The sequence below is a fragment of the Salvelinus fontinalis genome, chromosome 37 (assembly GCF_029448725.1).
Source record: "Salvelinus fontinalis isolate EN_2023a chromosome 37, ASM2944872v1, whole genome shotgun sequence".
In the NCBI taxonomy this organism is placed as follows: Eukaryota; Metazoa; Chordata; class Actinopteri; order Salmoniformes; family Salmonidae; genus Salvelinus; species Salvelinus fontinalis.
This window is the reverse complement of record NC_074701.1, coordinates 28,500,695-28,572,783: the sequence shown is the minus strand read 5'-3', so window position 1 is coordinate 28,572,783 and position 72,089 is coordinate 28,500,695. Positions and strand designations below refer to the sequence as shown.

General features: G+C 43.0%; 3 protein-coding genes across 32 annotated transcripts in view; 2 read left to right on the top strand and 1 right to left on the bottom strand.

Annotated features, from left to right (window-relative positions):
* vip (vasoactive intestinal peptide) overlaps positions 1–3,496 on the bottom strand; it is a 4,040-nt gene extending 544 nt beyond the window's left edge. The window contains exons 1-6 of the mRNA XM_055901692.1: positions 3,262–3,496; positions 2,584–2,688; positions 1,904–2,008; positions 1,311–1,442; positions 963–1,065; positions 1–535 (exon numbers count right to left, since the gene is read on the bottom strand). The exon at positions 1–535 is cut by the window's left edge and continues 544 nt beyond it. Coding sequence (XP_055757667.1) covers positions 527–535; positions 963–1,065; positions 1,311–1,442; positions 1,904–2,008; positions 2,584–2,688; positions 3,262–3,263 — 456 coding nt within the window. The 5' untranslated portion in view covers positions 3,264–3,496 and the 3' untranslated portion in view covers positions 1–526. The remainder of the gene's footprint in view (positions 536–962; positions 1,066–1,310; positions 1,443–1,903; positions 2,009–2,583; positions 2,689–3,261) is intronic.
* A 4,687-nt stretch (positions 3,497–8,183) lies between these two features.
* On the top strand, positions 8,184–20,403 carry anapc1 (anaphase promoting complex subunit 1). 8 transcript variants are annotated; one of them, XM_055902702.1, is made up of 7 exons: positions 8,184–8,382; positions 8,836–9,110; positions 9,210–9,362; positions 12,403–12,613; positions 13,569–13,667; positions 14,999–15,121; positions 18,596–18,686. In XM_055902702.1, the coding sequence occupies exons 2-6, from the start codon at positions 9,087–9,089 to the stop codon at positions 15,085–15,087; spliced, it is 576 nt and encodes a 191-aa protein (XP_055758677.1). In that variant the 5' UTR covers positions 8,184–8,382; positions 8,836–9,086; the 3' UTR covers positions 15,088–15,121; positions 18,596–18,686. The 8 variants fall into 8 exon arrangements, with proteins under 8 accessions (XP_055758677.1, XP_055758679.1, XP_055758678.1 ...); XM_055902704.1 differs by lacking the exon at positions 18,596–18,686 and adding an exon at positions 16,485–16,575; XM_055902703.1 differs by lacking the exon at positions 18,596–18,686 and adding an exon at positions 16,488–16,574.
* A 12,422-nt stretch (positions 20,404–32,825) lies between these two features.
* LOC129836468 (fap1 adhesin-like) lies at positions 32,826–68,524 on the top strand. Of its 23 annotated transcripts, none has more exons than XM_055902683.1 (20): positions 32,826–32,850; positions 35,566–35,640; positions 36,179–36,213; positions 36,426–36,499; positions 36,609–36,791; positions 36,880–37,140; positions 37,277–37,395; positions 38,533–40,700; positions 41,274–41,360; positions 41,479–42,751; positions 55,941–56,078; positions 56,342–56,400; positions 56,895–56,962; positions 57,525–57,615; positions 57,691–57,738; positions 57,865–58,021; positions 60,632–60,708; positions 62,661–63,098; positions 63,781–63,893; positions 66,862–68,524. In XM_055902683.1, the coding sequence occupies exon 8, from the start codon at positions 38,662–38,664 to the stop codon at positions 39,676–39,678; it is 1,017 nt and encodes a 338-aa protein (XP_055758658.1). In that variant the 5' UTR covers positions 32,826–32,850; positions 35,566–35,640; positions 36,179–36,213; positions 36,426–36,499; positions 36,609–36,791; positions 36,880–37,140; positions 37,277–37,395; positions 38,533–38,661; the 3' UTR covers positions 39,679–40,700; positions 41,274–41,360; positions 41,479–42,751; positions 55,941–56,078; positions 56,342–56,400; positions 56,895–56,962; positions 57,525–57,615; positions 57,691–57,738; positions 57,865–58,021; positions 60,632–60,708; positions 62,661–63,098; positions 63,781–63,893; positions 66,862–68,524. The 23 variants fall into 23 exon arrangements, with proteins under 23 accessions (XP_055758658.1, XP_055758665.1, XP_055758653.1 ...); XM_055902690.1 differs by having other exon boundaries at positions 57,443–57,615; XM_055902678.1 differs by having other exon boundaries at positions 57,360–57,615.
* Positions 68,525–72,089: the final 3,565 nt, after the last annotated feature.

The following is a 72,089-nucleotide window of genomic DNA, read 5'->3' as shown; positions in this document are numbered from 1 at the left end:
AACAAGTTTGTTTTTTACATGAAAATAAATAATCAACATCAATATTTACTTACAAAATTACTCAGCTTTGAAAAATAAATGGACATCTTTTATTTGGTGGACGGTTTCACAGAACTAAATGCTCTAGGTAAGTTTTTGCACAAGGTATAGCGTTGTTCCACATGGATATAAAGTGGTTATATGCATCACAGCCGCTCTAAATGTGGTCCTCTTCTGTTTAAGCTGATGGTACTCTATAGCAGTATAAAGATTGTTTAAAATGCATTTATTGAACTACCATTTACAGAGTCCTGGACAAAGCAAATCTATCTAATCCCAGGTGGACATGTATAATATTTACTGTGGCCTACATCTTTAGACCAATATTTTTTGTTTTAGTATATCTTATATACAATGTAAACATTCACTTTATACTGTAGAGATAACCACACATGACTTTTAGCCCGTTGTTGAAGAACTTAAATATTGTTTTGAATGGTAGATCGATGAGGTTGACGATTGAGGTCGTCACACCAGTCCGTCTTCTTCAGAGTGGCTGAAAAAGACAGTTGAAGAAGAGGGAAGATGGAGGGAGAGATATTTGATTATTGATCAGAATACAGAGTTTCAGATCATGAGAAGACGTGATGAGGGCATTCATTTAGTGGAAACATTCTACTGTATTGCCCATAAGCTTTCATTAGCTGAGCTCCTGTTGTAAAATGTAAGTATTCCTATGGGTATATGTTGTTAGCCGTGCAAAATAGATGCAGCTATGTTTGTCCACTAAACTCCACTATACAGATATCAGGTCTTGCTGTCTCTATGGTAGCAGTGCAACCACACTGTGTTGAATACCCTGTTTACGCAATGACCACCACAGTAACAACCCAATGGAGAGGGCGTTCAACTGAACGGGGGGGGGGGGGGGGGGGGGGTGAAACTGAATGGGAATGGAGGAGGAGGAGTGAGACTGAACCTACCAATTGGAAGTTATTGAGAAGCTGATCTACGTTGACGTCATCATAGCTCTCTTGAAACGAGGGCTCACTTCTGGATTCGTCTTGCATGGGAGGGTCTTCTTGACTGAAAAGAGAAGAAGGGGACATTGTACTTCTGTCATACTGGGGAGAGAGCCTGCGTACATGCACATCCTGACATACACATGCATGCACACATGTACACACACACACACAATGTACACACACACACACACACACACACACACACACACACACACACACACACACACACACACACACACACACACACACACACACACACACACACACACACACACACACACAATCTATTATTGTGCTTGTTCCCACCTTCTCTTTCCTGTCAGAACCGAGTTCAGATATTTCTTCACAGCCATCTGTTTGCGGAAGCGACTGTAGTTGTCTGTGAATATGGCATCTGAGTGGCGCTTCACTGGTACCTGGTCTTCCATCATGTCATCACTGTGACAAATGAACCACAACACATTTTAGTCCATAATTTTGAGACTTTTGCTAACCTTGTTATGACTTATACTGGACCTATCCAATAGGGTTATTTAAACCATAAGTAGATCACAATTTAGATGACAAATCTCTTAAAATTACAACAAATGAGGTTATTAACAGTTTAAGGCAGATATGCTAATACAACATTGTTAGGGATATATCAAAAGGTTTTCACTGAGAATAAAATGACAGAAATAGGTTACAGGAAGAAAATTTTATGGAATAGATATTTCTGTCATGCTGTCATTCCTGACTATAAATGTTTTCAATAAACCTGAATGCTTCAGAAAATATGTTAATATCAAAGTTATCATACTGTTAAAATTGTTTGAATTTGAAAGGCGCTCAATTCGCGTTAAATAGGGAAACCAAACTCCGCGCGATAATCTGAACGAAAAGCATAAAATAGAGCCTACCTGACTCGCTTTCCGATCAAGGATTCCAGATACCGCCGCGCGGATAGCTGTCCAAGAAGTTTGCTGTATCCACTAGTAAAGAGACCGTCTGCGTGTCTCGTCGGTCTGTCAACAGATTAAAACAGATTATTAGTCACCGTGTGTAGCAAAAATCTGAAACGGGGGTTTGTGTTCCAAAAGGCTACATTAGGGTAAAATGTTTTGCCTATGTCGATACTCTTAGACAATACAAAAATAACATTTGTTGTCATGAGACGGACAGACACTTTTAAATTTGTTGTTTTGTATCCTCTTTGGGGTAGGCTAACATCCAAGATTATATTGGAAGAAATTACCACGTTCCACTAATTATTCATTGCTTTCAACATAATATCCATTTAGGCCTACATGAAAGTAGCCTAGATGACAGAACATAAAACATGATTTCTCAAGACTTAAATATTATTGTTAGAAAGTAGCTTTGTACTAGGATATAGTCGATTAATTAATTAATTGTTTATCATCGTGTTTATTAATTAACCCCAGAGTAATAATAGGTTAGAACACTTTAACGTTATATAAGTTAGTATATTGCAGTTCTTGAACTCTTTAGCAAAAGTAACTATTGATGCTCTTTTAGTCATGTCCTCTTGCACATAAATAATACATCTTTAAATTAGTAATAGCGGTATTATTCCTACCTCATAGATGCATATGGCAAACACTGAGTCCGGGAATATAGCACACTGCACAGGGCTATTAGAAAAAGGAGCTGGGAGCCGTTCCTTTGTAACATCGCTTTATACCTGTAAAGGGAGATATGGTTTTATTCACTACTGTTGCTTTCACATAGCCTACATTCTTATAGTCAATGTGAAACAACTACATTTCTCAAAATCCTGCTTGCCTCGTTATTCGGTACCACTTTACGCACAGGAAAAAAGTTTACTCAAGACCTTCCCTTTTTATTGTATTGTAAAGGAATAAGAGTAAACCACATGAGTAAACAAGTTTGCCGATTGTGCTAGCCAGTGCTACCAGAACAAAATTACGTTTTGCGCAAATGTCCAATTGCGCACGTATCCAGTTAGTTAGGACTTGGTTTCAACCTTTGTATGAGCATTTGTTTGTCCTCAAATACAATTGCCAATCACAAATCAATCTTATAATTGGAATCCATAACTATTTCAAGTTATTAATTTGCTAGAAGATGGACAGAATTACTTCTAATGAATCCAAATATGTTTATGCTTGATTGCAGAGGTAAAAACACATTGTAGCCTATGCAATTAGAATATGATGTGAAGCCTAACTGAAAATAATATCAAACAAATAGCATAATTATCTCAAACAAATAGCATCATTGGAAAAAGTCTTACATTTGTCAAAATTATCCGCTGCTCTGCTCGGGTACCGGTTGCTGTCCAAGGTCTTGAAACGCTTTGTGGCTGTATCTCCTGGAGAAGTCACGGAACACTGTTCAAAACCTCAGATGCTTCTTCAACTATCAGAGTCTCTTACTATACCTTCAACCCTTCCCTCGTTTTATACTTCTGAATACTTTTAGTCAAGCAGGAAGGCAGACAGATTTGATCAAGGTTGATACGTCATAAAAGTCCCATTGGGATTGATACGTTCGTCATTGGCTTGTTCGCATGCTCAGCAGAACCAGCCCTATGGTAAAACGTGATTTTGCTCATACAAAAATGACTTATTGCATATCATAGGTGTTGACTCAACTTATGTTATCCCTAGATGCTGTACCACTTGCATTGGGAGGCCTAATAGGGGTAAACACAGGCAGCCCAATTCTGATATTTGTTAAACTTATCGGTCTTTCGACCACTCACATCAGATCTTTTCACATCAGATATTTTTCAGAGCTGATCTGATTGGTCAAAAGACCAATTAGTGAAAAAATATCAGAATTGGGCTGCTTGTGTAGCAGCCTAAGAGAAATAAACAGTAATAATATATTTTTTCTATTTAGTAAGCAAAGTAAATATAATATTATACACAATGTGACATCTTGGACTATAACTCCCTCTGAATGGTTGTGAAGTGTCTGTATGATAGACATGAAGAAAAACAAACTACATGAAACCATAAATCCTCTTATCAGTTTCAGCACCAATATCTCCTTACCTTTCTCCTGTTCCACATCCTCTCTCCACCTCTCCCATCTCATCATCTTTTTCTCTATATCACTCTATTCTTCTCCTAACCACCCTTAGTCCCACCGCTGCCTATTGTCTCCCACAATATAAGGACATTAAACGTTGACATTCCCTTACTCAATGCAGATGAAAGGCTCAGTTGATACAGATGTCAGATGCTCTCATGGAATATACATGCGTGTGAGTATAGGCCCACTTCCATTTCACCAGAACAAATCACATACAAGTTCATCATCTCCTCATTAGGTTTAACTAGATAAAGATTCACACAGATGTTCTGATTTTAGAGAGTGCATTGAACAGAGTTGTTCCCAGAGAGAATTAATATTATAGATTTTGTGATCTTATTGTTAGTCTGGTAGATGCAAGACTGGATGGCTGTTGTGCTGGAATGTTGGTGGTTCCATGGGAAAATAGATCAATCCATGTAGAACATATCTCAAAACTCAAGTACTGACCAATGTGTTTCATAATTTGTTTGACACTCTGGTTAATTTGATTGATATGCTTCAGGATTGAGCCACAGTGTTGTATTTCAGCATCTGGATTCAGTATCAGCATTGGACTCTAATTCAGCTGTACTGATTCTCAGTGTTGGGTCTCATTGAATGCATCTCATATCTCCAAGACTGGGTGGTTGTAATAGCCCTATCTCAACCAGGAGCCTCTGGAAACCTAATCACAATTGTAATGTAATCATGCCAAACATAAAGTTGATTAGGGACAAAGGACTGGGGAACATGCTCATTTAATTGACAGCGATGATTTGAAACAGAGTCTGGTAAGGACTCCTTATACAGGAAATGTATGTATTATTTTGAAGGAATGTGCAGAATTAACAAGTTCCTATGTATGAGACATTAAAAGATCCACAGAAACTACAACATTGATGAAACCATAATTTTTATGTTATGATGCACAACCTTTTAAATTCCTCTAGATTAGAAGTTAACTCTCAGCCATCCAGCAATAACGCCAGTCAGCATCACATCACATGCTTAGGACCCTGGGACTGAACATCTCCCTCTGCAACTGGATCCTGGACTTCCTTACGGGCTGACCCCAGGTGATGAAGGTAGGCAACATCACCTTCGCCATGCGAACCCTCAACACGGGGGCCCCACAGGGGTGGGTGCTTAGTCCTCTCCGCCACGCATGACTCCAACAACATCGGGGGGGGGGTGGAATCACTGCTTGGTATGGCAATGGTTCCACCCTCGATTGCATGACACTACAGAGGGGGTTGCAGACAGTACATCACTGGGGCCGAGCTCCCTGCCATCAGGTGGTGTGAGAGGAAGGCCCGGAAAACCGTTAGATACTCCAGCCACCCAGGCCATAGACTGTTCTCTCTGCTTCCGCAAGGCAAGCGGTACCCGTTCATCAAGTCTGACACCAACAGGCTCCGGAACAGCTTCTATCCCCATGTCATAACACTACTAAATAGCTAACTAAATAGGTAACATTTTGGCTTCATGGACTATCTGAGTTGACCTTTGTATTTTATTCTTATTTTTGCACTGTCTTTATACACACTCACAGGGTCCTAACATACACACTGACACTGCAACCCACATACAAACCCTCAGTCCATAATTTAATAATATTATGTGTGTGTGTGAGCAAATGATGGAGTGAGTGTTTGTATGTGTGTTGTAGTGTCAGTGTGCGTTATACTGACTCTACACCCACACACACCCACTCAATTACAATCATAATATACGCTGCTGCTACTCTGTTTATCATATATCCCGATGTCTAGTCACCTTACCCCTATACATATCTACCTCTTTCACTCCAGTATCCCAACACACGGTAAATATGGCACTGGAACTGACCCTATATGCTTACTTACTTTATCGTGCTCGTCTTATTTCTTATTTTCATATCACGTGTGTTTTTGTTCAACCTTGTTATTTTTAGTATTACAATGTTATTGATTACTGCATTGTTGGGGTTAGAGCTTGCAAGAAAGGCATTTCACTGTACTTGTGCATGTGACATTAAAACTTGAAACTTGAAATGGAAACTTGAATATCATTATACATTATCCAAGCAATACAGTTAATCCTTCATCACGCTTCAATACCTAATGGACCGAATACGCAACAGAAAATACCTGGCCCTGAGTCGGATGCTGGGGAATACCCCAGCTTGTTAGAGCCTATTGTGGTTTAGATTATCTATCCACTGAACACTGGAGATGTGTTTGTTGCCAAATTGGCACTGACAGACTGATTTACAGGCCAGGGTCTAATATGACAGACATGGCCTTCATGGTGAGTCAGTTTTATGTAGTTTGCTTGAGGAACTCACGACCCAGTCGATGACCTTATCCCCAATCTCATGGGTTCCCTCACCAGGTTAAAGGTCCACCTGGATCTTATGAGTATTGGATCATCTTATGGGGCAGGGGTACTCAACTCTTACCCTATGAGGTCCGGAGCCTGCTGGTTTTCTGTTCTACCTGACAATGAAATGCACACACCTGGTGTCCCAGGTCTAAATCAGTCCTTGATTAGAGGGGGAAAATAAAAAAATGCAGTGGAACTGGCTTCGAGGTCCAGAGTTGAGTTTGAGGGTTATAGAGGAAATTAGATGGCAAAACTAGGTCCAATAAATCAAGACTGAGGGAGAGAAATTTCTTCAGAGTGGAGACCATGAACAGTACGTGTCATCTTCCCTTTCACTGGCAAACCAAGGGCAAATTGAACATGGAAATTGAACATTTACAAATATAGATCATTGGTATGTTCTAAATTGTGTACTTTGTTTTATTTAAAGAAAAAATTCCCATTTCATTCAAGATCTCATCTTTGATAAGCTACTTATTTGGAAAAATATTGAATTTAGGCAATACAAAACCATAACTTTGATCTTAGGTTTCCAAATGGGCCCAAATACAACACACACTGTAGGCTGAGGTTACACCTTATTTTGGGCCCCTGGGGGACCTGTAATCACAGTCCTGTTTTAGGTTGAAATCCCTGTAATGGATCAATTAAGCAAACAGCTCTTCATAGCATCCTAACTAATTCTGTAAATACATTTGTGTCTCAAGCCACATGGAAGACATTAATGCCCAGTAATGGTCTCAGTGCTTCATTAGTCCAGTAATCAAAGGCACAAACCACCCTACAACGCCCCTGGGACCTTAAGTCCTCAGATCCAATCACATTACATCTTTGTCTTTCTGGGCTGATCTCAGAGGTAGAGTCATGTTTTGCATTTCCTTCGATACTAACAAGATAAATAGTGTATTTAAGGCATGTCATTCAACTCTCTGAGGAGTTGGTTCTCTGGATATTGTCTATCTGTGACAGTCAGAGAGCAGGAGAGTGTTCACAGGTGAACTTCTCTCATGCCTTTGTCAAAATAATTGTACAGTAGAATTTAATATTAATATATTTTCTGGTTGTTCCAGACACACTTTACAGATTTTACTGCTACACAAGAACAGTTGCTTTCAGAGGAAGTACTTATGTGGAAGGAATTCTTATCACAGATGTTGAGAGATACTTCACAAATCTTTTTGTAAAAATGCTTTCTTAAAGTGTCAATTTTGCCCTGCCCTAGACAGACATCTTGAGAGCAGTCAGAGGTGAGTGAGTAGTACAATATAAAAAATTATTAAGTTCAATAACAGGTGTGAAGGCACACTCTGTTTTGTGATGTACCTCGGGACAAACAGGAATATTGGCAGAGAGAAAAACCTAGTTTAGCGGGCACACTGGGGGATGGAATAGTCCCCTAAATATCTCTATTAAACTCATATTGTTTTGACACATCCATCTCTAGTCCCTATGTCACCTGGATTCGTGAGCAGCAATGACAATGAAAAATTTAGAAAAATTTAAGAAAATCCGGACATGGCTTATATCAAAGAGTTCAGCATGTTTACACCTGGCTTTGTCCTATTGCATCCCAGAGAGTAAATCATTCGGAGATGAATACTTTTTGCATTGCAATTTCTTATAATAAATAGGTCTACTTATTGTCCAGCAAAAGAGGTTTCATATAACTTCCCCATTCTCTCTGTCTACAATGTATCATATTACTGAAAATATGAATATGTAAATATTACCACTTGACACGTGTGCGTCACTTTCCACCTTCCTACTTGATTGGTTGATAAAGTGAGGTGAAGATCCTGAGGACAGCAAGATGTCAGAGCACTTGCGAAAAACGGAAGTGTATTCTTATTTTAGGGGTTGCTTTAAGTTGTTTTATGTTGACCATGCTGAATACGTGGTACCCAAGTAAGAGTCAAATAAAGAAAACACAAGGATTCCGAGACAAGGGCCAAAAAGGACTTATTATCAGGTTCGCGCCTGTACCACTGCAGCATGCTAGCTAGCTAACGAGACAGTATGCTAATCTAAACATGATTGCTAGCTAGTTAGCCAGACACAAACATGCAACACTAAACGCTATGCTATGTGTACTTGAAGTTTGCGAAATGTATCCATATTATATTAACAAGCTCCTAGTAGCTAACTAAGTTATGGTGATGACAACAGTCACAGACAGTAACTTTGCTAGCTAAATTCGCTACTGTTACTATTTGATCGTATGTTCAAGCCAACGGCTAGCTGCGTAGTTAGCCATCATTAGCTGTTATAGCTAGTTACTTGTCTGCCGTTCGGCATGTTCTACCTAGCTAGCAGTTTAGTTGGCTGCACTATAAGCAATTCACAATGATCTGCGGGGCTTGCATGTTATGTTGTTATTTAATTTTGAACACTACTAAGTCACTGGTCTCATTGTATTTTCTAGGTATTTCACAGCATTTTATGTGAACTTTAACAGGATATCTCTAAGTGAAATATACTGTCAGATATTCACTCCTGCGTCGCTCAGAAATAATGCTGATATCTGAAACTCATGTCGAACGACTATGAAGAGCGAGCCACAAAGATAGCCAATTCCCCCGTTTGCCGTGAGCAGTGCAATAACCACCCGAACGCTGTAAACCTGCAGCTGCAAGCCTCTAAGCTCAGGTCCTCAGACAGAAGGTCCCCTCCAGGATGTCACTACAGCAGAAGGTGAGGGTAAGACTGGGGGGAGGGGATCTGTTGTGTGGTGGTTCCTTATGATACAGACAGCAGTCATATGTAATGTTGTTTTCACTATTGTGTGGATGTTTACAGGAGTGTTGGTTGCTGAGAAAAGGTTCCAGTGTGGACAGTGATGAGAATGAGGAGCTCTATGCAGCAGGAAACATGGTCATATGGAGCAGAGGGAGCAAGAGTCACGCTTCCCATGTTTACAAGGCTTTCACTGTGGGCAGTCCAGTAGTACAGGTAATTGAACTAAACATGTCATATTGAACATACACCGAGTTTACAGAACATTAGGAACACCTTCCCAGCTGCAGGTTTACAGCGTTCGGGTGGTTATTGTACTGCTCACGCCAAACGGGACAACTGACTGCAATTCCCCCGCGGCTATCTTTGTGGCTCGCTCTTCATAGTCGTTCGACATGAGTTTCAGATATCAGCATTATTTCTGAGCGACGCAGGAGTGAATATCTGACAGTATATTTCACTTAGAGATATCCTGTTAAAGTTCACATAAAATGCTGTGAAATACCTAGAAAATACAATGAGACCAGTGCTGAATACAACAGGTGTTGATTTGATTTTGTGTAGACATTACAGTGAAAATCTTACTTATGAGCCCCTAACCAACAGTGCAGTTTCAAAAATATGGATAAGAGATAAAAGTAACAAGTAATTAAATAGCAGCAGTAAAAAAATAACAATATATACAGGGGGGTGCTGGTACAGAGTCAATGTGCGGGGGCACCGGTTATTTGAGGTAGTATGTACATGTAGGTAGAGTTATTAAAGTGACTATGCATAGATGTTAACAGAGAGTGGCAGTGGTGTGTGTGTGTGGGGGGGGGGGGGGGGGGGGGGGGGGGGGGGATGCAAATAGTCTGGGTAGCCATTTGACTAGATGTTCAGGAGTATTATGGCTTGGGGTAGAAGCTGTTGGACCTACACTTGGTGCTCAGGTATCACTTTTTCTGTAGTCCACAATCACCTCCTTTGTCTTGATCACGTTGAGGGAGAGGTTGTTGTCCTGGCACCACATGGCCAGGTCTCTGACCTCCCTATAGGCTGTCTCGTTGTTGTCGGTGATCAGGCCTACCACTGTTGTCATTGGCAAATTTAATGATGGTGTTGGAGTCCTGCCTGGCCATGCAGTCATGAGTGAACAGGGAGTACAGGAGGGGGCTGAGCACGCACCCCAGAGGGGCCCCTGTGTTGAGGGTCAGTGTGGCGGATGTGTTGTTACCTACCCTTACCACCTCGGGGCGGTCCGTCAGGAATTCCACAATCCAGTTGCAGAGGGAGGTGTTTAGTCCCAGGGTCCTTAGCTTATTGATGAGCTTTGAGGATCAGTGTGGCGGATGTGTTGTTACCTACCCTTACCACCTCGGGGCGGTCCGTCAGGAATTCCACAATCCAGTTGCAGAGGGAGGTGTTTAGTCCCAGGGTCCTTAGCTTATTGATGAGCTTTGAGGATCAGTGTGGCGGATGTGTTGTTACCTACCCTTACCACCTCGGGGCGGTCCGTCAGGAATTCCAGAATCCAGTTGCAGAGGGAGGTGTTTAGTCCCAGGGTCCTTAGCTTATTGATGAGCTTTGAGGGCTCTGTGATGTTGAACGCTGAGGTGGTATGTAAACAGCTACGAAGAATACAGATGAGACAATGAATAGCATTCTCACATAGGTGTTCCTTTTGTCCAGGTGGGAAAGGGCAGTGTGGAGTGCTATAGAGATTGCATCATCTGTGGATCTTTTGGGGCGGTATCCACATTGGAGTGGGTCTAGGGTTTCTGGGATGATGGTGTTGATGTGAGCCATGTCCAGCCTTTCAAAGCACTTCATGTCTACAGACGTGAGTGCCTCGAGTCAGTAGTCATTTAGGCAGGTTACCTTAGTGTTTTTGGGAACAGGTACTATGGTGGTCTGCTTAAAACATGTTGGTATTACGGACAGGGAGAGGTTGAAAATGTCAGTGAAGACACTTGCCAGTTGATCAGCGCATGCTCTTGGTACACGTCCTGGTAATCCATCTGGCCCTGTGGCCTTGTGAATGTTGACCTGTCTAAAGGTCTTACTCACATTGGCTGCGGAGAGCGTGATCACACAATCTTCCGGTACAGCTGGTGCTCTCATGCATGTTTCATTGTTAGTTGCCTCAAAGCGAGCATAGAAGGAATTTAGCTCGTCTAGTAGGCTCGTGTCAATGGGCAGCTCTCGGCTCCGCTTCCCTTTGTAGTCTACAATGGTTTGCAGGCCCTGCCACATCTAACGAGCGTCAGAGCCGGTGTAGTATGACTCGATCTTAGTCCTGTATTAACGCTTTGCCTGTTTGATGATTCGTTGGAGGGCATAGCGGGATTTCTTATAAGCTTCCGGGTTAGAGTCCTGTTTCTTGAAAGCGGCAGCTCTAGTCTTTAGCTCAGTGCGGATGCTGCCTGTAATCCATGGCTTCTGGTTGGGGTATGTACTCTCGGTCATTGTGGGGACGACGTCATCAATGCACTTATTGATAAGGCCAATGACAGATGTGGTGTACTCCTCAATACCATTGGAGGAATCCTGGAACATATTCAAGTCTGTGCTAGCACAACAGTCCTGTAGCTTAGCATCTGCTTCATCTGACTGCTTTTTTATTGATATAGTCACTGGTGCTTCGTGCTTTAATTTTTGCTTGTAAGCAGGAATCAGGAGAATGGAATTATGGTCAGATTTGCCAAATGGAGGGAGAGCTTTGTATGCATCTCTGTGTGAGGAGTAAAGGTGGTCCAGAGTTCTTTTCCCTCTGGTTGCACATTTAACATGCTGATAGAAATGTGGTAAAACAGATTTGTTTCCCTGCGTTAAAGTCCCCGGCCACTAGGAGCGCCACCTCTGGGTGAGCGTTTTCCTGTTTGCTTGTGGCGGAATACAGCTCATTCAATGCTATCTTAGTGCCAACCTCTGACTGAGGTGGTATGTAAACAGCTACGAAGAATACAGATGAGAACTCTCTCGGTAGGTAGTGTGGCCTTCAGCTTTCATAATATACTCTACCTCAGGCGAGCAATAGCTCGAGACTTCCTTAGATATAGTGCACCAGCTGTTATTTACAAAATACATAGTCCGCCGCCCCTTGTCTTACCAGACACCGCTGTTCTATCTTGCCGGTACATCGTATAACCAGCCGGCTTTATGTTGATATTGTCGTTGTTCAGCCATGACTCCGTGAAGCATAAGATGTTACAGTTTTGTATGTCCTGTTGGTAGTTTATTCTTCCACGTAACGCGTCGATTTTATTGTCCAAAGATTCCATGGTTGTTAGCAGAATTGAGGGAAGTGGAGGTTTATTCGATCGCCTTCGAATTCTCAGAAGGCAGCCCGCTCTCCGGCCCCTCTTTCTCCGCCTCCTCTTCACGCAGATCACTGGGGTCGGGGCCTGTTCCCGAGGGAGCCGGATTTCCTCCGCCTCGGGCTCGTCAGAGTCGTAAAAGAAGAAAAAGGATTCTGCTAGTCTGTGGTGAGTAATCGCAGTCCTGATGTCTAGAAGTTATTTTTGGTCATAAGAGACGTAGCGGCAACATTATGTACAAAATACGTAAAATAATAAGTTACAAACAAACAAAAAAACACAATCGGTTGGGGGCACGTAAAACGTCTGCCTTCTGCTCCGACGCCATCTTAGTAAGTTGCACCCCTTTTGCCGTCAGAACAGCCTCAATTCGGGCATGGACTCTACAAGGTGTTGAAAGCATTCTACTGGGATGCTGGTCCATGTTGACTCCACTGCTTCCCATAGTTGTGTCAAGTTGGCTGGATGTCCTTTGGCTGGTGGACCATTCTTGATACAGGAAACTGTTGAGTGTGAAAAACTCAGAAGCATTGCAGTTATTGACACACTCAAACCGGTGTGGCTCCTACTACCATACCCCGCTTAAAGGCACTTAAATATTTTTTGTCTTGTTCATTCACCCTCTGAATGGCACGCATACACAATCCATGTCTCTAGGCATAAACAACCTCTTTCTTTAACCTGTCTCCTCCCCTTCATCTACACTGATTTGAAGTGGATTTAACACTTGACATCAATAAGGGATCATTATAACTTTCACCTGGATTCACCTGACCAGTCTGTCATGGAAGTAGGTGTTCCTAATGTATTGTACATTCAGTGTATACATACATACCGTGTGTGTACATTATATGGCATGTCTGTTTTCATCGTCAACATTGAGATAGTAGTCAGCTTATCAAAAATACTTTTTTTCAGTATGTATATCCAGTAATGTCTCCCTAACTCCCTTTTCAAGCATTATGGTGTAATTTTGGTTTTCAGCAAAAGAAGTAGGCCTATGCCACATCCTCTTCCTCATGATGTGTCATCATTAAATTCCAGAGCTCATTGATGTACATTTGAACCATTTCTTTCTCCCAGTGATGTTGTGAAGTGGTTAATTTGCTTTCTTGTATTCCAGAGCAGGATGTTATGGAACAGACTGTGTATTGTCCCGAGGAGCTGTGTGAATGGGCACAGTGTGACACCGAAGGACTTAATCTCCCCTCTACACTTTCAGGTGAGTTCCTTATCACTGACTGATGTAACAGCACGTTGTCTAAAATGTGTGCTAGCAACCATTTGACGTGTTCATAGTGTTTATGGCGTGTTAAATTTTGTGATGTACTACCTTGTGATGACGTCTTGAATTGTGATGTACTGTGAACATTGGTTAGAGAAATCCTTTTTTGTACATTTTGTCATGTCTTCCAGTCCTGGCCATCTAATTTCCTCATTAGAATCCCTTAAATAGAACCAGCAGATATGGACAGTAATTATGCTTGTTTTACACAGTTATTGATATTCCCCAGGACCAGTCCATTGTCTTCTTAACCATTGGTAATGAGTGATTTGGCTCACTGACAGCTGACGAGAGGCTTCAGATTACAATGAAAAACAGCATCATGCAATTAACGGCCTTGGCATGTATGTGTCATTATTTTTCACATCAAAATTCACTTGACATGATTTAATTTTATATATTTTTTTCCTGGTGAGTTGCGGGAAACACTGAGTAAACCTAGGCCTACGTCGTGACGTACAGGGGAAATGACGGTGCTTTCTTGGGGGTGAATTTAGCTCATGTTGTTTGGGTCCACATTTACAGACCAGATTTCTTTTAACCAGTTGTAGTTAAGACAAGACTGTAAGACTCCACCATTCTACAATCATGGTAAATAGGGACATGTCTTGATCCCCAACAAGAGATACTATGAGAATGCAGACTGTCTGTTTCTTTAGTGAGCCATTCAAATGTTGACTAGAGTCATGATTCACAAGATTATCCAACTTTTTTTCTCCAACATCACCTTGAATAGGATTTCATGAAATTAAGTCCTGTGACTTTTACAGGTCTCTAATGTGTGGCCCACTAAATTTGGTCTGCTGTTGGAATGCAAAAGCCCTGCACCCGAGGCACCTCCAAGTCCTTCCGGGTACATACAGTACACAGAAAAAACCCATAATACCCACTCCCTGCTGTTTCTGATCCCTTTTGGTCGATGCTAGTGTGTCAGGAGTGTTTTGAACATGCCACTGTGTCTCTGTGTTCTCAAGGAACCTCTTCCCACTGTATTCAGTATGCTGCACCCTCTGGATGAGAGTGGTGTGCAGACCTACAGGTGAGACTCAATAGAAATAGTCAACACAAATGTGAAACAAATTGTGGCAAAGAGAATGATGGAAAGCACCATACAAATAAACTATAATGGATGTTGAAACCTGAATGTTGGAGCCAGCATACTGTTGGTCCTCTTGCGATCCTTGACTGCTCTGTTAGCTGGCTGCCGGTACCTTAATTGCTGGCCCCATTATGGCTTGTTAATTGCTCATCTCCTGTGTCTCTGGCAGGTCTGTTCGAGGCTGCCTGTGTGCAATACGTCTCTGACAGCACCATGAAAATCGTCTTCTTCAACTGCAAGCCCTCCATAGTTATATGACACCGTGCAGGGCATACACTCAGTCACTCCAGATGTAAGATAACATGCAAGAACAACCCCTTGTGTTAATGTTTAATGCTTCCTTCATGATTTTTTTGTGGTAAAAAATGGATTTTTCATGGAATAAATGGAATTTAAGAATAGAATTCTCATCATGGCATTAGTGATGACTCAAAGGTCTATCTACAATCTCTTAGAGTGGACTTAAATTGGTCTGACCAGGGCCAGGGATAGTTCACCCAAATTACAAAATAAACATTGGTTTTCTTACCCTGTAAGCAGTCTATGGACAGGGTATCACAGCAATCTATGCTTTGGTTTTATTTCCCCGGCATTGTTTTCAAATCCAAATGTTTTCGAATTTGTGGCACAAATCCCATTCAGGTCATGGTACCGATATTAGCATTATTCGCACATCATGTCCAAATCATCCGAAACTATGTCAAATTGATTGTGACGCCCAACAAAGGCCCTTAAAGATGATTTGAATATCATGTGCAATGATGATTAATATCGGTACCATGACTTGAATGGGATTCCATGGGATGACGCATTCTCAGGATGGGTGAGCCTAGTATGTTGATATTTGTTGCTTACTGCATTTGTTTTTAATAAACAGTATGTCTAAATATTACGTAGTAGGATTAGCACACAGTATGTCGTTTTAGTAAGTAGTACGCAAGACAGACATGGACACTGCCCATGTAACAAATAATCAAACCCTGATCCGAACTATAGCAAACGGACGTTGCCCCTTTTTGTTTGAGCGCCATCGGTCCACATTGGACTGATATAAATTGCTAATTTGGTCTTGGGTTGGAGCTTTCTGAGTTGGGACCTATATTTCTAGAATGTCACCTGAAAACGATACATAGAGAACATCCTACTGGTATGGAACGGTAATGACACTCTTTGAGTTAATTTCTTATCTGACCCCAATCTAAAATTCACAGCAGAGAGAAGTTGAGAAAAAATAGACTTCTTGGATCTTAAAGTCAACAAAAAAAGAAAGTAAGTTGGAGTCTACTATCTTCTGCAAGCCGCAGAGTAGGAGTACACTTTTACGTGCAGACCGTAACCACCCGGTACACCTTAAGCGAAACATATCGGTGGGTCAATTCCTAAGACTCCGATGTGACTGTTCGAGCACAAAGCTAATGATATGCGCACCAGGCTCCTGCAACGTGCGTATGATTATAGTGCCATTGAACAGGGCTATACCTGTGCTAGAGACTGAATGTCAAAGCCTACTCAATGGCACTAATAGAAACCAGGACAAACCCCCCCCATGTTTGTGTTTTTCCACGGGGTGCGGTCTCGTCAAATCCATTGTATTGAAACAAAAGTGATCCAAATCTACCAGTGTTCACACCATTGCCCCCTCTCATTGGTCTTAGCAGATTGTTATGAAAGCATGCAGCTGCCCAAGAAGCGTGACACTTGGCCCCAGGCCCGTGTGGCCACTGTGTACATTGTGACAACATGACCAATACTACAGTTTTTTCCCCCACCGAGAACAGGTAAATTATACAAAATCCAAAGCTTCATTAATTGTAGCACCACAAATATCATATACAGTGGGGCAAAAACATATTTAGTCAGCCACCAATTGTGCAAGTTCTCCCACTTAAAAAGATGAGAGGCCTGTAATTTTCATCATAGGTACACTTCAACTATGACAGACAAAATGAGGGGAAAAAATCCAGAATATCACATTGTATGATTTTTAATGAATTTATTTGCAAATTATGATAGAAAATAAGTATTTGGTCAATAACAAAAGTTTATCTCAATACTTTGTTATATACCCTTTGTTGCCAATGACAGAGGTCAAACATTTTCTGTAAGTCTTCACAAGGTTTTCACACACTGTTGCTGGTATTTTGGCCCATTCCTCCATGCAGATCTCCTCTAGAGCAGTGATGTTTTGGGGCTGTTGCTGGGCAACATGGACTTTCAACTCCCTCCAAAGATTTTTCTATGGGGTTGAGATCTGGAGACTGGCTAGGCCACTCCAGGACCTTAATGCTTCTTACGAAGCCACTCCTTCGTTGCCCGGGCGGTGTGTTTGGGATCATTGTCATGCTGAAAGACCCAGCCACGTTTCATCTTCAATGCCCTTGCTGATGGAAGGAGGTTTTCACTCAAAATCTCACAATACATGGCCCCATTAATTCTTTCCTTTACACGGATCAGTTGTCCTGGTCCCTTTGTAGAAAAACAGCCCCAAAGCATGATGTTTCCACCCCCATACTTCACAGTAGGTATGGTGTTCTTTGGATGCAACTCAGCATTCTTTGTCCTCCAAACACGACGAGTTGAGTTTTTACCAAAAAGTTATATTTTGGTTTCATCTGACCATATGACTTTCTCCCAATCTTCTTCTGGATCATCCAAATGCTCTCTAGAAAACTTCAGACGGGCCTGGACATGTACTGGCTTAAGTAGGGGGACACGTCTGGCACTGCAGGATTTGAGTCCCTGGCGGCATAGTGTGTTACTGATGGTAGGCTTTGTTACTTTGGTCCCAGCTCTCTGCAGGTCATTCACTAGGTCCCCCCGTGTGGTTCTGGGGTTTTTGCTCACTGTTCTTGTGATCATTTTGACCCCACGGGGTGAGATCTTGCGTGGAGCCCCAGATCGAGGGAGATTATCAGTGGTTTTGTATGTCTTCCATTTCCTAATAATTGCTCCCACAGTTGATTTCTTCAAACCAAGCTGCTTACCTATTGCAGAATCAGTCTTCCCATCCTGGTGCAGGTCTACAATTTTGTTTCTGGTGTCCTTTGACAGCTCTTTGGTCTTGGCCATAGTGCAGTTTGGAGTGTGACTGTTTGAGGTTGTGGACAGGTGTCTTTTATACTGATAACAAGTTCAAACAGGTGCCATTAATACAGGTAACGAGTGGAGGACAGAGGAGCCTCTTAAAGAAGAAGTTACAGGTCAGTGAGAGCCAGAAATCTTGCTTGTTTGTAGGTGACCAAATACTTATTTTCCACCATAATTTGCAAATAAATTCATTAAAAATCATACAATGTGATTTTCTGGATTTTTTTTTCTCATTTTGTCTGTCATAGTTGAAGTGTACCTATGATGAAAATTACAGGCCTCTCATCTTTTTAAGTGGGAGAACTTGCACAATTGGTGGCTGACTAAATACGTTTTTGCCCCACTGTACATGCTCACGCTTCTGTGGGCTGCTTCTATTGGTCAAACTAAATGAGCATTGAAACTCTGCATCGCCGGACATAAGGCTGCTATTCGTAGTAAAACACGGACTATGCTATTGCGTGCCCCTGTATAGAAGCCAACCATGGCTCACCTGCCTCCCTGCGCTTTGTAGCCATATAATGTCCAAATTTCACCAAGAGGGCGTAAACTTAAACAGGCTAAACAATTATTTTTTAAATGTCTTTGTTTATATAATGTTGCCTTGATCTTTGGGGGGGGGGGGTGTGTCTGGATTCACAGACACCCAAATATCACTTATACTTATTTTGACACCCAGCTTTCTGACTACACAACTGAAGAACGTCTCCAGGATGGATTCACTCGGCTCACTCTTCCATTGCCACGCCCTGCATAACCAAAACAGGATGACCTCATCACCAGGCCTCCACTCGTGTACTTACTCACCCAACATCTCCAGCATGGCTGCACTCAGGTGAGTTTATACCAGGTGTCTTCAGTTCTGTTCCTGGAGCGCCACAGAGTGCAGGCCTTCAAGTAGAATACCCAAATAGGATATTAAAATGATATAAATAGGATGCCTGCTGTCCCACAGGGTCATACAGTTTTAGTCAAACATTCATGCTCAAAAGCTTATGTCTCATTTACAACAACCATACCATTGACCATAACTAGCCACCCTTCTGCTGTCTTCTGACCCATGTCTGTAGCTGGTTCCACTCCCCTGGCATGGCTGCACACTCCTTGGCAATGGTGCAGTTTAACATGTGGTACCACTCATGTCCCCCAGAGGGCACAGCTTCCTGCCCTCGCCCAACAGGACTGCCAACGAGTCTGCTTGTCCCAGAGATGAAGCCCATGGTGCCTGATCTATGCATTGAGCAGCTGTGGAGTGAGACGGCCTCCTCCCACAGGCCAGTGTCCGACATTCACCTCTGCACAACTGGCTACAGTGGTGTCATGGATCCTGCTCTGTGGCCTAGTTGGCTGACCCACTCTGTTAGATGTTACTGTAGACAGGTTTATATTGCTTTTGTCTAATAAACCTGGGTCAATGTCGCATTTATTTTTATTGTGACATGTTTAATGGTAACTGCAGATATAAGTGATATTTTCGAAAGATCTACCATTTTTATCCATTCAATGGGTGGATCTTTATCTTGTAAAACTTTCCATATTGCGACAAATGATGGAAACTGTGTTTTCCGATTTTAAATGATAATTGACAAATCATTTTGAAGTGATGCGCGCCACGTGATGTCATGGCCCCAGATGCATTTGCAAATTTAAAAAACTGTAAATATTATATATATATTTTTAGGGCTGGGTCACAATGTTCAGCTGTTTTTATCGACAAAAGATAGTTAAATGGAAACACACCGCAGTAGTCAATTTTCCTATTTTTTTTCCTGTGCAAACTAAATGTCAACAAACAATCTCTGGACAAGTTAATGGAACTATAGCTTGTGTTTACGATATGTTTTTAAATGCCGGAAAAATATGTGTTAGGTGTGATAAATAATTAGAACGTCCTGAACATATTGCAAAATTGTAATGCCATTTCCATGAAAACCATTGTAGGGTATACTGTGAAATCTGTGGGAGAATTCAATTAAATAGATCTTTATTGTCCCTGTAGGGCAGTTCTTGTGCTGCATAAAAATACATGTACATACACACAGCAAATACCCATTGACATCGGGAAGATTTAAAAGCATTGAAAAAGAGCCATAGATGTATAAAATATCTGGCTTCTACAGTACATATCTGGCTTGTACAGTAAATATCTGGTCGCTATACAGTTATGGTCTGTGAGAGGGGTTAACAACACTCTGCTTCTGCAGGGAGCTGAGCTGCCAGGCCTCCAAGGTGTTCAGCTTTCTGTGTCCTGTAGCTTTCTGTGTCCTGAATTGCTCTAGAATGTAGAGCTGAAATGGATTAGTTCCCCCAACTTGGCACTAATCTTCTTGATCGTGTCTATACGTCCTGGGTAGCTGATTTAAGTGTTCTGTTTGTCCCTCCTCCCTTTCTGTTGGCCAGGTGGCAGTGCTCTCTCCTGTATCAGAGGTGAGGGGCTCTACCAGGCACCACGGGCCCTCCTGTCTGGGTGACTACATCTTCCAAGTCTGTACCCTACATCCACGCCCTCGGAGACCCTCTTCAGCAGCAGTGTCACCCTGGTGTGTGTGTGTATTGATAAGTATGAAAGGGGGAGGGTATAATGAGTGTGTGGGGCTGGCTTGTTGGGAGGTGAGTACATGGACCTCAAGGGGTAAATGTTTCTTGAATGGACGCTAATGAATACATTTTTCTGTATTGTAACATAGAAAAGCTCTGCCTGTGTATAGAACAGAACTGAGCACCAGAGGCATGCTGGTATGTTTACTGGGTCCAGTAAGGTCACAGCTCTCTGGGTCCACATTGTTACCTGCAAGGGGTAGTTTTGTCAAGACCGGTAAAGACATGCCATTCAGCCAAGGGACCTTCTCTCCCAGTCCTGTCAGTCATTTCCATGCCCTTCTGAGAAAACCACTTTTAACAGATGTTTTTGAAAAGATTTGTAAATGTCAAAGTCCAATTGAGTAGGTTATAAAACATGTCATATTGATTAGATATTTATCTCCTGATATCTTAATGTATGTAAAATTATTCAGCAATATGTAACATTCAAGAGCGTTGAATGACATGTAGATCTCAAATGATCCATATCTCTGTCTGTTAGTTTTTTGTAGGAGCTAAGCAATGGCACAATGCTGAGGAGAACTAGCCCTGAAATTGCTACCTCAGGGCTGGGTAAGGTTAACACGACAATGTGCAAAACCAATGTGTGTGGCGAGATTGGGCATTGGATTCGATGTCACACAGCTGAGTCATCCAGCGTTGATGGCCTGAAAATTGGGTTTAAGTGCTTCCAACCTCCTGCTGTCACATTAACGTAAACCTAAGGGGACCCCACCATACCTCACTCTTACCTACACACTCACTTTCCCCAAAACTCAGAACCCCTAATTTTTGTGTTCTACTTTGTTATTTAGCCCCCTCTCCCCAAATGTCTATTGGCATCCCTACCCCACACAGTCGAATATCTCCTGGCTCGCCACATGACACACACATACACACCAAGCATATACACACACACCAAGCATACTCACACACCCACACACCAAGCATACTCACACACACACACCAAGCATACACACGCATGCACGCACACACACACAGCATACACACGCATGCACGCACACACACACACAGCATACACACGCATGCACGCACACACACACACAGCATACACACGCATGCACGCACACACACACAGCATACACACGCATGCACGCACACACACACACAAAAACAAAGCATACCCAACCACACAAAAACAAAGCATACACACACACACACACACAAAAACAAAGCATACCCAACCACACAAAAACAAAGCATACACACACACACACACACACACAAAGCATACAGACAGACACACACACACAAAGCATACAGACAGACACACACAAAGCATATACACACAAAAAGCATACACACACACACAAAGCATACACAAACAAGCATAAACAAACAAACACAAGTATATACACACACACACAAAGCGCATACACACACACACAAACACACACACACAAGCACACAAGCATACACACACACAAAGCATACACGCATACACACACACACGCATACACACACAAGCACACACACCCGCACAAAGCACACACATCCGCACGCATACACTCACGCGCACACACAAAGCGCATACACACTCGCGCACACACAACACACAAAGCAAGCACGCACACACACAAACAATACATACGCACACACACACAAAGCATACACACACACACGCACGCACACAAAAGCATGCACGCACACACACGCAAGAAAGCACACACACACAAAGCATACACACACGCACGCACATATAAAAGCATACAAGCACACACACTACATACACACACACACACCTGCACGCATACACAAAGCATAAGCACACACACACAACACACAAAGCAAACACACATAAAAGCATACACACACACACACAAAAAGCACACCAACACACAAAGTATACGCACGCACGCCCACACAAAGCACATGCATAAACACACACACACACAAAAAGCACACCAACGCACAAAGCATACGCACGCACGCACGCCCACACAAAGCACATGCATAAACACACACACAAAGCATAAACACGCACACAAAGCTCACGAACTCACACAAAACATGCATGCACATGCGCACTCAAAGCATACACCCAAAGCATACATGCACACACGCACGAACACAAAGCATACACTCAAAGCACACATAAATCACGCATGCACCCACAAATCATGCATGTGCACGCACACACAGAGCATACACGCACAAAGCATGCACACGCACACACAAAGCACACACACACACAAAGCATGCACACACACACTCCACTCTCTGGATAAGGCATTACGAGGACATCACCACAGCAGCTACTCCACGCCAGGCAGTTCTGGGTGCTGTTTGTTATTGTGGCATTTCCATGCCTTAATTTAGCCTAAAACTTGTGATTGGTCCCTGGAGCGTGGATTATCCAGCTCAGTTGGGGGGACAAGGGATGCCCTGGAACATGATGTTGATGAGGTTGGAAAGGAGGTATTGGGGTATAGATGATGGAGAGATGATTCTGCTCTTTTTCTATCCTTGTTTTCAGTGGCACAATGACTAGTGCTGGTATATAATGGAAGTCAGTGTTCAGGTATGTTATTGCTATAACGTAAGACCATTTCTGTCAGTAGGTGGTTATATTAACCTTGGTTCCTTCCTGGTTGATGTCTTTACTCCATCTGGTAATGGGGTTAAATACACTAAAAGGGTGACAAAAAGGGTATCTAAGGATGGGTGGTTTTTTTTTGTAATTTACTTTGTGTCTATGACGACCTATACTGAAACACTGACTGATTCACACACTTTTCCGGTGGTGACTTCTGAGCCTCTGTTGATGCAGCGTTATCCACCAGAACATGCATGCTCTTGTAAAACATGCTATGGGTCATCTTTCTACCCAGCTGTATTCAAGCTTAATAGCGTATCATTTTACACTGTAATTGAGGAAATGGAGCACTCTGGGTGTACTGGTATTTGACTTTCAACTCTAATTGACTTTTTGTGTGTTTTTGTAAGGTATTTGGCTTCGTTTAGATGTGAACCTCCTAGTCTTTAATCCTCTCATCTTTTGTGTTGTGAAGCCATTACCAATTACCGCATAGTGTTGTTCATTAGTGCCTATTTGATCCCAATGCCGGGACTTCTCAGTCTAATGAAATGGCATTTCTCCTTCTCTGTCTTGACCTTTTGGAGTTTGATGTCCAATTAAAGATTACAGGAGTTAATTACCTGTCTGATAGGGTGAACCTGGGGGACGGCACGGACACTAATCACTGTGGGGTCTGGAGCCTTCGATTCCTATGTGTGTGATTTCACTGTTGGGTCTGGAGCCCTCGAATCCAACAGTATGTGTGCAAATTCTGTAAGAAGTTGGCAACACTTCTTACAACACATATTCAATAATGCTCGAATCCTAATTTGAGATTCTCATGCTTAACTGCGCAGACTTTCGTGTCATTTGATGTCAATGGAACTTCAATTACGCACAATAAATATTGATATATTATTTCAATCACTCCGCTGTTGAAAATAGATAAATAACACAATTATACAAATCAGCGTGTGATAGATACAAATGTACATTTACTGTGTTATAACCCTTTTGATGCCATTGTGCACCGTCTTCCATATGCTTCCTCATCCCCCTGGTGTTCTTAGGGACAAATTGCCTCCAGGCGGTGCGCTTCATCCTGCCTAAGGACATGGCCATGAAGTTGCTGGTGAAGTGGTACAACATCTACAATGACCCCGGGGGCCCTAGCGCACACCTGGAGTGTAACTTTTTTGTCACCTGCTTCATGATTCTCATGGGCTACAACACGGAGCGGCTGGGCTGGAAATGCAACATCAGTCGCAACAGTGCTGAAATTCACAGGAGAGGGAGTGACACAACGTAGACAGTGAAGGGCCTGTTAGGAGGATAGTCTTACTGAATGTACAGTATATACCCAAGTACATAGAAGGGCCTCAATCTAGGTCACACCAATGTCGCCAAAGCCCGGCGCATCTCTGAACTAGATACATAGCTGATGCCACAGATGGTATGTTGCCAAGGCAACACAGGAAAGCCCTATGCTGTTAATCACATGGTTAATGGGTCTGTAGCCCCACTATGCTCTTGACCTTTATGTTCCCCCTCCACAGCGCCATTTTGAAGTGCCCCTCTCCAGTGGTTGCACCAAAGAAGGCCCGGACGTCCGACACGGGGTCGAAGGAGATGGGTATGGGTTACCAGAAAGCTGAAGAAGATACGCACATCCAGATACTTTTTGCAGGTGCTGGAGTTGTAGGTGAATTTGTGAAAAGTTTAAAAGAAAACACCCCATAGGCCATGCTGTACGTGGAAGTCGTTAATGCCACCAGTTCCTGTGACTTTCAAGCTCTGAATCCAGACAGACTAAAAGAAGGTAGCGATGAGGTCAACTTCTGGGTGAATTTGTTTTTCTGTAATGCGAAACAGGATTACAGAAATATGTTGAGTTCATATACACAGGTAACTGCCAAAATAAAGGAAACACGTGAGTAAGTGAGGGCTACAAGGTATATTGAAAGCAGGTGCTTTCACACAGGTGTGATTCCTGAGGTAATTAAGCAATTAACATCCCATCATGCTTAGGGTCATGTATAAAATGCCCAGTTGCCCATTATTTTAGCTACCATGGCTAGACGAGATCTGTGACTTTGAAAGAGGTCTCAAAGGAGCCTAGGGGATTTCATTTTTTGTTTATTTTATTTAACCTTTATTTAAAGTGTGTGTCTATCAGTCACCATATGGCAACTCAATTGAACACTTATGGGAGATTCTGGAGTGGTGCCACCATCAACAAAACACAAAATTATGAATTCTCTTGTGGAAGAATGATGTTGCATCCGTCCAATAGTTCCTGACACATGTAGAATCTATGCTAAGGTGCATTGAAGCTGTTCTGGGGCCTCCTGGTGGCCCAATGCCCTATTAAGACACTTTATGTTGGTGTTTCCTTTATTTTGGCAGTTAACTGTAGTTCACTACTTTGCTTAATATTTTATTTGAAATTCTGTTCCAAGTGCAGTATATTATTTATTGATGTATGCATTTTTTTAAAAAGCTAATGACGTAGTGAAGATGACTAAGGTTGATAAATAACCTGTAGTGCTTCTTTTTTTTTTATCCGTTTGTCCTGTGCATTATTAATTCATGTGGAATGTGAGTGGCGTTAAGAAAGCCATGGGCTGAAGTGAAGTAACGCTGTACTGTAGCATGGAATCCTGGCAGGGGTCATGTCCCAGGGTCTGGAGTGCGCAGTTGAGATCGGGAGGAGTCGTGTAGAGTTCACTCTCTGGTTGAGAGCTGTTACTTAATAAGAAAGGAAGTGCATGTGGAGGTCATCAGGAAATGGTTGATTCAGACCAGGCCAAAATATTGGTCCTTCACCTTTTGTGAGTTTTTGGGTGTGTGTGTAATATAATACACCAGGACTGGGACTACAGTGCTTAGACTACCAAAGACAGATGGTGTTCGGCGATGTGTGTGTGGTGCTGTGAGTCTAAAGTCTACCGAAACCTCTGGTTGTGAACAGTCTTTCTCTTCCACCCCTGCCCTGCATCTGGACCCCTTTTCCCCGCTCTTCCCCCCACATCAAATCAAAAAATCAAATCAAATTTTATTAGTCACATACATGGTTAGCAGATGTTAATGCGAGTGTAGCGAAATGCTTGTGCTTCTAGTTCCGACAATGCAGTAATAACAACAAGTAATCTAACCTAACAATTCCGCAACTACTACCTTATACACGCAAGTGTAAAGGGATAAAGAATATGTACATAAAGATATATGAATGAGTGATGGTACAGACGGCATAGGCAAGGTGCAGTAGATGGTATAGAGTACGGTATATACCTATGAGATGAGTACTGTAGGGTATGTAAACATAAAGTGGCATAGTTTAAAGTGGCTAGTGGTCCATGTATTACATAAGATGGCAAGATGCAGTAGATGATATAGAGTACAGTATATACATATACATAAGAGATGTGTAATGTAGGGTATGTAAACATTATATTAGGTGGCATTGTTTAAAGTGGCTGGTGGTACATTTTTACATAATTTCCATCAATTCCCATTTTTAAGGTGGCTGGAGCTGAGTCAGTTTGTTGGCAGCGGCCGCTAAATGTTAGTGGTGGCTGTTTAACAGTCTGATGGCCTTGAGATAGAAGCTGTTTTTCAGTCTCTCGGTCCCTGCTTGGATGCACCTGTACTGACCTCGCCTTCTGGATGATAGCGGGATGAACAGGCAGTGGCTTGGGTGGTTGTTGTCCTTGATGATCTTTATGGCCTTCCTGTGACATCGGGTGGTGTAGGTGTCCTGGAGGGCAGGTAGTTTGCCCCGGGTGATGCGTTCTGCCGACCTCACTACCCTCTGGAGAGCCTTACGGTTGTGTGCGGAGCAGTTGCCGTACCAGGCGGTGATACAGCCCGACAGGATGCTCTCGATTGTGCATCTGTAGAAGTTTGTGAGTGCTTTTGGTGACAAGCCGAATTTCTTCAGCCTCCTGAGGTTGAAGAGGCGCTGCTGCGCCTTCTTCACAACGCTGTCTGTGTGGGTGGACCAATTCAGTTTGTCCGTGATGTGTACACCGAGGAACTTAAAACTTTCCACCTTCTCCACTACTGACCCGTCGATGTGGATAGGGGGGTGCTCCCTCTGCTGTTTCCTGAAGTCCACAATCATCTCCTTTGTTTTGTTGACGTTGAGCGTGAGGTTATTTTCCTGACACCACACTCCGAGGGCCCTCACCTCCTCCCTGTAGGCCGTCTCGTCGTTGTTGGTAATCAAGCCTACCACTGTAGTGTCGTCCGCAAACTTGATGATTGAGTTGGAGGCGTGCATGGCCACGCAGTCGTGGATGAACAGGGAGTACAGGAGAGGGCTCAGAACGCACCCTTGTGGGGCCCCAGTGTTGAGGATCAGCGGGGTGGAGATGTTGTTACCTACCCTCACCACCTGGGGGCGGCCCGTCAGGAAGTCCAGGACCCAGTTGCACAGGGCGGGGTCGAGGCCCAGGGTCTCGAGCTTGATGACGAGTTTGGAGGGTACTATGGTGTTAAATGCTGAGCTGTAGTCGATGAACAGCATTCTCACATAGGTATTCCTCTTGTCCAGATGGGTTAGGGCAGTGTGCAGTGTGGTTGCGATTGCGTCGTCTGTGGACCTATTGGGTCGGTAAGCAAATTGGAGTGGGTCTAGGGTGTCCGGTAGGGTGGAGGTGATATGGTCCTTGACTAGTCTCTCAAAGCACTTCATGATGACGGAAGTGAGTGCTACGGGGCGGTAGTCGTTTAGCTCAGTTACCTTAGCTTCCTTAGCATCCCAGCCCTGTATGTGCTGAAGATGGATGAGGAGCGGAGGGGCGATCACTGCTGGGCCTCCTGCAACAGCTGGCCAGGTACTGGATGTTCTGTGTCTTCACAATCCGAAACCCAGAAATCATGTTTAATTGCATCAGATGTTCGATTAGGTTCTGGGGGGGAGATGTAAACTCAGCAAAAAAAGAAATGTCCCTTTTTCAGGATCCTGTCTTTCAAAGATAATTTATAAAAATCCAAATAACTTCACAGATCTTCATTGTAAAGTGTTTAAACACTGTTTCCCATGCTTGTTCAATGAAGCATAAACAATTAATGAACATGCCCCTGTCGAACGGTCGTTAAGACACTAACAGATTACAGACGGTAGGCAATTAAGGTCCCAGTTATGAAAACTTAGGACACTAAAGAGGCCTTTCTACTGACTCTGAAAAACACCAAAAGAAAGATGCCCAGGGTCCCTGCTCATCTGCATGAACGTGCCTCAGGCATGCTGCAAGGAGGCATGCAGATGTGGCCAGGGAAATAAATTGCAATGTCCGTACTGAGACGCCTAAGACAGCGCTGCAGGGAGACAAGACAGACAGCTGATTGTCCTCGCAGTGGCAGACCACGTGTTACAACACCTGCACAGGATCGGTACATCCGAACATCACACTTGCTGGACTTGTACAGGATGGCAACAACAACTGCCGAGTTACTCCAGGAACGCACAATCCCTCCATCAGTGCTCAGACTGTCCGCAATAGGCTGAGAAAGGCTGGACTGAGGGCTTGTAGGCCTGTTGTAAGGCAGATCCTCACCAGACATCACCGGCAACAACGTCGCCTATGGGCACAAACCCACCGTCGCTGGACCAGACAGGACTGGCAAAAAATGCTTTTCACTGACGAGTCTCGCATATGTCTCACCAGGGGTGATGGTCGGATTCACGTTTATCGTTGAAGGAATAAGCGTTACACCGAGGCCTGTACTCTGGAGCGGGATCGATTTGGAGGTGGAGGGTCTGTCATGGTCTGGGGCGGTGTGTCATAGCATCACCGGACTGAGCTTGTTGTCATTGCAGGGAATCTTAACTCTGTGCGTTACTGGGAAGACATCCTCCTCCCTCATGTGGTACTCTTCCTGCAGGCTCATCCTGACATGACCCTCCAGCATGACAATGCTACCAGCCATACTGCTCGTTCTGTGTGTGATTTCCTGTAAGACAGGAATGTCAGTGTTCTGCCATGGCCAATGAAGAGCCCAGATCTCAATCCCATTGAGCACGTCTGGGACCTGTTGGATCGGAGGGTGTGAGGCTAGGGCCATTCCCCCCAGAAACTTGCAAGTGCCTTGGTGGAAGAGTGGGTAACATCTCACAGCAAGAACTGGCAAAACTGGTGCAGTCCATGAGGAGGAGATGCACTGCAGTACTTAATGCAGCTGGTGGCCACACCAGATACTGACTGTTACTTTTGATTTTGGCTCCCCCTTTGTTCAGGGACACATTATTCAATTTCTGTTAGTCACATGTCTGTGGAACTTGTTCAGTTTATGTCTCAGTTGTTGAATCTTGTTATGTTCATACAAATATTTACACATGTTAAGTTTACTGAAAATAGACGCAGTTAACAGTGAGAGGACGTTTCTTTTTTTGATGAGTTTATGTGAAAAGTTACTAACCAGTCTAGTGAAGTCTCCCCCCCCTTAAACTCTGTCAATGCATGTGTGCTTCTCCTTCTGGAATTCGAAAGATGCGAACACCAGCGAAATTGTGATTTGTCCAAATGATCATCGTCAAAAAAATCAGTTCTCCAGGACAAAGTTCCTTGTTCGTCATCGCATCCCACAGTCTGTTGACAGACACCATAATACCATCCCATTGTGACGTGCGTCTGTCCACGAGTGATAAACTCTCGAATTACCTTTTGAATGGCTGACGCAAACTGAAGCAGGTCACAGGTACATCTGTTTAATAAAGCTTTTAAATTCAGAACAAACACAACAATTTCATGAAGCTGTTAAACATTTAAATGAAAAAAGTATGCCTGATGAATCACTGCTCAATGAAACAAAATGAATATGGTCTCCTAAAACGTTTATATTAACAGGATTAGAAAATGGCATTAAAAGGTTTCAAGAATGTCAAGTGGCCTCGTCAGCAGTCCCACTGACATCAAAAGAAGGGCTGAAGTGGTAGAATCAACTGGCACTTGAATTGCTTAGCTGTTATTTGGGCCTTGTTTAGTGTCCTGGTCATCTAGTGTTACCAGGCTGGTCGACACAACAGTTAGTGCTTCAGCCGATATAGTACCACAGTATGAGTCATTATACCCATAACAGGGAAATGGTTCAAATCCTTTTTCCATCATTCATTTTCCCATAGGGGATTTTAGAAATACTTAAAATAAGGGCTGTGTTTTGTGTAGCCTTACCTTGGCGTGATGTTTTGATAACCATGTAAATCTCTTAACAAATCCCTGCAAGCTCCTGCATGTCATCTCTAGTTGACACCTTTACCAACAGGTTGTGTCAATTTAAAACTTGCACAAGACAGTTCACAGAATTGTCCATTTAAAAGAAATTTAGCAAACGTATCGATTACGACATTTTGCTAACATTAGTTAATCCAGAGATTCCAACCTTTGCCTCAATTACACAGTCTCGTCCATAATCATCTTTTAATTTGTAGTTCTTTATGATAGCCACATTAGCAGCTAATAAGCGTTTCGTTTTGGGGGGTAAATGCAGGTGAATATATTGATAAAAGTCACCTTGCCCTAGAGGGATTTACATGGTTATCAAAACGTCACACCATGGTAAGCCTACACGAAATACAGCCCTTATTTTAAGTGTTTCCAAAATCCTCTATAAGAAAAACGAATGGTGGAAAAAAGATTGGAACTATTTCCCTGTTTGACCGCTAGGTTTTATCCTTATTTTTTTCATTGTCATTGCTATACATACTGTATAAAGAGTTACAGTAGCTAAACTAAAGCAGAAACCAATCTGGCAACCTGGCTAGGCCTGTATGGCAATGACGTCACTACAGCTAACCCAGTCTGCCTGGTACTCAGCACTCTATTGTCCCTCTAATCACTCTGACATCAATGCAAATGTTTTAGAAAAATCAAATCAAACACTTCATGAGAGCCCATGGACTCATGTTTATCGATATTTCTATAGGCTATGCAATTGCATGAGAAAGAGATTTTTTATTTATTTTTTATTTTACCGTTATTTTACCAGGTAAGTTGACTGAGAACACGTTCTCATTTGCAGCAACGACCTGGGGAATAGTTACAGGGGAGAGGAGGGGGATAAATGAGCCAATTGTAAACTGGGGATTATTAGGTGACCATGATGGTTTGAGGGCCAGATTGGGAATTTAGCCAGGACACCGGGGTTAACACCCCTACTCTTACGATAAGTGCCATGGGATCTTTAATGACCTCAGAGAGTCAGGACACCCGTTTAACGTCCCATCCGAAAGACGGCACCCTATACAGGACAGTGTCCCCAATCACTGCCCTGGGGCATTGGGAAATTGTATAGACCAGAGGAAAGAGTGCCTCCTACTGGCCCTCCAACACCACTTCCAGCAGCATCTGGTCTCCCATCCAGGGACTGACCAGGACCAACCCTGCTTAGCTTCAGAAGCAAGCCAGCAGTGGTATGCAGGGTGGTATTTAATGGCTTCTCTAAAAAAAGAGGATCCCATCAGCTTTCAATAGGCTAGGCCTGCTATGTTTATTTCTCAACTTTTCCTAATTTTAAGCACATTGCTTCTCTTTACAACAGGAGTATAGCCTACCTGGCTGGTATGAAAATGTACCACCGGAGAAGCTTCTCCATTCGCTATTTAAGTGAGTAGATTACATTTCTTCCCCATGCCCCTGTTCCGAGACAGGTGCATGATAAATGTCCATTCTTAATCAAAACTAATTTAACACCTGTATTATTTAGTATATGTAAAGACAACATTAAATTAAGAATAGTCTGATGGGTGACATACTATCACTTGTAAATAATGCCCAACGTGTGCAGTAAGGCAAGAAACAACTTTTTTCAAATCCTGATTAGAGTTGCATCATGCAGCCTTAGAATGTATTAAAAATCAAAACATAGAACAACTAAAGTTGCATTAATAACTCTAAATGAAGCATATAGGAGTACCTGTTTCTCTGTTAACCGCTTAACACAGAATAGCCGCATGTGCGTACTTCCTTGGAAATCGTTTGGAGCAAATATCCTTTCTATTTTATTAAGCTATGTTCAATTGTATTCTTCATACTATAAAATAATTTTAAAAAGCCATGGAATATTAAGCAAATTTTGTCTTCTAAATGAACTAGTGTAGCCCACAGCCATATGGCATGGCCACATCAGGGCCTAAAATAAGGACGGAGTATGCTATTCTGTTCCTCTGAAATATACATTTTCTTTATCATGTTTCTTTAGACCTGTCTAAAATAATGGATTTATTGGGATTGTGTATGCTACATTAAATGGATATATTGGACTTTTAAAAATGTAGCTGTTCCAAAGGTCTGCATCAGTGGCTTGTAGGCTGTGTGGGAGCCAGGAGATGCTAAATATGTTTATGTTAATTAACGGTCAATTGCTGGCTTGCTATGTTGTTGAGCTGGCTGTGTAGGTGGTTCATGATGAGGATTGAGCTGCTCGGGTATCAAGTGTTGATTAAATTACTCTTATGCCACGCTGCTAATTACTGTATTGTTTATTAATGGGGATCTGCAGCTGAAGAAGTGTATCAATCTGTACTTTTGCTCTCCCTGATGGACATTGAAAAAAACGTATTGCTCTTAGTGATTTTGAAAGGAGTGATAAGGACAGATGTCTGTTGTCATGGTCAGTCTGTAGTCGCAGAGCCTGTTGTGACCACTTGAATGACTGTCTCTGTGGCCCCTCCCTCTACTGCAGCCCAGATGCTGCGTCCGTGTTTCCTGAGAGCGGAGCCTCCGTGTGTTCCGCTGGCTCAGCAGCTGTCTGAAGTGTGAGGAGGTAGCACCTACCTGCCCGGCATCTGTGAGGGGACCAAACTACTGGTGCTGGTATGCTATCATCATCGTTGTTTATTCTCATACACTGTGTAAATCTTTGCCTCATTATGACAAGGGAAGGAAATATACAGAGCCATATATATCGCTCTGGAAATGTGTAGAATACACTTTTTTCCCCATAAGACATAATGCATGTGGGAGTTTAGAGTTGTCTTGCAATATCAACATCTCCAGTAGGGGGTGCCACTGACATCTGAAAACCCTGCAAGAGAATTAACGTTTACATTAGGGATCATCAACTACACTGCTCAAAAAAATAAAGGGAACACTTAAACAACACAATGTAACTCCAAGTCAATGACACTTCTGTGAAATCAAACTGTCCACTTAGGAAGCAACACTGATGACAGTAAATTTCACATGCTGTTGTGAAAATGGAATAGACAAAAGGTGGAAATTATAGGCAATTAGCAAGACACCCCCAATAAAGGAGTGGTTCTGCAGGTGGTGACCACAGACCACTTCTCAGTTCCTATGCTTCCTGGCTGATGTTTTGGTCACTTTTGAATGCTGGCGGTGCTTTCACTCTAGTGGTAGCATGAGACGGAGTCTACAACCCACACAAGTGGCTCAGGTAGTGCAGCTCATCCAGGATGGCACATCAATGCGAGCTGTGGCAAGAAGGTTTGCTGTGTCTGTCAGCGTAGTGTCCAGAGCATGGAGGCGCTACCAGGAGACAGGCCAGTACATCAGGAGACGTGGAGGAGGCCGTAGGAGGGCAACAACCCAGCAGCAGGACCGGTACCTCCGCCTTAGTGCAAGGAGGTGCACTGCCAGAGCCCTGCAAAATGACCTCCAGCAGGCCACAAATGTGCATGTGTCAGCATATGGTCTCACAAGGGGTCTGAGGATCTCATCTCGGTACCTAATGGCAGTCAGGCGACCTCTGGCAAGCACATGGAGGGCTGTGCGGCCCCACAAAGAAATGCCACCCTACACCATGACTGACCCATCGCCAAACCGGTCATGCTGGAGGATGTTGCAGGCAGCAGAACGTTCTCCACGGTGTCTCCAGACTCTGTCACGTCTGTCACATGTGCTCATGTGCTCAGTGTGAACCTGCTTTCATCTGTGAAGAGCACAGGGCGCCAGTGGCGAATTTGCCAATCTTGGTGTTCTCTGGCAAATGCCAAACGTCCTGCACGGTGTTGGGCTGTAAGCACAACCCCCAACTGTGGATGTCAGGCCCTCATACCACCCTCATGGAGTCTGTTTCTGACCGTTTGAGCAGACACATGCACATTTGTGGCCTGCTGGAGGTCATTTTGCAGGGCGCTGGCAGTGCACCTCCTAGCACAAAGGCGGAGGTATCGGTCCTGCTGCTGGGTTGTTGCCCTCCTACGGCCTCCTCCACGTCTCCTGATGTACTGGCCTGTCTCCTGGTAGCGCCTGCATGCTCTGGACACTACGCTGACAGACACAGCAAACCTTTTTGCCACAGTTCGCATTGATGTGCCATCCTGGATGAACTGCACTACCTGAGCCACTTGTGTGGGTTGTAGACTCCGTCTCATGCTACCACTAGAGTGAGAGCACCGCCAGCATTCAAAAGTGACCAAAACATCAGCCAGGAAGCATAGGAACTGAGAAGTGGTCTGTGGTCACCACCTGCAAAATCACTCCTGTTTTGGGGGGTGTCTTGCTAATTGCCTATAATTTCCACCTTTTGTCTATTCCATTTGCACAACAGCATGTGAAATTTAATGTCAATCAGTGTTGCTTCCTAATTGGACAGTTTGATTTCACAGAAGTGTGATTGACTTGGAGTTACATTGTGTTATTTAAGTGTTCCCTTTATTTTTTTGAGCAGTGTAGTATGCAAATTGACCTTGCTTACATTTGTATACGATCACATATCTCTGTATTATTTATGGGAAAACGTTTTAACAGATTTTCAAAATTAAAATCACTTGGAGCTGATTTGCTGCTGTTTAAAAAAAAATATATATATATATACATTCTTATTGCTGCCAGTTGGGGAATCCTGATTTACGTTGTCCTTGGTGTGAGGAAAGTAGACATCACCTTTGGCTTGGTTAGCTACAGCACAGTTAGAGGACCTCACAATCTGACTGACATGGTTTCATAAATAGTGTTTTGACAATAAGACATTTCTGGATATTTTGAGTGACCAATGTCAAATCATCCTCCCTGGCTTGGTTGGCAGTCCCTAGCCCCAGTGGAGCCAATGGTAGGTCAGGCTCTAATAGGATCTCCTTGTTAAAGGGGTCATCAAGCAATGACACGCATGCTCTGTTTAAATGTCAAATGGCTATGATATAATGCTTCATGCTAGGGAGAGAGGGAAACATTTGTCTTGTGTGTAAAGACAGAGGGATGTATGTGTGAGTAAGACTGTGCACGTGTGAAAGCGCACTGTTGTATTTGTGTTTGTGTGTGTGTGTGTGTGTGTACTCTATAATTAAGCCCAGGTCGGATGGAGGGCTGAATCAGGTGGGTGGGGTGGAGGAGACTGTGCTGATGACCAGGCCTTGTGCGTCTTTTCCCATCAGGCTAAGTAAGGTGACTCATGTCACTGCTGAGAGACTGACAGCCTGTCATGCAATTACAGAATCTATTTACCCCATCACTGTCTATCTCTGTCTCTCGCTTTCTCTCTCTCTCACTCCCCATCTCTCGGTCTGTGTCTCAACAGACCAGACGCTGACGTTTGTTTCTGTCTTCCTCTGCCTCTTTCTCTCCCAGCTACGCCCTGTACATGATTGGAAATGGCAATGCCACTTCAGTTGATGTTTCGAAGTATCTAGCCAAGCTCTCCAGGTGGGTTTCTGTGTGTGTCGGATTAATGAACAGTGTGCCCCCAAGATGACGAACAACCATCCCCGTGACATGCCTTACACATTGCCCACATGCCTCCAACATGCATGTCACTGAAGAGGTTGAAAGGCATTTGTACCATGTCTCCATCCTCGAGTTCATTTGGCCGTTGTTATATTGTATTTAGCATCATATGACACAAAATGCATCATACGATGATGATTTCTCTATTTTGAAAGTTATATTTCTTAAACTTGATTGCTGACAAGCAAAACATTTTGGGACTATATCAACAATGGACTAATGAAACAAATACCAAAAGATAATTTTGGGGTGGAACTTTCCTTTAATTAAGTCTCCAAATACATCATTTTTGGCATTTTGGAAAGAAGTATGCATTCTGGTGATGATTGTGAGGCTGAAAGGCCTCTTGGCTTCTTTTGTCGTTCCCCTGTTTTCTCTGATGACCCATTTCACACTTCCTGTTCTGTGACAACTGACCTACAGCCCTCACGTGGCATCTCTCATCTTACTCTCACAGGCCAGAAGAAAACTAATTGCAGCAGCATTGAGGAGGTAAAAACTTACATTTAGCCTGAATCAGTTCCTTCTTCGACTATTGATTCCCTATAAAGCCTCAAGAAGGGTTCACTCGCTTTATGTCCCACTAGTAATAGTAACAACTACGAACTAGACTCTTTTCCCAAGGTTTTAACCATGCTTTTCCAAATTAAGACTTCATTTTCACTGTCAACTCTACACATTTGCAATCCCTATTTCTTTTCCAGACATAGCAGTATGAAGCCTGACGCTCCAAATTAAAGTTTGGCTGAAAAGCTTGTTGTTTGGCTAACATCAGCAGGTAAGACTCTACATTAGGGCTAGAAACATCTCCACAGCCTGTCTAATGTTGCTATGTTATAGAGACTTTGCTAGTGTGAGACTCTGTTACATTTATGTTATGTGTTTAGGTTTCACATTGAAAGACCTGGAATCCATGCTCTTTGGTGTGGCTCTGCCCATCAGATGCCATCTACCAGTGTCGAGAGCAACCCTGCTCTGACTGGTCAGAGGTTGCATGCCTGTTGATTGGGCGAAAGGACCTCACCAAGAAAGCACACAAAGTTACCGTGGCCAAAGGCAAAGCTGTATGTGTGAGTTTGGGGGGTTATTGGATAGTTTGGGCTTCATCCTTTACAACCTTGTGGATTTGGAGTTGATGTTTGTGTGTGTGTGTTTTAGTGTGTGTGTGCGGTCCGGGGCTGATGCTGGAGGCTCCAGCCACCACAGAGGCAGACGATAAGGAGGTTGGTATGAGTGATCTGAACCAGGATGTGATAGGTCTCATCTGGGGCCAGGAGCTGCATATCCAGGAGGCCAGACATCTCCTCCAGAGCTCCCGACCAGTCAGGCTCAGCGAGGTCCACCTGGCCGAGGTCAGCGACATTGTTCAAGTGATGGCAGCTATCCTAGATTACCTCATTCAGAAGCAGACTGGCCCAGGTTATAGACTATATCCATGAATAATCTGATTAGTTTCAAGCATGTACTGTAGGTTTGCTCTGTAGTTAGCATTTGGTCTGTAGTTGTGCTGACTTGTTCTGATGCTCCTCCTTCCCTCTGCTTTCTCTCTGGGCAGACTGCTGCAGCTGTGCCAGCGTTCCATGGCTCTGCCAGTGGGCAGAGGCCTGTTGACTCTCTTCTCCTACCACCCTGTGTCAACAGAGCCCCTACCTGTGCCTAAACTCAACCTTACTGGTACTGCATCCCTCAGGCCTTTCTCATACCTGTGTACGTTTCTGTCTGAGAGGAGGTGTCTATGTAGGGTGTCCAATCAAAAATGCCTATTTTGACCAATGAGTAAAAAAAATGTCAATTGTGTAGATAATCCTCTATAAAAACCAATGGTCCAAACATCATGTCTCTATCATAATCCGTTCAAAAGGTATTGGAGTTTATAACCTTGTAGGATGGCCAAAATTAGGGTGACTAAATCAATGAATTATTTTCATATTTTAGTATATGCTTTTCATAGGAATTCGAACTTCCTCTTCTTTTACAAAGATTTCTCACAAAAACGAGCGCATCTCTGTGAAATGTGAACGGAGCACTGAGTGTATACCAAGTTTTTAAAAATGTATTTTTAAATTTCATTCAGCTCGTGTCATGCTAATTTAGCATTTTGTGACCCCCGGAAACAACTTTATAGAAGACCACCACTACATGTAAAATCCTCAAGTCACTGCAAGAAGGCAACACCGCTCTGTCAACAGAGCTCGCTGCTTATTATCAGATTTATTAGCTTACGAAATCTAACTTTTTGGATATAATGTTAATTACAAGCCAGAGAAAGACCCCACAGAACGATTAAGAACATGAATAAAATCATATTTGTCTTGGTAAAATGTATTTTATAACATAAGGAAGTGAAATTTCATCACCAAAGCTTGTTTTCACCCCCTCCGGGCGGAGTGGGTGGACGCCTAGTCTGTGTCTTCAAACACGTTAACAGAACTAGCTATGACAAAGCATCAAGTACAGGAGTATGTTGTTTTTCCTTTGAAGGTCTTTGAAGATCTGAGTAAAAAGGCTTTACTCCGTCTATATAAGGTCTATGTCTGGGTGCGTTTTGAACATCAGCCCACAAGAAAGCTCACAAAAGGCTCACTTCAGTAAGTCTGGAGCCATAATTATAGCTGATTAAGTGTTTTAGGGCAAGGCAAATAATGCAATGTGTGTGATCACTCTGCCGAGCAGAAATGTATTTAGAGCCCAGCAGGCCATGTTTACATTGGTCTTTGGTGCCAATGTGATTGTGGTCTGAATGTAAGTCGAGAATGCATGCGTGTAGGATTGATCACAATCTGATATGGAATGCTGTGTTTCTGGTGGTAGATCTGAACAGCGGGAACATTGACCTTCCTCCCAACATGACAAGCTGGTCCAGCTTTCACAACGGGTTGGCTGCAGGCCTGAAAATCGCCCCGGGCCTCCCAGGTGGACTCTGCCTGCATTGCCTACAACATGCCCAAGAGCCCTGATCAGGCTAACGAGTACACAGGCTTCATGTCTCTGGGCCTCAACGGACACCTCAGCAAGCTGGCCACACTCAACATACATGACTTCTTCACCGAGGTGAGACACACACGGCGCAGAGACACACGGCGCAAAGACACACGGCGCAGAGACACACGGCGCAGAGACACACGGCGCAGAGACACACGGCGCAGAGACACACGGCGCAGAGACACACGGCGCAGAGACACACGGCGCAGAGACACACGGCGCAGTCAGTCAGTCAGTCGCAGTCAGTCAGTCAGTCGCAGTCAGTCAGTCAGTCGCAGTCAGTCAGTCAGTCGCAGTCAGTCAGTCAGTCGCAGTCAGTCAGTCAGTCGCAGTCAGTCAGTCGCAGTCAGTCAGTCAGTCAGTCGCACGCACACAGTCAGTCAGTCGCACGCACACAGTCAGTCGCACGCACACAGTCAGTCAGTCGCACGCACGCACACAGTCAGTGAGTCGCACGCACACAGTCAGTCAGTCAGTCAGTCGCACACAGTCAGTCAGTCAGTCAGTCGCACGCACACAGTCAGTCAGTCAGTCGCACGCACACAGTCAGTCAGTCAGTCAGTCACAGTCAGTCAGTCAGTCGCAGTCAGTCAGTCAGTCGCAGTCAGTCAGTCAGTCGCACGCACACAGTCAGTCGCACGCACACAGTCAGTCAGTCAGTCGCACGCACGCACACAGTCAGTCAGTCGCACGCACGCACACAGTCAGTCAGTCAGTCGCACGCACGCACACAGTCAGTCAGTCGCACGCACGCACACAGTCAGTCAGTCAGTCAGTCAGCCAGTCAGTCAGTCAGTCAGTCGCACGCACACAGTCAGTCAGTCAGTCAGTCGCACGCACACAGTCAGTCAGTCAGTCAGCCAGCCAGCCAGCCAGTCAGTCAGTCAGCCAGCCAGCCAGCCAGCCAGCCAGCCAGTCAGTCAGTCAGGTTTTCGCTCAACACAAACCAATTCCATTCTGCAGTCCTCATTCTGAGAACGGCCAGTAAAGCCACCAGCTGCTCTGGGGTTGAGTGAAGTCGTGTAGTTTTTCTCATTAAGTGTTTTTAAGATTTCTCTAGATTGCATTGGTTTTAGAAGAATTAGTCTCTGAGCATCCTGTTATTTTTCTCACATGAAAGTGGGAAGGTCTCCGTGCGCTCAGAGGAGAGTTTCACTTTGACTTTACCCTGGCAGTGACACATAGCAACTTTCTCATTTCTACTAAAGAAGGCCACGTGGTCATATCTATCACATCTCTTAGCTCAGGGAAGATCAGTGGTTATTTACTAGAATATATATAGTAATCAGTTTTACTACTATTCTCATTCTTGCTAGTATTTCACCTCTGCCAGGAAAGATAAGCCTATATTTGACCACAGCAACGTGTGACATTTTTAAGGTCTACTGCTGTTACTGTTATTGTCTAATACAGCAGCCTTTGATAGGTGAAAATTAATGTTGAATGATTTAAGTATGAAAAGGGTCAGGTGATTTATGCAAAATTAGTACTTTCAAATATTCTCATTAGTTTCCTTTGTCATTTGTGTGATGATGGAGAAAACAACTACTTTCATTCAGTGTAGTTTGGTTCCTCCAAAAAGAGGAACAGGCTGAAAAATTGTCCTCACTCAGCATATGTTGAGCAAAGAGCTGTGATCTGTTATAACCTTGTTGTTTTATACCCAATCCCCATTCAGCCCTACAGTCACTCATTCAAGTCATAATCTCTCTGTTATTAAACAAGTGAACCACGCTGAGTAGGAAGTCCATGGAGGACTAAATAAAATGGCTGCCATGACATGACGAGCATCGGGCTGCTACTGGGTGTGTCTACAGTCAAGCTGAGAAACATGGGACGTGTCAATCACCCACCTGCAGAGCATCCACATTCCCGCACTGCTCCCACCCACCTCCACTGAGCTAGACGTACCGCACAACGTGCAGGTGGCGGCTGTGCTGGGCATCGGCCTGGTCTTCCAGGACACGGGCCACCGCCACAACGCAGAGGTGTGATCGGTTAGTAAGACCTACGTCTCGAATAACATACATTGTTGTCCCATAGGGATATTTAATTTGCAGGGAGGATGACCCACTATAAAATACACAAACTGTTTTGAATCTCATCTCATGTCATATCAGCATCTTAATTAGCATGTGTTATGTCAGCCCTTATAAAGCACATTCTTTTTGGATATAGATAGCCTATAGTGCTGGTCACATTTAGAAATGTACCCTACATAAGGAACTGTTAGGTCACCATTTATGACTTTTTTAAAAATACATTTGATTGACTTTACCATATCATAAGCTAACACATATTTTTTTTAATGTCTGGATTGCTGAAGGGATGCTCAGTCTTAGGAATGTACAACTGAAATTAAAAAAATCTTTCAGGGCGGAAGCTCAATAACCTTAAACTGTCTTTTTTGCCTACACGTTTTGGAGCCAGCTTAATCCTCAAAGCTACATTTTCTCAAGAAAAGAATAGAAATATATATAATTGAAGTAAAACAAATGTGGTGTTTACTCTGAAATGCGGCAGCAATAAATATCATTGAAGTGAATAGATGATGTTGCGTCTTCCTGCAGGTGGACTCCCCCTGGTCCTGAGATGGAGTACTGCACAGACAGAGAGCCCTACTCCTTGGCCTGGCCCTGGGTATGGTCTGGCTGGAGGTATGTCTAGTAGATCACACTGCACTTCCCTTACTGTAAAGCTGACAGTGTTTCCTTGTACATTTTGTTTTTAAATACTTTTATTTTATTTTTGATCCTGCGGCTCTGTTGGGCTTAGTTGCTGTGAGCGCTGCTGTCTGTCCCGGGGTCCTGACAGATTCCGCATAGGGGAAGAGACACGGAAGCCCAGCTAGCCTAGCTGGCTCGGTGGTCTCAAATGGAGGTCGCTATTAAACGTTTCCAGTGCTGCAGGAGCTGTGTTGACTTTGCTTTGTTCCGGGACAATGTGGACCGCGCTGACTTTTAATGTACCAACTGCTTTCTTGCGGAGGACTACAGGGTCAAAGTGGATACTCTTAGCAAGCAGGTAGCAAACCTACACAAGCTGCTGGGGAATCCACGCGCCGGTCTGGTGGAAGTGTCGCCGCCGTGTCGGCTCTCCACAGCCGACTGGCCGGTGCTCAGCAGGGATCCATCCCCGAAGGGGCCTCCCCCATCCCTGGAGAACGGAGCTGTTCTCAACCCAACAAACCAGCCATGGAGGGACGTCACTCGCCGTGGAAGTCGAAGAAAGCATCCTATGGCAACAGGGGTTTCCATGGAGATATTAAGCCTGGACCTGACACAGAAATGACTTTGCCGCCCTGGATCCAGAGGTTCCTGCGCCTTCTTCCTTAGGGGCTTCCCATTCAAGATCGGATCCGGAGGTACCTGCGTCTTCATCTCCTGTTCTGTCTCTCTCTCCGGTGGCTTCGACCTCTGGTTCAGATCCCTAGAGCTCCCACAATCATCAGCCCGTGAGGCTGCCTGGTAGACTGGCCCATTCAACATCACCAGCTGTCATCATAGGCAGCTCTATGGTGAGAAACATCTCGGTCACCAAGGCAAAAACCCTGTGCTACCCAAGAGCACGAGTACAGGACATCACAAGGCTGCTTCCGACTTTTCTACCACAGAATGCGGGAGCTGACGCTGTCGTAGTTCATGTGGGGTCAAACGACATCAGAAGGGCTAGCTCGGAACGTTTGAAAATGGATTTTAAAGAACTGATTTTAGCATAATTTCAGATCCAATACCAATGTTGGGCCGTGGGTGTGAAAGATTCAGCAGGTTACTGGCATTACACATCTGGCTTAAAGATTACCGTAGCTCTGCTGGAGTCACTTTTATTGATAACTTTGACACCTTCTGGAAACAGAAGATACAGGAATGACGGAGTCCATCCAAATCATCTTGGCTCCTGGACTCTGTCCACGGATTTCAAGGCTGCGTAGAAACAAGGACTTATCAATGACCCAAGACCAGCTCAGTTAATCCCTACCATTGTGACAATGAGTCGTCATAATGCTGCATCAAATGTACATTATCCTAGGGGCGTTGGCAGATGCAATGTAAGTAACTTTAATTTATGTTCCCCTAATTGCGCTGAATACCTCTGTTGCTCCTACAGCGATTGTATGCAGTAATCATGGGCCTATGAATCAGTTATACTGTTAGCACTGACACAGTGTGCCCTAGTAGGAAGACCACTGTGTGCAGCTCACCCTGCAACATCAGCTCCAATATAAATAACATGAGCAAGTCTACTTCTGATCAGCTTCCCAGTAAAGCATTAAAAACAATCAAGCAACCCAGAAAAGTGATAAAAATGCTTGCTTGTAACAGATGACATTCATATTCTGACTATCTCTGAAACTCACGTAGATAATACCTTTGATGATACAATGGTAGCAATACATGGTTATAACATCTACCGAAAAGACAGAAATGCCAACGGGAGTGGTGTTGCGGTCTATATTCAGAACCACATTCTTGTAAAGCTTATAGACGATCTCATGTTTAACACTGTTGAAGTAATATGGCTACAGGTTCATCTGCCTCACCTTAAGCCCATTATTGTGGGAAGCTGCTATAGACCACCAAGTGCTAACAGTCTGGATAATACGTGTGAAATGCTTGATAATGTATGTGATATCAATAGAGAAGTATATTTTCTGGGTGATTTAAATATTGACTGGCTCTCATCAATCTGCCCACTCAAGAAAAAACTTTAAACTGTAACCAGTGCGTGCAACCTGATTCAGGTTGTTAGTCAAGCTACTAGGGTATTTACAGACAGCACAGGAATGAAATCATCAACATGTATTGATCACATCTTTACTAATGCTTTAAAGCAGTATCCAAGGATGTAGTGATCACAATATAGTAGCCATATCTAGGAAAACCAAAGTTCCAAAGGCTGGGCCTAATATAGTGTATGAGATCAAAGTTTATTTGCCACGTGCGCCGAATACAACAGGTGGTAGACTTTACAGTGAAATGCTTACTTACAGGCCCTAACCAACAGTGCGATTATTAAGTAAAGAAATAGGTATTAGGTGAACAATAGATTAGTAAAAAAATAAATACAACAGTAAAAAGACAATGAAAAATAACAGTAGCGAGGCTATATACAGTCGCGAGGCTATATACAGGCACCAGTTAGTCGGGCTAATTGAGTTAGTATGTACATGTAGGTATGGTTAAAGTGACTATGCATATATGATAAACAGAGAGTAGCAGTAGCATAAAAATGAGGTGTTGATGGGTGGCGGGACACAATGCAGATAGTCCGGGTAGCCAATGTGTGGGGGCACCGGTTAGTCAGGCTAATTGAGGTAGTATGTACATGTGAGTATGGTTAAAGTGACTATGCAAATATGATAAACGGAGAGTAGCAGCAGCGTAAAAGAGGGGTGGGCAATGCAAATAGTCCGGGAAGCTATTTGATTACTTATTCAGGAGTCTTATGGCTTGGGGGTAAAAACTGTTGAGAAGCCTTTTGGTCCTAGACTTGGCGCTCCTGTACCGCTTGCCATGCGGTAGTAGAGAGAACATTCTATGACTGGGGTGGCTGGGGTTGTTGACAATTTTTAGGTCCTTCCTCTGACACCGCCTGGTGTAGAGGTCCTGGTTGGCAGGCAGCTTAGTCCTCAGTGATGTACTGAGCTGTACGCACTACCCTCAGTAGTGCCTTGTGGTCGGAGGCCGAGCAATTGCTGTACCAGGTAGTGATGCAACCAGTCAGGATGCTCTCGATGTTGCAGCTGTAGAACCTTTTGAGGATCTGAGGACCCATACCAAATCTTTTAGGTTTCCTGAGGGGGAATAGGCTTTGTCGTGCCCTCTTCACAACTGTCTTGGTGTGTTTGGACCATTCTAGTTTGTTGGTGATGTGGACACCAAGGAACTGGAGGCTCTCAACCTGCTCCACTGCAGCCCTGTCAAGGTCATACAATAAGTTTTGTAGTGATTTATATGTTGTTGTTGTACTTGACACATTTATGAAATTGCTTGCTCCAGTTACTAATAAGCACGCACCCATTAAGAAATTGACTGTAAAACGTTTAAATCCCCTTGGATTGATGAGGAATTAAAAACTTGTATGGTTGAGAGGGATGAGGCAAAAGGTATGGTAAATAAGTCTGTCAGCACAACCGATTTGGCAAACGTACTGCAAATTAAGAAATCATGTGACTATCTAGATAGGATCTAGATACATTTGCTATCCTCTCTGGATTAAAACCAAATTATGATAAATGTACCATATTACGTATTGGATCACTAAAAAATACACATTTTACATTGCCATGTAGTTTACCAATTAAATGGTCTGACGGTGATGTGGACATACTCGGTATACAAATCCCAAAAGAAAGAAATGATCTCACTCCATGTCACGCCCTGGCCTTAGTATTCTTTGTTTTCTTTATTATTTTAGTTAGGTCAGGGTGTGACATGGGGAATGTTTTTGTTTTGTTGGTTTTGGGTGTTTTTTATGGTATAGGGGTTGTTGTATAATATATGGGTTTGTGTGGAGTACAGGTGTCTAGTGTTGTCTATGTATGTTTAGTTGTCTAGGAGAGTCTATGGTTGCCTGAATGAGTTCCCAATTAGAGACAGCTGATTTCGGTTGTCTCTGATTGGGAGCCTTATTTAGGGTAGCCATAGGCTCTCATTGGTTGTGGGTAATTGTCTATGTCAGAACGTTTGTAGCCTGTTGTATGTGCACAACGTTTGTAGCTTCACGGTCGTTTTGTTGTTTTTGTTAAAGTGTTTTGTGTCGTGTTCATCTTCGTGTTGTTTAATAAAAGAAGATGGCTTATTTTCCAACTGCTGCATTTTGGTCTGTCAATCCGCCACACGATCGTGACACTCCAATAAATTTTTATAGAAAGTTAGCAAAAATAGATAAGATCTTGCTACCATGGAAAGGAAAATACCTGTCTATTTGTGGGAAAATCACCCTGATTAACTCTTTAATCCTATCACAGTTTACCTATTTGCTTATGGTTTTGCCTACACCTAGTGACCTGCTTTTTAAATTATATGAACAAAAAATATTCAATTTTATTTGGAACGGCAAGCCAGATCAAATTAAAAGGGCCTTTTTATATAACGAATATGAATTCGGAGGGCAGAAATTATTAAATATTAAAGCATTAGACCTCTCACTAAAGGCATCAGTCATACAAAAGTTATACTTAAATCCAAACTGGTTCTCTAGTAGATTGGTACGAATGTCTCATCCTATGTTCAAGAAGGGCCTTTTTCCCTTTATTCAGATTACACCTGCTCACTTTCGGTTGCTTGAAAAGGAAATAATTTCCAAAATATCTTTATTTTTTAAACAAGCCTTAGAAAGTTGGTTGCAATTTCAGTTTAATCCACCTGAAAGGACGGAACAAATAGTACAACAAATCTTGTGGTTAAATTCAAATATAGTAATTGATAAAAAAAAACTGTATTTATCGAAGAAATGTTTAAAAAAGGTATAATTTTTGTGAATGATATCATAAATAGGACTGGTGGAGTAATGTCACACATGCAGCTAACACAGACATATGGAAATGTCTGCTCTACCCAAAATTACAACCAATTAATTGCGGCATTACCACAAAAATGGAAGAGGCAGGTGGAAGGGGATAAAAGTAAGGAACTTGTATGTCGGCCTTATATTAAAGAACATAAATGGTTAAAGAAAAGTGTGATAAATAAAAACATATACCAATTTCATTTAAGGACCAAAAAACTTACAGCTGTGCCATATAAATTGCAAAATAGTTGGGAAGAGATTTTCGATGTACCCATTCCATGGCACATGGTTTATGAATTGATACGCAAAACAACGCCGGATTCAAAACTTCGAATTTTTCAATTTAAATTATTGTACAAAATTCTTGCAACTAATAGAATGTTATATATATGGGGGATACAATCTTCCCAGCTCTGTAGATTCTGCTGTGAGGAGGCAGAGTCATTAGACCATTTATTTTGGTATTGTCCGCATGTAGCTCGTTTTTGGTCACAGGTCCAGGAATGGTTGAAGAATTGCAACATTTGCGTAGAACTAACGCTACAGATAGCAATACTGGGGGATTTGAAAAGCCACAGTCAATCAATCAATAATATAATAATTATTTTAGCAAAAATGTTTATTTTTAATTTACAATCCGTGGAAGCTATGAGAATAGGAAGATTCAAATCTTTTGTGAAGCATCACAGCACAGTTGAAAAATATATGGCAAATAAAAATCCGAAATGGATGATGTTGGAAGATAGATGGGAAAGGTTGAGTGGAGCTGAAGGGTGGGACTAATAACAAGATAAACAATGTAGGGCATACGGGATCTGTGAAATGTGTATAGGTGCGGAGCTATTGTGAAATAGCACAGTTACAAGTGGAAATCAAACTGGATGGACAACAGAAATAGAGGAAGGACTAAGAACAAACAAGAGAGAACTATTATAAAGTAGACTGTGTCTGTAAAATGTGTATAACATGTATAAATTGAAGGTAAAAACAGAAATGTTTATCAGTTTACTCCAATTGGGGGATCGGTGGTAGGGTTTGCGGGGAATAATAATAAAGGTATACTCTTTAAAAAAAGTATGTATGTCTATGTAGGTATGTGTATGTATATATGTGTATATGTATGCATACGTGAATGGATATATATATTTACCCAAAAAAATATAGGGGATTGGAAATGATGCAGACAATTACATTGGAAGCAACATTCTTTCCGCAATATTAAGCTGATCCACCCCCCCCAAAAAAATAAAATAAAATTTTTTTTTTAAAAAATCATGTGACTAAACTAAATAAAAATAAACTATACTATGAAACAGAAAAAAATGATATAAAGAATAATAGTAACAATCTTTGCAGCTCCTTAAATAACAGTTTTGGAAAAAGGCTAACTGATGGAGCATTCATTGAATCAGATGGCTCATTTATCACAAAACCCACTGATATTATCAACTACTTTTCATGACTTTATCATTGGCAAGATAAGCAAACTTAGGTATGACATGCCAGCAACAAACGCTGACACTACACATTCAAGTATATCTGACCAAATTATATGAAAGACAAGAATTGTACTTTTGATTTATGTAAAGTCAATGTGGAAGAGGTGAAAAAATTGTTGTCTATCAACAATGACAAGCCACCGGGGTCTGACAATCTGGATGGAAAATTACTGAGGATAATAGCGGACGATATTGCCACTCCTATTTGCTACATCTTCAATTTAAGCCTACTAGAAAGTGTGCCCTCAGGCCTGGAGGGAAGCTAAAGTCATTCCGCTACCCAAGAATAGTAAAGCCCCATTTACTGGCTCAAATAGCTGACCAATCAGCCTGTTACCAACCCTTTAGTAAACTTCTGGAAAAAATTGTGTTTGACCAGATACAATGCTGACAACAGACTTTCAGCACGCTTATAGGGAAGGACACTCAGCATGCATAGCACTTACACAAATGACTGATGATTGGCTGAGAGAAGTTGATGATCAAATGATTGGGGGGGGCTGTCTTGTTTTTGACATTATCGATCATAGTCTGCTGCTGGAAAAATGTATGCATTATGGCTTTACACCCCCTGCTATAATGTGGATAAAGAGTTACTTGTCTAACCGAACAGCGGGTGTTCTTTAATGGAAGCCTCTCCAACATAATCCAGGTAGAATCAGGAATTCCCCAAGGTAGCTGTTTAGGCCCCTTAAATTTTTCGATCTTTAATAACGACATGCTTTGAGTAAAGCCAGTGTGTCTATGTATGCGGATGACTCAACACTATACACGTCAGCTACTACAGCAACTGAAATGACTGCAACACTTAACAAAGAGCTGCAGTTAGTTTCAGAATGGATAGCAAAGAATAAGTTTGTCCTAAATATTTTCAAAACTAAAAGCATTGTATTTGAGATAAATTATTCACTAAACCATAAACCTCAACTACATCTCATAATGAATAATGTGGAAATTGAGCAAGTTGAGGTGACTAAACTGCTTGGAGTAACTCTGGATGGTAAACTGTCATGATCAAAACATATTGATACAACAGTAGCTAAGATGGGGAGAAGTCTGTCCATAATAAAGCGCTACTCTGCCTTCTTAACAACACTATCAACAAGGCAGGTCCTACAGGCCCTTGTTTTGTCGCATTGACACTACTGTCCAGTAGTGTGGTCAGGTGCCACAAAGAGGGACTTAAGAAAATTGCAGTTGGCTCAGAACAGGGCAGCACGGCTGGCCCTTACAAGTACATGGAGAGCTAACATTAATGACATGCATCTAATTCTCTCATTGCTGAAAGTGGAGGAGAGATTGACTTCATCACTACTTGTTTTTGTAAGAGGTGTTGACAAGCTGAATGTACCGAGCTGTCTCGGACACCCATACATACCCCACATGTCACCAGAGGTCTCGTCACAGTCCCCAAGTCCAGAACGGACTATTAGGCAGTGCACAGTACTACATAGAGCCATAACTACATGGAACTCTATTCCACATCAAGTAACTGACGCAAGCAGTAGAATCAGATTTAAAAAGAAGGTAAAAATACACATTATGCAACAACAGGGACTGTGAAGAGACGCACACAAAGTACAGACAAATGCATACACTACCGGTCAAAAGTTTTAGAACACCTACTCATTCAAGGGTTTTTCTTTACTATTTTCTACATTGTAAAATAATAGTGAGACATCAAAACTATGAAATAACACATATGGAATCATGTATTAACCAACTAAATGTTAAACAAATCAAAATATATTTGAGATTCTTCAAAGTAGCCACCCTTTGCCTTGATGACATCTTTGCACACACTTTACATTCTCTCAACCAGCTTTGAGATAGTCACCTGTAATGCATTTCTATTAACCTCTCTAGGGTACGTTAGACGGTAGCGTCCCACCTCTTCAACAGCCAGTGAAACTGCAGGGCGCCAAATTCAAAACAACAGAAATCCCATAATTAAAATTTCTCAAACATACATGTATTTTACACCATTTTAAAGATACACTTGTTGTAAATCCAGCCACAGTGTCCGATTTCAAAAAGGCTTTACGACGAAAGCAAACCAAACGATTATGTTAGGTGAGTGCCTATCACAGAATAACACAGCCATTTTTCCAGCCAAAGAGAGGATTCACAAAAAGCAGAAATATACACTGCTCAAAAAAATAAAGGGAACACTTAAACAACACAATGTAACTCCAAGTCAATCACACTTCTGTGAAATCAAACTGTCCACTTAGGAAGCAACACTGATTGACAATAAATTTCCCATGCTGTTGTGCAAATGGAATAGACAAAAGGTGGAAATTATAGGCAATTAGCAAGACACCCCCAAAAAAGGAGTGATTCTGCAGGTGGTGACCACAGACCACTTCTCAGTTCCTATGCTTCCTGGCTGATGTTTTGGTCACTTTTGAATGCTGGCGGTGCTCTCACTCTAGTGGTAGCATGAGACGGAGTCTACAACCCACACAAGTGGCTCAGGTAATGCAGTTCATCCAGGATGGCACATCAATGCGAGCTGTGGCAAAAAGGTTTGCTGTGTCTGTCAGCGTAGTGTCCAGAGCATGGAGGCTCTACCAGGAGACAGGCCAGTACATCAGGAGACGTGGAGGAGGCCGTAGGAGGGCAACAACCCAGCAGCAGGACCGCTACCTCCGCCTTTGTGCAAGGAGGTGCACTGCCAGAGCCCTGCAAAATGACCTCCAGCAGGCCACAAATGTGCATGTGTCAGCATATGGTCTCACAAGGGGTCTGAGGATCTCATCTCGGTACCTATTGGCAGTCAGGCTACCTCTGGCGAGCACATGGAGGGCTGTGCGGCCCCCCAAAGAAATGCCACCCCACACCATGACTGACCCATCGCCAAACCGGTCATGCTGGAGGATGTTGCAGGCAGCAGAACGTTCTCCACGGCGTCTCCAGACTCTGTCACGTCTGTCACATGTGCTCATGTGCTCAGTGTGAACCTGCTGTCATCTGTGAAGAGCACAGGGCGCCAGTGGCGAATTTGCCAATCTTGGTGTTCTCTGGCAAATGCCAAACGTCCTGCACGGTGTTGGGCTGTAAGCACAACCCCCACCTGTGGACGTCGGGCCCTCATACCACCCTCATGGAGTCTGTTTCTGACCGTTTGAGCAGACACATGCACATTTGTGGCCTGCTGGAGGTCATTTTGCAGGGCGCTGGCAGTGCACCTCCTTGCACAAAGGCGGAGGTAGCGGTCCTGCTGCTGGGTTGTTGCCCTCCTACGGCCTCCTCCACGTCTCCTGATGTACTGGCCTGTCTCCTGGTAGCGCCTCTATGCTCTGGACACTACCCTGACAGACACAGCAAACCTTTTTGCCACAGCTCGCATTGATGTGCCATCCTGGATGAACTGCACTACCTGAGCCACTTGTGTGGGTTGTAGACTCCGTCTCATGCTACCACTAGAGTGAGAGCACCGCCAGCATTCAAAAGTGACCAAAACATCAGCCAGGAAGCATAGGAACTGAGAAGTGGTCTGTGGTCACCACCTGCAGAATCACTCCTTTTTTGGGGGTGTCTTGCTAATTGCCTATAATTTCCACCTTTTGTCTATTCCATTTGCACAACAGCATGTGAAATGTATTGTCAATCGGTGTTGCTTCCTAAGTGGACAGTTTGATTTCACAGAAGTGTGATTGACTTGGAGTTACATTGTGTTGTTTAAGTGTTCCCTTTATTTTTTTGAGCAGTGTAGATTAAATTAATCACCAACCTTTGATGATCTTCATCAGATGACACTCGTAGGACTTCATGTTACACAATACATGCATGTTTTGTTCGATAAAGTTCATATTTATATCCCAAAATCTAAAATCTTGTAACATTGGCACGTTCAGAAGTTCTAAAACATCCTTTGATTTTGCAGAGAGCCTCATCAATTTACAGGAATACCCATAATAAACATTGCTAAAAGATGTTTATGCATGGAATTGTTATAATCTTCATCAGATGACACTCATAGGACTTCATGTTACACAATACAAGTATGTTTTGTTTGATAAAGTTCATATTTATATAAAAAAATCGGAGTTTACATTGGCGTGTTACGTTCACTAGTTCCAAAAACATGCAGTGATTTTGCATAGCCACATCGTTTCAACAGAAATACTCATCATAAATGTAGATGATAATACAAGTTATACCTCTCCTTAATGCAACCGCTGTGACAGATTTCTTTTTAACTTTACGGAAAAAGCAAACCATGCAATCTGAGACGGCACTCAGAACAATAGTCAAATTAGCTGCCATGTTGGAGTCAACAGAAACCAGAAATTACATGATAAATATTCCCTTACCTTTGCTGATCTTCATCAGAATGCACTCTCAGGAATCCCAGGTCCACAATAAATGCTTGATTTGTTCGAAAATGTCCGTTATTTATGTCCAATTAGCTACTTTGGTCAGGGCGTTTGGTGAACAATTCCAAAGTCACGAAGCGCGTTCACTAAAACCTGACAAAATGTCCAAATGTTCCGTAACAGTCAGTAGAAACATGTCAAACGATGTATTAAATCAATCTTTAGAATGTTGTTAACATAAATCTTGAATAACGTTCCAACCGGAGAATTACATTCACTTCAGATGAGCGATGGAACAGAGCTCCCTCTCATGTGAACGCACATGGTCAAAGAATGGTCACCGCATTGCAGTGGTGACTCATTCCTGTCTCCTTCGGCCCCCCTTCACAGTAGAGTCATCAGACAAAGTTCTGCAGACTGTTGACATCTAGTGGAAGCCGTAGGAAGTGAATACTCATTCATATCTCGCTGTGATTTCAATGGGATCTTGGTTGAAATTCGACCAGCCTCAGAATTTCCACTTCCTGTTTGTAATTCTTCTCAGATTTTTGCCTGCCATATGAGTTCTGTTATACTCACAGACATAATTCAAACAGTTTTAGAAACTTCAGAGTGTTTTCTATCCAATACTAATAATAATATGCATATATTCGCAACTATGACTGAGGAGCAGGCTGTTTACTCTGGGCACCTCTGTGCACCTTTCATCCAAGCTACTCAATACTGCCCCTTCAGCCACAAGAGGTTAAGACATGAAGGTCAGTCAATCCGGAAAATTTCATGAACTTTGAATGTCTCTTCAAGTGCAGTTGCAAAAACCATCAAGCGCTATGATGAAACTGGCTCTCATGAGGACCGCCACAGGAAAGGAAGACCCAGATTTACCTCTGCTGCAGAGGATAAGTTCATTAGAGTTACAAGCCTCAGAAATTGCAGCCCAAATAAATGCTTCACAGAGTTCAAGTAACAGACACATCTCAACATCAACTCTTCAGAGGAGACTGCGTTAATTTGGCCTTCATGGTCGAATTGCTGCAAAGAAACTACTCCTAAAGGACACCAATAAGAAGAAGAGACTTGCTTGGGCAAAGAAACACGAGCAATGGACATTAGACCGGTGGAAATCTGTCCTTTGGTCTGGAGTCCAAATTGGAGATTTTTGGTTCCAACCGCTGTGTCTTTGTGAGACATGGTGTGGGTGAATGGATGATCTCCACATGTGTATTTCCCACCGTAAAGCATGGAGGAGGAGGTGTGATGGCGTGGGGTGTTTTTCTGGTGACACTTTCTGTGATTTATTTAGAATTCAAGGCACACTTAACCAGCATCGTTACCACAGCATTCAGCAGCAATATGCCATTCCATCTGGTTAGCACTTAGTGGGACTATCATTTGTTTTTTAACAGGACAATGACCCAACACACCTCCAGGCTATTTGACCAAGAAGGAGAGTGATGGAGTGCTGCATCAGAGGACCTCAACCCAATTGAGATGGTTTGGGATGAGTTTGACCGCAGAGTGAAGGAAAAGCAGCCAACAAGTGCTCATAATATGTGTGAACTCCTTCAAGACTGTTGGAAAAGCATTCCAGGTGAAGCTGGTTGAGGGAATGCCGAGAGTATGCAAAGCTGTCATCAAGGCAAAGGGTGGTGATTTTGAAGAATCTCACATATAAAATATGTTTTGATTTGTTTAACACCTTTTTGGTTACTACGTGAATCCATATGTGTTATTTTATAGTTTTGATGTCTTCACTGTTATTCTACAATGTAGAAAATAGTAAAAATAAAGAAAAACACTTGAATGAGTAGGTGATCTAAAACTTTTGACCTGTAGTGTACGTTGTGATATTGTTGTATAGTGGTTTTAAACATTTTGTGTTGTAAATATGTAGTGGTGTAATAATGTTATATGATGTACTGTTTTGCAGGAAGTTATCAACTGTTTATGTAGAGCGGCGAAAAAAAGAAAGTCTTGCATGGAAAGCAATCTTCATACTTTAAAAGGCTGATAAATAATAAAAGGGTATCAATGTATCATTAGCCTTCCCCCAGGACTCATCTAAAAGACCATATTGTATGCTTTATGCATGGCAGTAACCTAATACAGTTGAAGTCAGAAGTTTACATAGACCTTAGCCAAATACATTTAATCTCAGTTTTTCACAATTCCTGACATTTAATCCTAGTAAATATTCCCTGTTTTAGGTCACTTAGGATCACCACTTTATTTTAAGAATGTGAAATGTCATAATAATAGTAGAGCGAATGATTTATTTCAGCTTTTTTTTCTTTTATCACATTCCCAGTGGGTCAGACGTTTACATACACTCAATTAGTATTTGGCAGCATTGCCTTTAAATTGTTTAATTTATGTCAAACGTTTCAGTTAGCCTTCCACAAGCTTCCCACAATAAGTTGGGTGCATTTTGGCCCATTCCTCCTGACAGAGCTGGTGTAACTGAGTCAGGTTTGTAGGCCTCCTTGCTCGCACACGCCTTTTCAGTTCTGCCCACACATTTTCTATAGGATTGAGGTCAGGGCTTTGTGATGGCCACTCCAATACCTTGACTTTGTTGTCCTTAAGCCATTTTACCACAACTTTGGAAGTGTGCTTGGGGTCATTATCCATTTGGAAGACCCATTTGCGACCATGCTTTAACTTCCTGACTGATGTCTTGAGATGTTGCTTCAATATATCCACATCATTTTCCTGCCTCATGATGCCATCTATTTTGTGAAGTGCACCAATCCCTCCTGCAGCAAGCACCCCCACAACATGATGCTGCCACCCCGTGCTTCATGGTTGGGATGGTGTTCTTCGGCTTGCAAGCCTCCCCCTTTTTCCTCCAAACATAACGATAGTCATTATGGCCAAACAGTTCTATTTTTGTTTCATCAGACCAGAGGACATTTCTCCAAAAAGTATGATCTTTGTCCCCATGTGCATTTGCAAACCATAGTCTGGCTTTTTTATGGCGATTTTGGAGCAGTGTCTTCTTCCTTGCTGAGCGGCCTTTCAGGTTATGTTGATATAGGACTCGTTTTACTGTGGATATAGATACTTTTGTACCTGTTTCCTCCAGCATCTTCACAAGGTCTTTTGCTGTTGTTCTGGGATTGATTTGCACTTTTCACACACAAGTACGTTCATCTCTAGGAGACAGAACGCGTCTTGTTCCTAAGTGTTTTGACGGCTGCGTGGTCCCATGGTGTTTATACTTGCATACTATTGTTTGTGCAGATGAACGTGGTATCTTCAGGCATTTTGGAAATTGCTCACAAGGATGAACCAGGCTTGGTCTACAATTGTCTACAATTCTTTTTGAAGTCTTGGCTGATTTCTTTAGATTTTTCCCATGATGTCAAGCAAAGAGGCACTAAGTTTGAAGGTAGGCCTTGAAATACATCCACAGGTACACCTCCAATTGGGTCAAATGATGTCAATTAGCCTATCAGAAGCTTCTAAAGCCATGACATCATTTTCTGGAATTTTCAAAGCTGTTTAAAGGCACAGTCAACTTAGTGTATGTAAACTTCTGACCCACTGGAATTGTGATGCAGTGAAATAATAAGTAGATGTCCTAACTGACTTGCCAAAACTATAGTTTGTTAACAAGAAATTTGCAGAGTGGTTAAAAATCAAGTTTAATGACTCCAACCTAAGTGTATGTAAACTTCCGACTTCAACTGTAGGTATGACTAACCTGAATGTACCTGAGCAGCTCTATATGGTGGTAGGGCATCGAGGCACCCACACCAGTATCAACAGAGAAAAACACAAGTCCCCCAGCTACCAGATCATGGAGAAGTACAATTAGCAACCTTCAAGAAAACTTTCCTTCCTTGTAGGCCTACTGTCTGTCAGTTGATCCCCATCTAACATATGACATTTTTTCCTGGAGGCACAAAACCATGGTCTAACAGAATACTATGACCAGAGACTTAAGAATGTCCCAAGTGTGGGGGTTTCTGGTCATCAACGTGGACGTCACCTGTCCTGGAGCGACCCTGGCTATGATCTACCTGAAGACCAACAACAGGTGATAATTGATTCCACCACACTCTCATCTTTAGATACCCTTCAACGAAAAGTAATGCCGTGTTCTACTAGATTTGACTCTTCAATCTCCCATCTAATCTTGCATGGTGCCTCACAGAACATCTTGACCCCAGCGCTCCAACACATAGCTTATAACTGGGGAAAAAAGGCATTTTGAATCATTTTAGGTTTTTCCTGGTTCTGTTCCCGTATTGGACAATAGGCTCAGGCTTCCATTAACAACTCTTTCTCACCCTCTCATAGGTCTATCGCGGGTAGGCTGAAAGCTCCAGACACCATGTTCCTCCTGGACTGCACTCTGGGTCAGTACAGACCTGCCTTATTTCAGTGTACTCTGGGTCAGTACAGACCTGTCTTTTTCACTGAGCCAGACCCCCGGAGCTCTCCGTCAGTGGTTCCCAACCTAGGTGGGGGGCGCCACATTTTCCTTGGGGGTTGCGGGCCTTACTTGATTTGCAACATTTCTGGGATCTTTTATTTCAGCTCATGAAACATGGGACCAACGCTTTACATGTTGCGTTAATATTTTTGTTCAGTAAAATAGCTGATCCTGTACACTCACACATTTTAGGTCGTCACTCACTTCTAAACCCACAAAGTCATAAACCCCGCCCATTTCTACAATGTATCTTCTTAAAATTTGATTTTAAACCTAATCTTAACCATACTGCTAACCTTATGCCTCACCTTAACTTAAGACCTAAAAGCACATTTTTGTTGCCAATTTTGACTTTGTGGCTGTGGAATCTGACTTTGTGGATATAGAAGCTTGGCACTGTCTCCTCTCCCTCCTCAGACACTGGCCAGGTGTATCATCATTTGGGATGAGATTCTGCCCAACTCGAAAGCAGCAATGTGCCTCCGGTAACACCCCTCAATATGCACACAAACACCTTGGCTCATTAGACACAAGTCACTGCCAGCACAAACCTCTACACAGGACCTGTGGTAATAATATTATGAGTTCGGCATCGGGTTCTTAAGGCCAACAGTGTAGATGTCCATAGACATTAGAGGTTGGTTCCAAGGCTCTTAATGTTGGTAGTTAGTCATAATGAATGACATCAACGCTAATAAGGAAACACGTTTCGGTCCTCAAATGAGGCTTCAGTGCCAAGAGGATATGACTGGCAACAAGCCTCAGACATTTCCTGCAGCCTGACCAATTTACACATCAACAGTATTAAATTAGTTAGTATCCCACAGTTTTTACAACGCTAACACAATATATTTTCTTTGTTTTGCATCCACATAATCCAAGAGAACATTGGGAATCCAGTGGTTTCGGAGGATTTGAACATGAAAACCATAGCGTGACTACAAACTGACTACAAGTTTTCCTAGCTCTTTCAGCATGGCTGGATATAAGAGACAGAGATGGTGTGTTTAGTCACATGATGATGTGTGGGACGACTCCTGTCCTCAGGCAAGCCCATGACCACATAATTGCTGGAACCTGTATGACTGTGGGATTCCACTTCGCTGGCTCGGCCAACTCTGACGCATTCGACTGCTTGGTAAGAAGCGAACATTTCAAAATAAGTTGGAGTTAATTGGCTAGTTCGTCTGTAACCCTTCTGTTTCTTTCACAGTAAAATTTCGCAAGGAACTTCATGCAGTGTTTGACATCAGCAACAGTTGTAAGTTGCACTACTCTCATGCTTCTGTCCAATGTAACCATAATGTCCATATAAGGCAATAGAATAAAGTCAAGTTTAAAGTTTGCATCAAAATCACCACAACCAATTTGCTCTCTCTTCTGCCAGACGGGCCACTATAACTTAGAGATGTGTCTGAGCATGTTGTTGTCCATGGTGATGGCTGGCTCTGGTAACCTGAAGGTGCTGGAGCTCTGCCACGTCCTCCACAAGAGGACCAGAACTATGACCCACCACATGGCATGCTCGTCCTGGGAGGAGGGAGGTGAGATGTTTCAACCAGCCTCTCCAATGGTTATAGCCTACACAGATATTGCTCATACTATCTTTTGCCTATGTGTTGTACCTTTCACATGTCATCTGTATCGATGTAGATTGTATGTTTTGCGACAGACCTAGATAATGGAACAACATGTACAGTGGCAAGAAAACGTATGCGAACCCTTTGGAATTACCTGGTTTTCTGCATAAATTGGTCATAAAATTTGTTCTGATCTCCATCGAAGTCACAACAATAGACAAACACAGTCTGCTTAAACTAATAACACACAGACAATTATACGTTTTCATGTCTTTATTGAACACACCATGCAAACATTCACAGTGTGGGTTGGAAAAATATATGTGAACCCTTGCATTTATTAACCGGTTGACCCTCCTTTGGCAGCAATAAACTCAATCAAACATTTTCTGTAGTTGCGGATCAGAACTGCACAACGGCCAGGAGGAATGTTGGACCATTCATCTTTATAAAACTGTTTGATAAACTTGAATTCATTTTTTGGTTGATGATGGCAAGCTGTTTAGGCCCTGAGGCAGCAAAGCAGCACCAAACCATGATGCTCCCTCCACCATACAGTTGGGATGAGGTGTTGATGTTGGTGTGCTGTGCCTTTTCTTTTTCTCCACACAGTGTATTGTGTTCCTTCCAAACAACTCAACTTTAGTGTTATCTGTCCACAGAATATTTTGCCAGGAGCGCTGTGGAACATCCAGGTGCACTTTTGCAAACTTCAGACGTGCAGTAATGTTTTTCAGCAGTGGCTTCTTGCGTGGAGTCCTCCCATGAACACCATTCTTGTTTAGTGTTTTACGTATCGTAGACTCATCAACAGAGATGTTAGCATGTTCCAGAGATTTCTGTAAGTCTTTAGCTGACACTCTAGGATTCTTCTGAACCTCACTGAGCATTCTGCACTGTGCTCTTGCAGTCATCTTTGCAGGACGGCCACTCCTAGGGAGAGTAGCAACAGTACGGAACTCTCCATTTATAGACAGTTTTTCTTACCATGGACTGATGAACATCAAGGCTTTTAGAGATACTTTTGTAACCCTTTCCAGCTTTATGCAAGTCAACCATTCTTAATCTTAGGTCTTCTGAGATCTCTTTTGTTCGAGGCATGGGCAAAGCTGGCAAAGCTTCTTGTGAATAGCGAACTCAAATGTAGTTTTTTTTTAGGGCAAGGCAGCTCTAACCAACATCTCCAATCTCGTCTCATTGATTGGACTCCAGGTTAGCGGACTCCTGACTCCAATTAGCTTTTGGAGAAGACATTAGCCTAGGGGTTCACATATGAATGTTTCAATTATGTGTTCAATATAGACAAGAAGAATACAATAATTTGTTTATTAGTTTAAGCACACTGTGTTTGTCTATTGTTGTGACTAAGATGGAGAGCAGATGTATGCAGAAATCCAGGTAATTCCAAAGGGTTCACATACTTTTCTTGCCACTGTATAATGAGATGTGGGAGAGGAGTCCTGTTACGTGAGTGTTCTTCATAACAAATGCAGTTCAAATATCCCAGGGCTACGCAAGCAGTGACTAAGGTGTCTTTTTGTACGTAACAATACTCATTACTGATGCTAAATCTGACTCGTCCTCAACATTTACTGTACAAACCCTTTGATTTTAGACTTGCCTTATTTTTAGGTGGACAATTTCAGGCCCACATAACTTCAAGGTCGCAATTTGAATGGCCTTATTGTAGTATTCTCAACCTATTCCTGCCATCAACACACACCTGCATCAGGAAAGATTGTAGAGGGGAGCAGACACATGGCGTCTTTATTTCAATCTCTCGCTCGCCCTCTCTCTCGATGTGGTCTGTAGAGAGCGCTTTCATTCTGCGTAGTAACCAATCACCATACGGCCCTGTCAGTCTGGCTCATCATGAAACCTGAAGTGAAACACTTCTCTTCTCATTTTGTGTAGCTACAGAGTTCACCAGTGAGCTTAGTCTCAGCATAGGGAATGGTGTGATTGAAACATAGTAATATTGTTCAGGAACAAGTTTCTGAAAATGAATTTGAGGGGCGCTAAATAAACAGCTGTTCTCAGTCATTATGTTACTCTACAGTATGTTTGTGGGTCTTGTTATCAAGCTGACTCATGTAGTAAATAGTGCTGTTGTTTTCACCTCTCCCTGTAATACACATAGTAAAAACCACAACATCCCACCCAGCCAGTTCGCTTTATCCGTTGCCATGTAGACTGGATGAGTGGCAGCTCGTGGGTTGAGAACTAATCTCTTCAGCTGGTGTTTTAAGAGGCTGCGAGGCAACCCCTCACCCACACTAATCTAAACAAGTGATTTCTCTCTCCAAGCCGCCACAATGGTTTGAACCAGCCTAAACACACACTTAACCGAAGCCTTTATTTTTTAAGTAGAGCTTTTATGAGCACAAAGGACGTCAGGTAGATAACAATTCAAAACTGTTTTGCACAGGCCAAATTCCTCATTTGTTCATGGGACCTATTCACAAAAAAGTGACTCTATTATGATATGTGCAAACATCAACACTGTGATTTTGATTTATTGCTATGTCTGAGTCTGACGTAGCGCTCTGTTATCCTGTGCTTGTCCTCTCCCAGGTACACTCCAACTCGGCCATCGCTACCTTGCTCTGTGCGCTCTACCACCATTTTCCTGCCCACAGCACAGATAACCGGTAAGACGCACAATCTCTGGACATACCCAAATTTGGTACAGCTTACTAGAGCTCTAAAATAGCATGACAGACAGAGCTCTAAACTAAAGTATCCGACTTTCAATCACCATAATGACTTGGGTGCGGATTCTAAGAATAGCAAGAGGGAGGTGGTGTAACATGAGGAGAGAAGTCCATCAGAGTTTCTACTGACAGCTGTAAAAGTCAATGACCATAATGAGTGGGGTGGTAATTGTCTGGGATGAGTGGTTAAGAATAGTGAGAGAACAGCATCTAGACCAGGGCATTTCAACTCTGACCCTCACAGGTTGAAGTATTGCTGATTTTCTTTTCTACCTGGTAGTTAATTTATCAATTGATTGTAATTGATTAGCCAATGTTCACTTGTCTGGTCAGTTCGTGCCGGTTCTGACTCAGTTGATTAGAAGAAAAGGGTGAAAATCAGTGACACTATGGCCCTCCGGGACCTTACTTGGTTGTCCCTGAGGTAAAGTGTGTGTGATCTCCATTCTCCAGGTAACAGTCCCTACGTAACCTGAGTCTCCTGGTGGCAGCTGGGGATGATTAGGTGGCCATGATGGAATGAGGGCCAGATTGGGAATTTATCCAGGACACCAGGGTTAACACCCCTACTCTTACAATAAGTGCCATGGGATCTTTAGTGACCACAGAGAGTCAGGACACCTGTTTAACGTCCCATCCGAAAGACGGCACCCTACACAGGGCAATGTCCCCAATCACTGCCATGGGGCATTGGGCATTTTTTTTTAGACCAGAGGAAAGGGCGCCTCCTACTGGCCCTCCAACACCACTTCCAGCAGCATCTGGTCTCCCATCCAGGGACCAAACAGGACCTGCCCTGCTTAGCTTCAGAAGCAGGCCAGCAGTGGGATGCAGGGTGATATGCTGCAGTTTCCACTGCTCCGGAGTCCAATGGCGTCGAGATTTACACCACTCCAGCCGACGTTTGGCATTGCGCATGGTGATCTTAGGCTTGTGTGCGGCTGCTCGGCCCTGGAAACCCATTTCATGGAGCTCCTGACGAACAGTTCTTGTGCTGACGTTGCCTCCAGAGGCAGTTTAGAACTCTGTAGTGAGGGTTGTAACCAAGGACAAACGATTTTTACGTGCTACGCGCTTCAGCATTCGCCGGTCCCGTTCTGTGAGCTTGTGTGGCCTACCACTTCGCGGCTGAGCTGTTGTTGCTTGTAGATGTTTCCACTTCACAGTAACAGCACTTACAGTTGACCAGGGCAGCTTTTTTAAAATTAATTAATTTACCCCAATTCTGTGATATCCAATTGGTAGTCAGTCTTGTCCCATCGCTGCAACTCCCGTACGGACTCGGGAGAGGCAAAGGTCGAGAACCATGCGTCCTCTGAAACACGACTCTTAAACATGACAAACTGCTCGCTCAACCCGGAAGCCAGCCGCACCAATATGTCGGAGGAAACACCGTCCAACTGGTGTCAGCGTGCATGTGCCCGGCCTGCCACAGGAGGCACGATGGGCGCGATGGGACAAGGACATCCCGGCCGGCCAAACCCTCTCCTAACTCGGAAGACGCTAGGCCAATTGTGCGCCGTCTCATGGGTCTTCCGGTCGCGGCCGGCTGCGACAGTCGGGGATCAAACTCGGATCTGTAGTGACGCCTCTAGCACTGCGATGCAGTGCCTTAGACCGCTGAGCCACTCGGGAAGCCCCAGGGCAGAAGTTTGACGAACTGACATGTTGGAATGGTGGCATCCTATGACGGTGCCATGTTGAAAGTCACTAAGCTCTTTAGTAAGACCATTCTACTGCCATTGTTTGCCTATGGACTTTGCATGGCTGTGTGCTCGATATATACACCTGTCAGCAACGGGTGTGGCTGAAATAGGGGTGTCCACATACTTTTGTATATTTAGTGTGTAATGGCTGTGTTTCTGTGTTCATTTCTTCAATGTCTTCAGAGCATAGGGGACTCTGTTATGAGGAGATTACAGCGGAACTGATGGCCCCCACCATGTTGCCTGAGCTGCAGCTCCTCAATAAGGTCAAATGAAATGTAATCATGCTGCAAAGTCATTCTGCTAAGCAGGATGGTCCATGTCAAAATTGAGATTTCAAGATTTTTGTTAGAAAGTGAGTAATGCAATGTGTCCATGTATGCAATTGATATGCTTTTCTCCCTTCCTCTTTACAATACAGTACAGGGAAAGGTCAGTTAGGATGATCAAACTCCGCTATTACAAGAAAATCATAGGATCTTTTTCACATTGTTTTCAAACTAAATGTTCAAAGATGAATGGCTGCCCTACTTGTTTTAATGTGGTTACAGATTCAAGTAAAATGACCATTGATACTGGAAGCTGTCCATAGACCTGAAGTAAAGGAACTCCACATCTTCAGTAAGTCCACCACTTGTATGTTTGTGAACATTTCTGGACCAATGTTCAGATTCATATCATGAAATCTCAGTGGGTGATAACTTATCAGGGCCATACTCTTTGATGTGAGTTTGTGATATTCTGCAATAATGGTTGTTAATGGCAGCACATATTGTTTTGTGGGGCTGGGAATTACTAGGGACCTCACAATATGATATTATCACAATACTTAAGTGCCGATACAATATGTACTGCGATTCTCACGATTCTATATGTATTGCGATTCAATACTGCAACGTTATTGAGATTTGATGTTTCAAAACAATCTGCTCACCATATTCTGCAGAGGGACGAGAGAGCATGAGAAAACAAGTTTTGACCAGTCAGGCAAAAATAAAAGTGCTGAAACCATGTTGGCTTGCTATTTAAAAAGATGGAAAACAAGCTATAGGATGAAAAACACCAGAGTTTTTGTGCAGGTACAGCCGACTAGTGCTAGCTAACGCTATCTAGCAAAAATATTCTATAAATAAAAAAATATTTGTTTTAAATTACAAGTCAAAGTTTCACTATAATGTCGTTCAAAATAATAGTGATATGTAGCTATAGATTTTTCCAATATCACAATTTTTTTCCATCCTAACATGTGATCTAAAATTGACTAATTTCTTCTATATGTGTGTTGTATGTCCATTCTGTCCAGAGATGGGGTTCTGTATCTGAAGCTGCGTGCCCTATAAGGTCGACCTTCTGGACTGGAAGAATCTATTATCCCCCAACGTCGTCAACAGGAACTCAGAAGTCCGCACATTCAAGGTACAAACATCCTGGTCCTCTGTTTACACAAAACTGGACTGACTGGGACACCTTTTAACTAGTTACATGCCATCATGTACTTCATCAGTACTACTTCAGAACTACATGTTGGATATTGGCTACATAGGCGATTCAATGATACTTTAGCGTACAAGCATAACTTTGTCAACATGGCATGCTGCATATACCAGTACACATTTATTTCATTTGTATGTTAAGGTTGTGAAACTTGAACCGCTGAAAATGAAATCAATGCTAAACTATCAACACATAGCTAGCATAATGAGTCTCGAACATCTGTGTTGGATAGTCAGAAAGAAGCATGAATGTGACATTTAGATATTGATACTGATATAATCCCAGTATAGCACAAAGTAGTGCACGTGACATCACTGTGGGGCGGCAAAACAACCAATATGTCTTGACACTGTGTGACAGGATATTTCCCTGTGAGCCTACCAGCCTATGGTCCAATAGCCTTTTAGTCAACATGTCCCCTGTCCCACTAGATGCAATAGCTCATTGGAAACTGTCAAGTGCCTCCGTCAGGCACGATCAGCAGACCTTGTTGTTGTAGCAGTTATTTTTTCTCCCACAGCCAGAGGCCATCTCGACCTTCCCCTCCGATGCTGCCTTGGTCTCCTTCGCTGAAAGCCTCGGATAGCATGAGACATGTTGATTAGCGGAGTGGATGCTATGTGATGCAGCTGCAACTTAACGTTGTAACACAGAGCTTACATTGAGGGTTTAAATTAGACTTAAATACTGCCTATGTCGCTCCCCTTGTGAATCCGTTTGTTAATCTCTTGAATCCCATTTCCACCAGGTAGATATCACTATATGTAATTGGACATGTGGAATATTTATTTTTGAATACACTGTGAAATTGAAGGAGATTGGTTCTAACCTTTAGCTCATGATTTGATTGCAATTATTGAAACATTCCTCACTGTCCTATTTTATAATTCCACAGTTTCTGTTTCTGATTGTTCAATTGATAAGCGCTCACTGAATGGAGGTTCTATTTACTGTTGTAGCACTGAATGGAGCTTCTATTTACTGTTGTAGCACTGAATGGAGCTTCTATTTTGTTGTCTTTGTCCAAAAACACAACACTTGGCCTTAATCTTTGCCATTCGATCTGAGTGTCACTCAGGAGAACCCTGAGATGCTGACCACCTAAATTGCTATTGATCATGTAAGAAACATAGAAGTCACCTCATACAATAGTAACAGTGGTCTGTGCATGTTCCTCAGGACTCTCCAACTCTGTTCCTGGAGAGATACCCTCCTGGTTTTTGCTTCAACCCCAGTTTTAACTAAACTAATTTCAGCTTATCAACCAGTTAATTATTAGAATCAGGTGTGCTAGATTAGGGTTGGCGGGAACCTACAGGACGTTATCGCTCCAGGAACAAGGTTGTGGAGCCCTGATGTACATGCCCCCACTCCCAATTCAGCTGTATTAGTATTAGATACGTTTTCATAGATTGACTTTTCCCCAATACAACCTGACGTCACTTCAATGTGCTCTCGGTTGTATGTCTCCAATGTCGTCTCTTAGTGTGTGTTGACTGCTTTTTGCCACAGGTGATACTGACCCTGGAACAGATGTAGACGTTTGCTCTGTGGCAGATGAGACTGTTGTTGGAGCTATGTGAGAACAGGGTCCTGCAACACAGACTGAGGCAGGGGGCAAAGGGCAGGGTCCTGCAACACAGACTGAAGGAGGGAGAAAAGGGCAGGGTCCTGCAACACAGACTGAAGGAGGGGGAAAAGGGCAGGGTCCTGCAACACAGACTGAGGCAGGGGGCACAGGGCAGGGTCCTGCAACACAGACTGAAGGAGGGGGCAAAGGGCAGGGACCTGCAACACAGACTGAAGGAGGGGGAAAAGGGCAGGGTCCTGCAACACAGACTGAGGCAGGGGGCAAAGGGCAGGGTACTGCAACACAGACTGAGGCAGGGGGCAAAGGGCAGGGTCCTGCAACACAGACTGAAGGAGGGGGCAAAGGGCAGGGTCCTGCAACACAGACTGAAGGAGGGGGCAAAGGGCAGGGTCCTGCAACACAGACTGAAGGAGGGGGCAAAGGGCAGGGTCCTGCAACACAGACTGAGGCAGGGGGCAAAGGGCAGGGTCCTGCAACACAGACTGAGGCAGGGGGCACAGGGCAGGGTCTTGCAACACAGACTGAGGCACAGGGCAGGGGGCTGCTGTTCATCTGCCTGTCATGAAGAACTCAGCCAATGGCACCCTGGACTGCTGGCTCTCTGGTGAGAGGTCTCAACCCAGTGGGAGGGGCACGTCTACTGGAGGATGGACTGTTAACAGATCCCTTTGAATGAACTGTACAATAATATATTAGCCTGACCGTACAGTTTGTACCAGTGTGTACCTGTAATGTAACACACATTTCCCATCAGTGGGACTGGACGTGCCAGAACATGTCTTTGGGTGTGAACTGTAATGACATGGGAAACATGTAACGTTATGAATGGCTTGGTAGCAATTGGCAACAATTGTTAGCAAACTGATTATGTGATGGTGTTACATGAAGAATACTCATAGGTCCATTCCATGAATGCAGCTAACCAAGTTGGATCTGACGTGTGAACCCCCCCCCCCCCCCCCCCCCCACTCCACAGATAACAGCCATGTGTTGAGGACATACATGTGGCCAGTCCCTACTGAGGGGACATGCTGTCCAACATTCTAGCCTGCTTCCTGGTCTAACACTATACCCTGCCTCAGGAAGATGTCTTCCACACACCTGGAAGTTAAACAACTGTTAGCTAAATATCGTGGTTAGATGTACTTTTAGTTTGATCCTAACATGTGTCGCTTTGGTGGTCTGTCTTATTGCTGACTGGCTTCATGTGTGAATGTTATGACTGACTTGGTCGCATTCATCTCTTAACTCTGCTGGTCTCTCTCTTGTCGTTCCTCTGCTCATCTTTCATTTCCACAGGAAGTACATCGTTCCCTGAGCTCCTGTTGAAGTTGTCAGCTATGCATCCCTGTACAAGCATTGCTGCGCCTGGGCCCTCTCCTCCTGGGGACTGCAAGCTTCAGGACTGGACAACAGGCCTGTTGAAATTACCTGACCTTTGACCGCTAACCTTGGTCTCTTACTTTACCTTGGTCTTGACCCAGAAGGGTCACTCTGCCTGCACTGCTTGTTGCAGCTCACAAGAAATGGACCTGATATTATATTAAAAATCATTGTAAAAGCTTTCTTGATACAGATTGTAAGTCAAATGATTGTAAGTCAAATGTTTGTACTCTACCTGTATTCCATATAAAATAATGCAGTAAATAAAAAGTGATTTGAGACTTGTGTAAGTGACCTAGAATTTAAAGGTAACTATTAGCTAACATAGTGGATGTGGATGACCAATAACTTTCGGCATTGCACATGATCAATAGTACCCACTTCCATCGACATGTTGTTTTGGCTAACTTTCAGTGTTGTAGTGTTGCCATTTTGTATTTTTAAATGACGAGCCGTTTCAGCACAGCATGCAGTCTAGGCTGCCATCTCAGTTATCGTTATCTCAGAAAAGATGTTCTGCTCTCTCACATATTAATTCTGTTTCTGCGGTATGTGTTGGGAGGTACTGCGTGGGCTGTGGCGCAACGGAATGCATCGGCCTGAGCTGTGATCTAACACCTCTGGGAACATTCCACAGCAAAATGGAAAACATCCTGCAACAGATACCACACCCACCTCACCCCATACCAAGCTCCGTTGACTTCTATTGGCCTTGTATATCCAAATAGCTCTGTGTCCTCCACTTGACCATGAATGGTTATACAGCCCTTTATCTGTGTCCCCAATGGTATACTGTCAGGCTCTAAAATAACTATTTAAGTTAACAGCTTTTTTTGTGGCATCTTTAGGACCAACTGACATGAAAGGTACACACCGATGTGGCAGATGGATTGCAAACATACCACATTCACTGGAATGCTGTCATGTGGTCGTGACATTAAAAGTTCAGTGACAGAAAAGTATTTGATTTTGCGAGGAAGGAGAACTGTCAAAGTTAACTTGGAAAGGTGGAGTGGTGCAATTCTAACGTGGTTAACTAATTCTCTGGTCGTTTATATACAATATAATTGAATTGTGTTTTGGAACATGGTGTATCTGCTGTCACCAGCCAAGTGAAGTGAATAACTGTGCAAGTTCTCTGGGGAGGTAGCAACCAGTTCCCAAGCTGGCACAAAGCGGCAGTAATAACACATTTTTTTCTGTAGGAAGCATGACACTGCCATTTGGTTTGTTCTTCTATGGACATCCAGGAAATGTGTACAGAATCCAAAACTTCACATTCCAAAACATCCATTCATGATATTTTACAGATCAATGGTCAACCGGATCTGTAGATAGAGTGGGTGTAGAAGTATTCATCCGTTTATGACCTTCAAAGCCGATGCCTTTAATAAGCTTGTGGGAGCAAGCGCTGTAGGGAGCGGGCTGTTTCCTCAATAAAGCATTCTATGAATGTCATACTGGTACACACCCTCTGGTCCTGGAGGTTCCCACGTCCTAAATCAACATTGAAACAAGACCAGTATGTACATTGAAATAAGACAAAACAAACAAATAAAAAATGCTTCTTCATCCTTAATGTGTTTGTTTTTTGAAAGTTTCATTAAAACAATTAATGTATGCAGAAAGAGAAACAATTTCCTGTTTTTAAATACATATTTATTGATTAAAGTTCTCTTAGTGCATACAAATGTATAATCCTTACATCTGTGTACAAACAGACATATTTGTAATTTAAATTTTGTTTGAATGAGTTGGATATTTGAATGTCAAAAGTTGTTAGTTCGTGGAGTGAGATGGGTGTGACCAACTGCGAAAGAAAGTGTCACAGTTCAACTCCAAAGCTATGAATGACTGCAGAACTGCAAACGCCTAGTGTTCTTGTACACGAAGAGGCAGGACTGAGATAAGTTAGGGACACTGCTTGGTCCCTTTTAGGACTTTTGCCAACGTCGAAATAACTTTTGGTCAACAATTAATAATTCAACCAACTTGTTCCTGTGCTAGCGCAAACCAGAAATCTCCTGCACTACTTATAATAATGGGTAAGTAGTGATTACATACGAAATAACCTATTTGATATGTTTTAGTTAGTGACTTGACATTAAAAAAATAAGATATAACGAATATTTTACATATTAGAGTTTGAGGAAGCCATACAGTAATACTTTAATGGAAATATAAATACACACAAGGGCCTATTAGGGTGCAATTAAATGGGTGCAAAAATATTAATTATGTACATATATTTATGGATACATTTTAACGATAACTTCCCTCTGAAATTGACATTTCGGGAAGTGAAGCAAGTTTGAAGCTGGCTGATACATTTGAAAAAAATGGAGACTACAAAGCACTCATGCGTAAAGGACGGTTTACAAAGATAAAGGGAAGTATGCGGTGTCAGCGTGAGATAGAGGGCTTGCTTCCTGTTCCTTTTTGTATAAAAAAAAAACTGAGTGTGAAACTTTTCTAAATCCTGTAGTCTTTGAACCGTTGAAAATCTTACAACGCCATTTGGAGAACTGCCTTATTGCGCACGTAACGCACATTTCATACTTCCATCCAAATATGAACATAATGCGTGCTCTTTAACTACATTTATATGGGGCCAAGGTTTGTGGTGAGACTACAGTGCCGAGTCACATACTTTCATTGCGGAGTGACAAGAAGATAGGGGGCGTGAACTATCTAGAATGCAGCACTTGTTTTACTACCCTACATCCCAAGTTTACTGTAGACAGACAGGTATGGTTCATTGCCACTGTATCCTATATAAAAAAAAGTTTACTGTAGATGGACAGATATGGTTCACCGCAGATATAAAACGACTGGAAGAGGTGAATGCAAACCCCCCTCTATCCCATTCAACTCTGCTCAGATTGGACATGAGATGACCTGTTGCCACTAGTTAAAACATTTCCAGGAGGCTTAAGCCCTTCAGTGTTACATTTACTCTACAACTCAAAACTCTGTATTTTCCCTAGCCTGAATGAACCAATTTTCTGTCTCAGAATTAGTACTCTGGGACTTCCCTCTCTCTCTCTCATATCCATTCATGTGGTTTAAGTCTGGCTCAGTTAGCTCGCTACATTCATCTGATAAGCTGTGAATAGAACAGTAATGTACAGGATAGAGGTCATGGTCAAGAAGACTGTCTATCTTTCTGTACTTGTGGAGCTCTGGTCACTGCATACTGAAAACACTCAACAGAGAGAGTTGGTGGTGGTTGGCACTGGTGGTGCTACACTGCGTGTACAAAACATTAGGAACACCTGCTCTTTCCATGACATAGACTGACCAGGTGAAAGCTATGATCCCTTTTTGATGTCAGTTATTAAATCCACTTCAATCAGTGTAAATGAAGGGGAAGAGACGGGTTAAAGAAGGTTGTTTAAGCCCTGAGACAATTGAGACATGGATTGTGTACGTGTGCCATTCAGAGGATGAATGGACAATACAAAATATTTAAGTGCCTTTGAATGAGGTATGGTAGTAGGTGCCAGGCTCACCAGTTTGAGTGTGAACTGCAATGCTACTGGGTTTTTCACACTCAACAGTTTCCTGTGTATATCAAGAATGGTCCACCACCCAACGGACATCCAGCCAACTTGACACAACTGTGGGAAGCATTGGAGTCAACATGGACCAGCATCCCTGTGGAACGTTTTCGAAACGCTTTCAACACCTTGTAGAGTCCATGCCCCGACGAATTGAGGCTGTTCGGAGGGCAAAAGAGGTTCAACTCAATATTAGGAAGACGTCCCTAATGTTTTGTGCATTCAGTGTATATGGTTAACAGTGAAGGCTTGCAACTACAACCTAGTTTTGTAATGGTAAGTCAGTTTACAATGGCATCCCAGTCTGTTTTTATTCAGAGGGACTGGTTTCCAGTAAGAACCTGACATTGTACGGCAGAAGAGAAAAGGAAGTGGTGGCCTTGACACTTGCATTCATTAAAACAACATGTGTAGTGTTGAAATGGCAGTTGGAGTCTGAACTCATTTTGTTTTAGTATTGTGCTCCAAACTGGTATCAAGACTGGTGGTGCAATAGCGATTGTAATATTCACAACTTGAATAAAGCTAATGTTGAGTGTACTGCGTTTAATGTGTCTACAGTTATGGAGAAGAGCAATAAAAGAGGGATTGTCCAATAGGTATTCAGAAAAGTTGATGAAGTGATAGCAGATTGAAATCCTTAAAATCATACTTCGGGAATGTACTGAAATCTATTTGAATGAAAATGTATTCAGCTCTATAAAGCTGTGAAGAGCTCATATCCACCTGGTGATGCGATATCAGCTACATTAGGTATTAGTGCCATCTAGTGAACATTTTGAGAGACGTTAGCTTTTCCTTTCCACAATTTTGTAGGGTTATGTCTCTGTCTCAAGATGGCACTGTTTTCACAAAAACCATGGAAGAGGTTTTCCAATAGTGATGTGAGAGCACCTCACTATGGTCAAATAAAAATGGATAATGACACACGTTGTTGTTCCCACTAACACAAACCTTTTCTCGGTTGCTAGCTAAAAGGTAAATTGATACTTTAGTCCTTTCTCAAAACTGTCGATACAAGTCTAGATGAAAATGTAACTACCTTGATAACATTTTATTGTACTGAGACCTGTGACATTGTGTTGCAAATCTAGTAACTGCTATACCAGTATCAACATGGTAAAAACAATACAGTATGTTCAGAAGGGTTTCTTTGGTTCAGGTCAAAGGTCATCCTCAGATGTTGGCTGGTTCTCATTCAGGGGAATATGGGAAGTGTGCCATGAAGTCACACCCAACATCCTTGTCTGTCTGAATGCTTCCTGCCTCCCTGCCTGCCTGCCTCCCTGCCTCCCTGCCTCCCTGCCTGCCTGCCTGCCTGCCTGCCTGCCTGCCTGCCGGGCAGACTGTGATGAGTAGGGCTAGTGAGCTGCTCTATTCTCTCTGTCCCCTCTGGGATTAGAGGATGTTGACTTGTTTTGTGTCAGGTAGAAGTATTGACAGGCATTTTCTCAGCAGTGGGGAAGGAAGGGATGAGCAGTGAGAAAGTGTTTCACAATGTCGGTTATTATAATGAGGACAGAGACACAGCTGTTGGCCTACGCTGGCATAATTGTCCTGACAAGGACATTGTGTGTGTGTGTG

Coding starts and splice junctions, on each gene's coding strand:
- anapc1 (XM_055902702.1), top strand. CDS start 9,087: ATGTCACTACAGCAGAAGGTGAGG. Junction 9,363..12,402: donor TGGGCAGTCCAGTAGTACAG/GTAATTGAACTA, acceptor TATTGTCCAAAG/ATTCCATGGTTGTTAGCAGA. Junction 12,614..13,568: donor AAGGATTCTGCTAGTCTGTG/GTGAGTAATCGC, acceptor CTTGTATTCCAG/AGCAGGATGTTATGGAACAG.
- LOC129836468 (XM_055902695.1), top strand. CDS start 38,662: ATGCCCAAGAGCCCTGATCAGGCTAACGAGTACACAGGCTTCATGTCT.